The sequence below is a fragment of the Sylvia atricapilla genome, chromosome Z, assembly GCF_009819655.1.
Source record: "Sylvia atricapilla isolate bSylAtr1 chromosome Z, bSylAtr1.pri, whole genome shotgun sequence".
In the NCBI taxonomy this organism is placed as follows: Eukaryota; Metazoa; Chordata; class Aves; order Passeriformes; family Sylviidae; genus Sylvia; species Sylvia atricapilla.
The window spans coordinates 72,008,644-72,074,372 of record NC_089174.1 but is presented as its reverse complement, the minus strand read 5'-3'; the positions used below and the strand labels follow the sequence as shown (position 1 = coordinate 72,074,372).

General features: G+C 41.4%; 1 protein-coding gene across 3 annotated transcripts; it reads left to right on the top strand.

The window, feature by feature from the left end:
- Positions 1-31,153: 31,153 nt before the first annotated feature.
- On the top strand, positions 31,154-56,618 carry C6 (complement C6). Of its 3 annotated transcripts, XM_066339983.1 has the most exons (19): positions 31,154-31,226; positions 31,434-31,525; positions 32,857-33,014; positions 33,833-33,989; positions 36,204-36,348; positions 36,972-37,113; positions 38,015-38,153; positions 40,212-40,412; positions 43,994-44,234; positions 44,930-45,052; positions 46,011-46,177; positions 47,073-47,298; positions 48,436-48,607; positions 49,625-49,736; positions 50,199-50,331; positions 51,316-51,507; positions 52,036-52,126; positions 53,563-53,804; positions 55,715-56,618. In XM_066339983.1, the coding sequence occupies exons 3-19, from the start codon at positions 32,857-32,859 to the stop codon at positions 55,888-55,890; spliced, it is 2,817 nt and encodes a 938-aa protein (XP_066196080.1). In that variant the 5' UTR covers positions 31,154-31,226; positions 31,434-31,525; the 3' UTR covers positions 55,891-56,618. The 3 variants fall into 3 exon arrangements, with proteins under 3 accessions (XP_066196080.1, XP_066196081.1, XP_066196079.1); XM_066339984.1 differs by lacking the exon at positions 31,434-31,525; XM_066339982.1 differs by lacking the exon at positions 31,154-31,226 and having other exon boundaries at positions 31,254-31,525.
- Positions 56,619-65,729: the final 9,111 nt, after the last annotated feature.

Genomic DNA, 65,729 nt, shown 5'->3' with positions numbered 1-65,729 from the left:
GGCCTCCTCTGGACTAGCTCCAACAGGTCCCTGTGCTCCCTGTGCTGGGACCCCAGCTCTGGATGCAGAGCTCCGGGTGGGTCTCACCAGAGCAGAGCAGAGCAGAGGGGCAGAATCCCCTCCCTCCCCTGCTGCCCACGGGGCTCTGGATGCAGCCCAGGACACGTTTGGCTCTCTGGGCTGTCAGTGCCATGGCCGGGGCATGTCCAGCCTCTCACCCACCAGCACCCCCAAGTCCTTCTGGGCAGGGCTGCTCTGGCTCTGTTCATGCCCAGCCTGTGCTGACACCAGGGGCTGCCCATGCACTTAGTTTTGTTAAACCATATGAAATTCCCATGGACCCACTTCTCAAACTTGTCCATGTTCATCTGAATGGCATCCCATCCTTGAGGTGTGTCAACAGCACCACTCAGCTTGGTGTGACCTGCAAATTTGCTAAGGATGCACTTGATTCCTTCATCTATGTCATTAATAAAGATATTAAATAACACTGGTCACAAGACGAACCTCTAAGGGACAGCTGCTGGTGCATATTTTCCTTGGAAAAACTGGTTTAAGCAGGGACACAGTTAGGCCAGCTTCGAGCACCATTTCTTCCCAGGATTAATCTTATATAAGCGCCTGATCCTGTATCTATTGAACTGAATTCGAAAACGTCTGTGTTTAGCATGGATTGAGCATAAGGTAAGTGAGCTGTGCATATACTCTAAGATGTGCAGTATTTTGTCCCATGGTGGAAACCTGGTTCCTGCAAGACTGAAACTGCACTTAAAAATAGGTGGAGTATAAGCTTCTCTTTAAGGCAGCTATGAACAGAACACTTTTCCGCTGATTACAGAAAATCAGTTCCAGTTTCATCAGTGAAAAGTTCCTGTACTAAAGCATGTAGTACTTCAATTCTAGCTAATAGCGGTACTCTGCAGTCCTTAAATCGTCTGTGGGATATAATACGGCATAACACAAGATTGAAAATCTACAGAATGGCACTGTTCCAGCAACAAAATCACGGATCATCCTAGTTTTACAGAAACATATATGAAAAGTAAATGGAAAACTTAGTAATTTATAAAATGAGAGCATTGCAACTGTATGACACCTAGCTGGATAAAATACAGCCAGTCCTATCTCCTGGACACATCAATACACAGGTACACAACTTTGGAAAGTAAAACACCACATCTGTACAAAACAATAGATGCTATAACATCTTACAAGGAAATGCGCTTTGAAATATTTCTGGGTTTTATGGGATAGAATTAAGGACAAATTTCTTTTGATATTACTAGAACTTAGGGTTGAGTGAGAAGAGAGAATTGCATCATACAGTCCATTACTATTTTCTGTCAGATAATAATGACTATTTCCTCCCATCAGAATTTAGAAATTCAGAAATGGTCATATGGAACATATGGGTAACAAGCATTAATGGGAGATCTGTTGGCTTCAGTTTAGGGAGTGGATAAAAAGAACACTTCCTGCTATTTTGTACTGAGAGGGTGCCTTGGAAAAAGTGTATGCATATGTGAGTGTAGAATAGAGAATAATTTAAGTTTATGTGTAGTATAATGACGCATTTAAATGTATGTGTATAACACAGACATCCTTGTACACTTGTATAATGACTTTAAAGTTTTGGACAGGGCTACTAAAAATTTGTCCAAATAAAACCCATGCAGCTGTTATGAAGTCATGATGGCTCTTTCAGCAGCATCCTCTTCTGTATAGGTTAGGACTATACAAGTCATCCCCTGTGAAATCTGTCATCTAAGCTAGTTAGGTGTTTTTACAGTATTAAAACTTCATCCAGACTGCACCAAAATTTACTTAGAGTTACAAGTCATGGTTTTGTTGAACAAGGGGTATGACTTTAATGCTTTCACTCACAAGTAAGCCACAGAGTGGCTTGATAGATTTTGTTTCTGGTTTCCACAGGCTCTCCAAGTAAAATTTATGTAACAAACATACAAAATGAAACATGAAAATAAATTTTTGAACCCACACCTATGTGGGTGTCCTACATAGAAATGTAAAAATGTTTGCTTATTTATTGGCTGTATGGTGTGAAATGCTCTTTTTTTCCATTTAGCTGGATTTGGTTGTTTCCAGACTCTTCCTGTGATTCTTAAGCTGCTTAAATATAGTCAAAAGAGTTAATCTATCCTTCTAATACAGTAAAGTGATCCGAACCCTTGGGTGGAGTGAAAATTAGATTGGGGTGGGGTGTTGTTGTTGTTGTGGTTTTTTTTTGGTTGTTGTTGTTGGTTCTTTTTTTTTTTTATTCTGGCTGAAATTCTCTTACATCTGAGAGCATCAACACCAGGTTTCTGCTCAAACACACACCAGACGCACCAGGCTTTTCGCTTGCTCAGAGGTGTACTCTTTGCTGTATTTTAAAAAGTGTATGTGTGTGTGTATATATGAGTAAGTATAGAGCTACCTGGAGTTTGTTAGCATTGTTATAAAATGTTTGCTTAGTGTCATTTTATTCTAATTCTCGTTTGGAAATAAATCAACAATAAAAGCAAAGCAAAAAAATCCTCTGACAAGACACAATAATAGACAAATGGTATCGTTGTCCATTAATGGGAAAGGATACTAGTAAAATGTTACATTTTGGTCAGAAAAAATATGTTTTCATTTAGCTGTCAATCTTTCTATTGGAGAAGCACAGCACTTTATGGTAGGAACAGGTAAACAAACTTGCCTTAATTACTAAAAGAAAAAAGTGCATGTGGGGATATACTATCCATGCTCTTATGAAGATTTCATCTGTGAGGGCCTAAAACTGTAAGTCCTGATAGAGATGCACTCCCTGTTGATGTTTGGGGATCTTGCCAAAAAAGAACAAGCCAGAAAGTACTATGCAGCACAACTGGACCATTCAAGAGCCCAGTTTTGCCACCCATATGCAGCTAAAATTGTCTTTGATTCAACCAGAAATGTGTTTGCAGGGTTTGGTCAGATGTGTTATTCTGATCCCATTAACTTGGAAGGTTTCTTCACATGTATTATGAGGAACCTTGCATGAGAAATTAGTTGACTGTAATCAGCCCATCAAGGAAAAAAATCTGTCTACACTATTCATCTGTATAAGCATCTACTTACTCAAACTGTCATGTCATTCACTGCCAAAACATTTTTTCATTTCTTCTGCTTATTTTCCCCCTCACTATGTTCATCATGTATACATTGAGTCCTGTTGTTTTCTGGCAGTTTCATGTGGTTACTTGATCCTTTCTTTTCACCCATACGTGAAAAATGGTGACTGTGCTGCACAAACGGAATGCCTCAGCTGTGTAAACCCACCTGGCTCCATTTTTCAGTTTACACATTCTGAGACATCTTTGTTCCATACTGATCTAACCTGCAAAAATCCAATCCAAACAAGAGGTGGTTCCCAGAGTGCAATTCCTGCCTTGTATGGTGAGGGGTAAATTGGAATCAGACCACAGGAGCACAGTTAGAATTAATGGGTTATTTGCATTCTTTTGCTGTTGGATACGTTACTGGTTTTGTAGGTCCTGCCATTTCAAAACATTCTTCTAAATGTACACATGTATGTGTATATAAATACATATGCATGCATGGCTGAGAGGGAATGTATGATCCTGTATGCTGGGCTTAATCTTTCTCTCATACTGATACAAATTTTAGACAGTTTCTACTCCTTCTAAAGTAGTTACTAAGCCTTTTACCCTGAGATGAGAGTGAGCAGGTAGTCACTATGTAGTAATTATAGGCTGTGTTGCAAATGAATTTTAAAATTGTGGAGCTTAATTCCACAAAATTGAAAAAAAAAAAAAAAAAAAAAAAAAAAAAGAAGGCAGAGTGCCCTGAAAACACAGTTCCAGTGCAGTTTATCCTCAATTTTGCATATGAAGCACTAGTTATTAGCAACTGATTAGGCCATTTGGTGATTTCAAGAGTTCAGGTAACATAATTTCAAAGTTCTAAATTCCTTTTCAGTGAAGTAAAAGCTAATAGTGTATAATGTATTTGCCATATCTCAGTGGTAGCTTCTGTGTTACATACAGTCAATGTTGTTCTGAATTGTGTATGTTTACCCAATGATGAGGTTAAAATATGCTGTATAGTATGTGTAATGTATTGATTTCAAGTATTTGGAGTTCAGTGGTCTATTTAGTTTTTGCTGTTCTGCTGTTTTGTAGGTATGTGTATAAATGGGATTATGGATTGTCTACAGTGTACAAGGAAATAATTAATCCTAAAGGAAAAGGGCAGTTATGTGACCTGCCTTAATGCATTAGGATAATATTGTTAAATCTCCTGACTATCGGTTCTATTTCAGATGTTACCAAGGGTTGTCCATAGAGCTGACTCCCTCACTTTCTGGCACGAAGGAATTAAACTTGAAGTTACTTGGAGCTCACTTACAGATTTGTAAATAAAGAATAGGATGTTTGCCTGATAAACTGCCTTGACTGTACAAGGTGGCAAAAAGACATGGTTTTCAGTTTGTTAAAGATCCAATCATCTCTGCGCACATACAACTCCTGCTGATGGCAGCAGGAATTGTGATCAAGTAATTGAGTGGCCTCAAATTCATCTTCTGGAATATAGTCATGATAGGAGGATGGGGATATCCTGGCTTTAAGGAAGTGCCTGGATGCTATGCAATACTGCTCATGTCCTGTGTTGGAACATAGCTTTAAATTAGCAGGAAGAGCTTTGAACTTTTCTCCAGTGTAGGTTGGACCTATCCAAAAGGAAAAAAAAACCTCCTTATGTAAAAATTGTGAATGCCATAGGCTGATCAGCATGGCCTGGCTGCCCATGTACAGCATTCTGCTTTCAGGAATCATGGCAGCTTTAAATCAAAAAAACCTATAATAATTCCCTGTCCCTGCAGGACCTACTTGGGAATCTCTATATTGCCTACAAGTATGATTCCTGTACTATTCCTACAGCCAGGTCTAGCTCTCCTTTCATGGTTTAAGATGCCTGATGCCAAGAGTATTAGGAAAGAGATACTATCTAAACACAGAGTGTCCACCTTGTGCCTGGCTGGTTGGAATGGTGTGTCTGCCCTCCAGCAGCACAAAGGTCAGCTTCAGTCAGATCCGCCCGAGCAATGGCTGAGGGAAGACAGAAGTCTGATTTCAGAGCCTCTTCAGTTGTCCAGTTAAAATGCATTATCTTCCCACTTCTCTCCTTTGCCTCTGCTCAGCACTGCATACACTGGACTTCTGCATACACATCCCCATTACCTGCCAGCTGTGAATATTATGTATTTGCCAGGCTCAGTACATCATAGCTGTCCACATGGTTGTATAAGCTGTTATGTGTGTGGGCTAAAAGCTGAGTAGTAGATGAGTTCCACCTCATCTGATGTCCCAGGATGGTTTATCTCCTTACTCCAAGGAGAGCTCACATGTCCTCTTTAAGAGGTGTCACCTTGGCCGATGAGTACCTCCTCAGAGGGAGGCGTGCTTAGGGGTTTTTGTTTCTGCAGTCAGATGGCATGTACTAATCTCTTCCTTCGGTCCTACAAATGTCAGTTTGATTGGAAAAATTTCCTCAAGTAGCTGCAATTAGTTCTGGTGTGAAGCAGGGATCCTTAAAGCAGAATTCTGGACCTATGTGTAATTACTATTACTGAAAATAAAAAATAAATAGTTAAAACCACAATTTTACAAAGAACAAGAAAAATTACGTGGGCTTGCCAGGACAGTTTTCGACTGCCTCAGTCATCAGTTGTTTAGTATCATCTAGGTTATGATTATTAGCTTGTTATTGCTACACTGCCTCCTGACACTGTTCACGGTCTCTGTACAGAAGCCTTATTATTCCCAGTGAGCATTAATGAGTTTGAATGAGTTGTCTCCATTTTGGTGGGAAGGATGATTGAGTAACACTGAGAACATGGAGCTCCCTGTGTGTTGTGCCCACAAAGGTTCACAGAGCTGCACCTTCTCGTTTTAGGATCTGTTTAATGGTACTTTAATAAATGTTGTGTTAAAAATGCCTACCGTTATGTATAGCAAATGTGAATTTTTATGACAAGAATGTGTATTTAGCGTAAAAAAGGTAATATAAAATCCAGTTTCTTTGTATCCAGTGAAACATCTAATAAAGCTCTGGTACCTGTATTCTTGTTTTACGGCTTCATTGCTTCATTTAACGCTTTTTATGTAGGAGGCTTTTTAAACACAGGGGTTATGGGGTGGAGCCATAAATTAGACACAGCTGTGCTGTTATGTTAGGACTGTACATGACTGCCCCATGAGGGCACTGCTCTGGGAGCGTCCCTTCCACTTGGTTATTACGGGGACCCTTCCATACCACAGAATGCGGTGTTGTGTCCATGCCGTCAGGGACACAGCAGGCTCCTGGCTAGCTCTTTATCCCCCGCGGGGCTCTCCAGCCGCAGGCAGCAAAGCACAGCTCCCAGCGGCGCAGCAGCTCAGGCCGCGGGCGCTGTCCGGCCGCCGCTCCGTGCCCCGGGCCCTCACACACTGCCGCCCGCCATGGAGCCCGGCACACCCCGCCTGCCTGCGGGGGCCGTGCTGCCCCGGTCTGCCTCCGGGGGACGCCGGTGAGCAGGCGAGTCCCTCCCGCTTCTCCCTGGGGTATGGGAACCCCCCTCAGAACGGGGCAATGCTGGTGCACAATCACGGCGAGAGTGCTCTGTACACGGGAGCAGGGCCAGTAACTCAGCTGGTCCTGCAAAAGTTGGATGTGGTGTGTTAAGAGCTTAAAGCCTTTCTGCATGGCAGAAGCTTGAAGTTTTAAGGTTTGGGTTACTTTATTTTCCTAGCAAGGCCAGAAATTTTGTTTTTTCAGGATAGACTTCCGTTGCTCACTTCTTCTTCTGTGTCTGTCGCAGGCAAGTGACACTCAGCCCAAGTGCAGTGCCCTCCTACTGTATGTGATCTCTCACTTGGCCCAGGTGAGGGCAAGGAGCCAGCTGCTGGCTACAGGGTTGCAGTAGAAGAAGCCAGGAAAGATAATCGAGTCTCTCAGTGACTCCCTGCAGAAACCCATGAATTAAATTTGCCTGCTGCTTAAAATGCCTCCCCACTTCTTCCTACTCCACAGGTAGTGCCTTACCAACAGGAGCATGGTAAGTGATCAGTACACAGAATGAATTTTCGCCTTTGCTAAAGTGGTTACTAAACAGTAAGTATACCCTTTAGTTTGGATCAGTATCAATCAATAAAGCTTCTGTCTCTTCTTTAAAATGTTGCAAGTGATACCAAATTTTCATGCGGTTATTAAAAGCTAACCAACCTGCACACAGAGGAGTAAAACTCTGAAGCACTTGGCAGTGAAGTGCTACTGAACTAGAGCATGTTGGGGCTGGCACAAATTGCAGCAGGAGCTGGTCAGCTGGAAGGGACATCAAATATGGGGTTGAGGTTTGCATGATGGCTCTTAGTGCTTTTACTCACACATACAATAGCAAGTGCTCAGGCTGGATGTACTCTGTATCCCTGCTGGGAAGGGGCAGGGGGATGTGGGGATGGGGTTGGCAAAGGAATATGCCAACAGAAGCTTCCTGCAATCTTTGAAGATCCAGTTGTTCCAGTCTCCAGCAGCATTTCATACCCTTGATGCCTGAAAGGTAGGCTGGAAATAAAACCCCATAGACGGGTGTCTGTAGGGCAGGTATTTGTTTATTGTGGTGCTGGAGGTGGGGGAGATTTCTCCACCTAACTCACCCACCCTTTTCTAGTGCTGGGGTTCATTTACACAGTTTATTACAGGTATTGTTTAATATCACTGTGTCACTACAACATCATCACATATGTACTGAAACTAATTTACATTGTATGATCTCATGGTTATTAGAGAGTTTTTCTGCACTGTGCTTGTACCTCCCCAGTTCAGGGGTCGTGGGGGTCTTTGATGAAGGCTTCCAAAGTCATCTTCACATCTGAAATATCCACCTTTGTCTTTGGAGCATGCACAGTTACCATGTTCCTTGGTCTGTCTGGTCTTAACCTGCCTAAATTCTTTGTTTTGTGGCTAATTAGCTTTGCACTTGCCAGTATATCACTAGTACTATACTTACCTATCTCTAAAGCTATCCGCCTGGTGAGGTTTTCTTTCTTCCTTTTTGTCTATTCAGCATTAGGCAACTAGTTAACCATATATTAACCACTGCATGGTCTGAAAAGTTCTTTCTATCAGGTTATATAGGTATAATATATATAATCTATCAGATTATATAGGTATCAGGTTATATAGATACATAAAAAGTCATGATTGAGGTTATATTGATATCAGGTTAATATAGATATATCAGGTTACATTGATATAACTTAAACTTATAAGCAAAGTCTTATAACTCAAACTATATAAGCACCCTGTAACTTTGATCTAAGTTATATAGGCATCACCTTTTATCAGGACAATGTGCACCAGAGTCCATGCAAACATCTCAGCTCCCCCATCTCTGGAATATATTGCTTGTGCAGTCACACAGACACTTCCTCCTGCAATACCCACCTGGTCTTCCTATCTTAGACAAACTACACTGAACATCAGAGACCTTGGAAAGGGAGAGGAGTTTTACTGGAGAGAGGGAGGAAGACCTGATTCTCTTTTGTCTCTATCCCAACCACACAGATTCAGCCCACCCTAAAAGTATGGCCTGAAAGACAAACCTGAACACTTTAATCTTCAAACAAAAATATTTGAGACAGATGAAGTCATGGAAATAAACTTAAAGACTGAACAATAATCTGCAAGGAAGTTGGAGTTTGCAGTGCTTCTTGCTAGCCGTTGATCTCTCACAGCATTCTGATTAAGTTAAAAAACTCCTGCTTGATTTACAGGATACACATGCTCCTTTCTCATTAATGCAATGCCATCTATGCAGATAGATTCTGTTTCCTTCTTCCTGTACAGTTTCCAGTGTTGCAAGCACCACTCTTATGAGCAGAACTATTGTTTGAACAAACCACTTCTGTTCCCTTAGAAGCCATCACATTTCTGAAGCTTGTAGTTTTCAAGGAAGAATTTGAGAGCGTGAGCTGGGGTGCGTTTTGTGTATGTCTGGTACCACACTGATGAAACAGCCAGGATAGATTCTACCTAGGGGTACAAAAATCCCCTGTTATTGATCAGCAGTCTCAGTCCTCTGCCTTTGCTTTTCTAGAAACTCAGAAACATGGAACCCATCCCCCAGTTTGTTTTCAAATCCAGGAGAAGGGAGAGTTATGTTACTGAGTGATACCTAAATGAATTCCTTGTTCCTGTGTTTCCAAGCCTTGCCTGCTCCACTGCAGATGTGACCTGCTGTGGACAAGACAATTGAAACCAGCCAGGGTTTGCCACTTTCACCTTTCTCTAGGGCTGTACTTTTCAACCTGGCAGTCATCTCAAACAAGTCATCAGAGATCTTGCAAAAGGTTTTATAGGGTTGGTTTCCTAATAAAAAATCACCACATTATTTTCCTGCAGTAATGGGAAGATTTGCCCACGTTCATTAAACACTTGACCCAAAATGTGAACAAACTTCTTTTTCATTGTGTCATGTATCTGCAACCCTATAAAATACATCTCTGGTTTTCCTCCAGTTACAGCACTGAGAAATAGAAAGCATGAAAGCTGTTAGAAAGAAAACATTCTAGGTGTACTTTTACCTTCTTTAGACCTTGTTGTTCATATAGAGTCACTGCATGCTCCCAAAGTGGCCAATACATTTTAGTAATCACACTGAGATTGCTTCAAGAGTGTCTGGTTTTATATTTTAACTGAAATGAAATTAGCAATTAACAGTGAATACAAGCAGGAAATGTCTGCAGTCTATTTTCCAGGCTATTGAGAAATGTAGATTTGTCATCTGTCTACCTTTCAATCCTCTATTGACTGTTACCATCAGCACTGAAACAAACTTTAAATAATGAAGCAGTAAAATTCATTTGCTTTGGCAGTCAAAAAAGCAAAGGATCATGTGGAAAGATACAGGAACAAAGAAGAGCACATAATTATGTGTTCATCCATGCACCATCAGTACTAGTGCAGTTTGGTTAGCCAGTATTAAGGAGCCTGAGGCAGGCTTAAAAAGATCCAGTCAGGGCAACAAAGATGAGCAAAGTTACAGCAAACTTCCAGCTCAGGAAATACGAAGTCAGGACTCCTCGGACTGGAGATGATAGAAGGAGGTATCATAGCTGGCTATCAAACCACAAGTGGCATGGCTGCAAGTGGTGACCCACAAGCAATAGAACGAGACAGCACCTGAATCTTTCCCAGAGGCATGTTCAGAGCAGACATAAGGAGAAAATTTCACCTGCTGGGTAGTTACATCACAACGCTTCTTACCATGGGATGCTGGGATGGATGTTGGATATTTTCATCAGCCCAAAGGAAGATTAGGCAGGTTCACAAAAAATAAATTTGTTGAAGGTTGCTAATATAGAGACAGTAGATTCATCTCATGGAATTTCTGTGCTGTGAATAGTTTGGTGCTGGAGGAGGGCTTAGGAGCAATTGTTTCCTAACAGAAAGAAACAAATACTACTTTTGCTAGTAAATAAGGTAATCTTTCATGCAAATCAAAATCTGATAGCACTTGTCTAGTAATGAATAGAAAAAAATTAATTCATATTACATGCATGTGAAGATAAGCCCTGCTTGGATAGCACCCCCTTGAGCACCCTTCTGATTTCTAATCACAGGGTCACAGAATACTTCAGCTTCATTTATTTCCATATATAATCCTTCCTAATACCCTTGCCTAGACAGGATTTTCAGCTACTGAAAACACTTTGTGGGAGGAAAAGATTTTGTTGTATCTTTGTTCATCTATTTGATGTACTGATTTTCATAAGACTGACTGGATATTTACCCAGACCACACTTGGGTAACAACGGTTTTGTGTGGTGCATGTAATGTAGAGCAAGTGGAGAGCCAGGAGTACTTCTTTAGCTGGAGTCAAAGCTAGTCACAGGGCCTGGTACCAAATCAATCCACATGCCTTGTCTCCACAGTCCAATCTAACAAGCTATTATGTCTTCCTGCTCCATGTTCAAGGAAACAAGGACTATGATAGCCTTTTCCAGATCAAAAGCAAACTGCCAAATTGAATGCTTCGGGGTGATTAACTACATAGTTATACAAACAGGTAATCATATCCACGATTCATGGACTTGTGCAAAATAGCAGCGCTGCAATTAATCAAACATTTTAGAGATGAGTTTGTCACCTACTTGAATTACTGCATCACTAAAGCTCTAATATGGTCAGATCAGGTGCTTTTTTGTAATATAAGGATTATTACTCTGTACATCTGTTTGTGCAGACAACACAGTCTGCAAGAAAATCAGGTAATCTATATTCTCCTTATTGCAACAGTTAAATTAGCAAGCTAAACTTGGCTGAAACTTTTTGTACATCTGCATAATTGGTCTGTGTGTAGCAAGGAAAGCAGGAGGAAGGTTTTCAAAAAGCTTCTTGCAAATCTGGCAGTACCACTGTAGGAACTGACCACATAGTCTGAACATTGTGATTTTAGCCTGCAAGTGCAAAGGTGAGCGAGAGGTACAGGATAGGGCCATTAGCTGCCCTCTCTTTGGAGAGCAGCAAGGCCAAGGTTGTGCAAGTCAAGGCCACTGAAAGCTAATGAGGGCTGTTTTACCACATGTTGCTAGCAATTGCTGAAGTACACTTGATGTTTCAGCAAGGACTAAGGCTAGTTACATTTACTGGAGAAGGGAAGCATGAAAAACTCAGCCAGCAATTGCAGAGTACTTAAAATACAAGAAATTTAGGCTTTTGGCTTTTATTAAGAGCTGATGGCAATAATTTATTAAGAGCTGGTGCCCTGGGCTACCTATCCACTCTGTCCAGAGGAACATCAGGTAGGGTCTCAAGTTTCTAAGGGTTCAGCTAAATAGTTCTGACTTCATAAATTCTGGCTGCAGTTTATCCTGACTAGGAGGAATTTGGGATTTTAAACCAGAAATAGGAGCAGATAAAAGCAAATGCAAATGCACCCTTCCTGGGTTGTTTGCTGGTAAGGGGGAAAACATGGCTACTGCTGCTCACAAATGGCTGTCATTTTCACTTTACTTTATTTTTAATTAAAGCTTGAGTCCTCAATTACAACTAAAAGGGGCTTGACAAAGAGAAATGTAAATCACCAATTTATGATGAAGCTGCTTTTCAGTTTTCAGGGCTGTTCCTTCTGTACGTTGAAAGCATCAGTTGTGCTAAGGCTGCAGTTAACAAATATGTATGTGTAAAGTGCTTTAATTTGCCTGTAATCATAATGTTTATCAAAGGAGAGCTCTGAGGAACTTTTCCTCTGATGTTCTCTTTGTGCAATGAAGATAAGATTTTGGATTAAATAAATACAACTCTTAGAGTGAAAAATAAGCCTAATTTGAAAGACCATGTTACTGATACTGAGAACTTGCCTACATTTTACTAAATTAGTCAGTGAACCTCCTGCTACTTTTTTTTAATTGATCCTTTTTCTAGACATTCAGAAGAAATCTCTTGACCGTCACAAAAACTTAAATAAACAGCTTGAAGAATTATGCTCACTATTTTTGTGATAACTTTTAGTTTCATAGCACTGAGTAGAATAATAGAGAATGGGACTGGAATGTCTCACTTTTGATATCAAACAAAATGCTTGGACCTGGTACTGCTGCAAGGCACTCTTTTCTTCTCTTTTTTGGGTATGATGGACATAAACAGGACAAAAGCCTTAACCAGTGCTGTTAACCAGTGGTGTGCTGTGGCAATGTTTGGCAGCTTCTATTACAGCATTTTAGCATTGCTTAGATCAGATGAGTGTAAGAAAGTGTTTTAGTGGAATTCCATGGGGGCAAAATATCAGTATTACCTTTTGGTCTGTTTTATCTGGTGGGACCCAGTGCATGTTCAGAAATAGTTTATTAATAAATATAAATGGGATTTATTCACAGGTTTGTAGAAGTTCTCTCTTACCTAGAGGCAAGTGATAAACACTGTAGCATTAGTGATCTGAGTGCCATTTTGATGCATTTGGATTTTACCCTACTGAGTTGCAAGGATCTGTCAATTTTTTTGAAAAGCCATGAAAAGGAGCTGAACCAAACTATCTTTACAAAGATTTGTCAGTAAGTCTATGAATTTTTATTTTTTATATATTTCATTATCTCAGAAAAAAAGAAACAGTGATTCTGCCCCATCAGTGTCAGAAGTGTGAGCACTTTCATGCACTTAAAGGAGACAGAGGACCTCCTTCGAAGAGGTTTTTATGTCCTGTGTTTTTATAATTTACAAGATTAGGTATTAAATTGTTTTGGGTTTTTTTTTTCCATTTTGAAGCTTGTTTCCAGAAACACGTGATTTTTCAACACAAAGTTGCTAACATGTGTCACATTAGACAAATATCTTTGTGATGCAAGATCACTGGGCTTCAACCCCAGGCAACTCCCTGTGAACAGGCCTGTGTGGCAGCTGGTCTTTAGCTCTTCCCTTCTCTCCTCCTGAGGCTTTTTTAGGTTGCATGGAACACTTAAATACTGAGAAACATGGAAAATAGAAAGCTGGATTCTAGTCCATACTGTTCTAAAAATTGGACAAGTTTGGAAATTGGAAAGGAGCAAAATGGTTTGGGCACTGTCATATTGTTATTTTGTGATTACAAAGGGGATGGGTAGCTTCCGATTTGTAAAGGAGAAGAGAGGACAAATCTTAATGGTCTACTATTTTTTTCTTGTACGTCTTTCCTTGAATTGCTGTACAAAACCTCTGGGGCAGATGGTTCAGAACACGTTGACCTTCCAAACAGAAAACCCTCTGCAAGCAGATGCTGACTCTGATATGTATTTGCATACCCTGTTTGGGGGTCATGTGTGATCTTTTAATGGATAATTGTCTTGTGCTTGCCTCTTAGAGCAGTTCTGGTGTAGAGTTGTGCCCTGGTTGTGCCCTTGTTATTCCCTTTTGCCTTGGAGCTTGGTTCATAAACATTTATACCTCTGCAAAGTGCGTAGATAATATGGGTGCTTTAATTTGCAAACACTTTGTATTCACTTGGAAAAAGCATAAAGCCTTAGGGATGGGAGCTTCTCTGTGAATTTTTCAAGCAGCTGGGGGCAGAAGTGGTGGAGGCTTGGGGTCTCGCACATGCCCAACTGCCCAGGGATGAGAAGAAACAGCCTTGCTATCTGCTAGGGAAGCTTTGCATCGTTTTGCAAAGGATATTATGTTTTAAAGTACAGTGTGACTGTCAGTTTCTTTGCCTTCAAGCTGTTTTTAAAAGCAGGATTTTCTTTGACTGACTGTTGTATCTAAGTTGCGTTATTTGAGAGCCTGTTAATTGCTTGTGTTTGATGGAGATGGCTTTTCTATTTTTTCACTGTATCTCAAAGTTTTTTCTTCAAAGGTGCAGCTGACTCTCTTGTCTGGGTAACACCTTCCTGCTATTTCCCAGTCATGTCAGGATATAAGTGTGGCTCCACAGCAAGTCCAGGTGCCCATGTGTTGCTGCTGGTATGTTCAGATGGCAGAAAGATTACTGCCTTTGAAACACTGTCTCCATGCTAAAGGGATCCTGTTGCTTTGAAGGTAGTGAACTGTGCAGCTCTGAGCACATGTGTGCATCGCTGAAAGAATTTTCAGGAAATTCTGGAGAGACATCTGACTCTGTAATGAGCTCATTCTTCAGACTAAACTGGGGCTTGCGCAAATCTCATCTTTTAAGGACCCACATCCTAGTTATTATAAAATCCATGTGGTCTAGTTGCTGTTACTGAAATAGCACAAGTATAAGCTTATTTTCTGGGTCTCATCTATGTTTATGTCTCACTTATGTTTTATCAAACTGAATCCATCCCCCTAGGAATCATCAGTGGTTCAAAATACTCCCTGTCAGAGCAACCTGCATTTCCCATGAAGAGATTGTTTAACTGGTGTTGATAGTTTCACAGGAATTTTGCAGTGGCTAATTGTGAACTAGAGCTGTCCTCAGGCATCTCTACTGGCTCTTCTATTTTCAAACCATAAGTTCTAGTATGGAATTTTTTTCTTTGTGGGGAAGGGACAAGAAAAGATTTACTTTCAGGACAGCATTCCCTCCTTCTCCATTCTCTTCCTACCCAAAACTATGCTTGTGAAACTGAAATTCACTGAATTCAGATGGCATTTAGAGGATCTGGGTTGCATCAGTCTGTGACAGTTCCTTTCCCAGTGTTGCCCAAGGATCAAATCAGGTGAAAAAGGGCTTTTGACAAGCAAAGAATGTGTGATGCGAACAGCTGTGAGGCTGTGGGCATGATTTACCTTAGTGCTACCAACCAGACTTTGAAATCTGTTTGTGGTACTTCAAACAAATCAAGACTTAAATCAAGGTGAGCTGCTGCTTTACCGCAGTCAGCAACCCTTAACATTCTACACTGAGGAGCCAAACACAAGACTTGTCTTGTCCTGAAGTCCATAACTTACTCTGCAAGCACTCACTGCATTATTTCCAGTGCCAGCCACTGTTAACAATGGCATGGCTTGTTTTGTGTCTTCTGCTTGATTCAGCAGTATTGTGACCTAAAACTGATATTGCCATGAACTACAAACACTAATTCTTACACTGATCCATACAATCTGACAATATGTTAGCCCTGGACTTAGCACTGAATACTAAGGCACTAAATAGCAGTGTTTTCTTCTCCTTACAGGGAGTGGTGGTGGGTGTGCAAATCACACTTCTGAGTGCAGATAACAAGGTTCTGCTGTGTCTTCTTGTAGATCTGGCTTTCATGGTTATCCCTGACAATTTGAAAAAGATTGGTAATTGTTCATATTTATAAATTCTTAAGTGAACAGTGCAGTGAGATTTCAAGTGACATTTAAGAAACTAAATAAATATTATAGTAGCACCTCTTCAGCATTCTTGTCTTTTGTTAGGCAGAAAACAGTAAGCCTGGCTATAATAAACACACACGCATGCTCAAGGCTATATTTGTATCAAGTAAGTTGTGATTCCTCTTGGGAGAATATTCAGCACAAGCTCCCTCCTGTGCTGAATGTGTCTTACATATCCACCATATATAGTTTTGGTGGTATCTTACTTTCTTTAATCTAATAGTCCTAAAACTTCCAGATCACATAATCTTTCATTTTAGTCAAATTGTGAGCATTCTAGAAAAAGGGCAGTCTACATAAACAGCTACTGTGAGACATCAACTGGTTCATGTTTAAACAGATAGCTCATATTTTGGGTAATTTTTTTTTTTTTGGTAGGCCATGGATCCTTTTTTTCCTCAACAGTTCTAATTCTTCCACCAGGATTTTATGATCATCAGAACAGTAAAACCAAATTCCTGTTAGTAAAGCTGAATTTCAGCTCATTCATTCATAAGTGAAAATGAAGCTGAGTTAATGTGGTGATACAAAAACTTTTCCTTTACGTATCTTGTTCAAAATAAATAAAATTCCTTCATGAGCTTGGTGGTACAGAATATGGTCCTCTTTTCTATCATAAGCTTCTCCAAACTTGCAGCTCCAACTTGCTCTACTAATCCCTCCTCTTCATAGTTGTGTTTTGTTACACTCATTGAGTCCGTCTGACACAAACAGAGAAGCTTCCCATTAGATTTGCTCTTATTTTAATAATAATACAAAAATCCAGCCAGTATGATCCCAAAACACCAAAACAGTTTTGAAATGAAGAGTCCTTTACTGTTCCTCACTGTTCTTCCTAGTGTCTGTTTATGACCTCTCTTGTAAGCATCTGTAGTGGGTTGATGCTGGCTGGGTGCCAGATGCCCACTCAGTTGCTCTATCACTCCCTTTCCCACTGGGACAGAGGGGAGAATAAGATGGAGAACGACCAGCAGGGTGAGATAAGGCAGTTTTATTACAGGAAAAAGAAAGAAATGAGTGGAGATCTGCATTCAGAAGAGCTAAAGAGGACAAAGATCAGTCTCTTCTTCCCATCAGCAGCGATGTTCAGACCCTTTCTGGGAAGCAGGGATTCAGCAGGTAATGGTTCCTACAAAAGGCAAACATTGAAAACTCACAAATAACCCCCTGCTTCCTCCTCTCTCCCTCAGCTTATATATCTGAGTTGACATCACATGGTATGGAATATCCCTTTGGCTAAGTTGGGTCAGCTGGCCTGGTTGTGTCCCCTCCTAGGATCTTGCCCACTTCCATCCCCTTTGGTGGGGGAAGGAATGTCAGAGGGACAGCACTGCTCAGCAGTAACCAAAACACTGCTCTGTTATTAACTCTCATCCAGCTACCAGTGCAAAGCACAGCACTATGAGGGCTGTGAACTTTACCTCAGTCAGACCCAATACAGCACAACCTTTCTAATCCTTCTCTGAAGGAACAGCCTGTTTATACCCAGAGATGGAACTGACCTTGACTGCAGCATTGCAATTACACTGTGTCTATGCAAAATTCAGGTCACTGGCCATTTTCTTACCTCTGCAAAGCAGAATTAACACTACAGTGTCAGCTTGATGTTAATGACTCAAATTGCCTGTAATGAAATGAAAGATATTTTGCATAACCTTATTGGCCAGGGTGAATAGCAGAAAAAAGAAGGCAAATCTGTGATATATGTTGCCTCATTTGTTTCTACAGGTTCCCTTGGGCTAAATTACTGCAGTGATGCAGTCAGCTTTCTGCACCATCATTAGCAGTGCTGAAAACCCTCTCATTATGACTATCTTTACAGGGCAAAGGTGGTGTTGAGCAAATGTTCATGTAATGTTCTGTGTGGCTGACAATTGCAATATGCTGGTGCTGCAGTAAGTGTTCAGCTTGTTCCAGGTTCTTTCACCAAGACTGACTTCAAACATTGAAATAGGAACCTGTATAGCCAAACTGACCATCTTGGAATAGCCTTTTCTATACATCATTGATGACTTAAGTTTTAGCTTTTATATTTTTCAGATCCTGTACTGTATGATATGAAGAGTGTTTTCTTCACAGTTTGGTCAGACAAAACAACTTTTCTCAGATGGGAAACAAAGTCATTTTTGCAGCCTCAGGCCCAAAAAGTATAAACAAGAGTAAATTGAGGGGAGCAAACTATGGGAATGTGACTTCATTACCTGAAGCTGTAACTGGACAATTAACCCCTGATATGTCAATACCAAAGTTGTATCTGTCTGAGAAAACAGTGACTGTTGTCCCCAACTTGGGTGTAGCTTCTGTGAGGTTCTTGCACTGCCCAAGATATGAAAGGCCTTTCAATAAATACCTACTTTATTCTGTAACTCTGTCTGGCCTCTGTTCTAGGTAGCCTCTCCAAGGCATCACCATGAGGTCTACATGCAGTTTGTTGTGCCAAGTTTGTGGGGCCATGATGGCAGCATGGGGCAGCCTGTGAAGGAGAAACCATAGGCAGGGCAGCCTAGAGTGGTGCCAAGCCTATGTGCAAATAGGACTGAGAGAGTGCATGCAGGACTGTCTGGCTGAAGAGAAAGGGACCCATGGGGGGACAGTGGCAGCAGGTCATTGCTGCATTACCATCTGGGCAAGGAAAGATGAGTGTTACAGCTGTGCTGATTACATATTGTGACTATTTAAAGAATCTGGGAGCAGGGCTGTCCATGCCTAAACACTGGGAATAGGTGGATTTAGTGAAGGAGGTGTGGGTGGGAAAGCAAGCCTCAAAATGTTTGCACTTAGCAATGATGATGCACCAGAGGCCCGAGAGTGCTGTGTTAGTCATGGGACCTCCTTCCTGGGGGGTTAAATTCCAGAGGGCACTGTAGGCTTGAATCTTTACCAGCTTCATCCATCAGCAGATTTCTCCCTGTGGTTCACAAGCACAGAACAAAAGCCTTCATGGTATATTCCCTTTTCCTGCACAGCAATGTCTTCTCTTTTCTCTTGCATGAGTTCATACAGTTGCAGGCAGTGAGAAGGGAAGTCCAGGCCCTTCCAGAATCTGTGATGAGAAGCAGGCCTGGCTGTCAGTGATGTCTTTATCCAAGAAAATTAATAACTTGAAGATCATGTAGGAGATGCATGATTTTTTTTTTTTTTTTTTTTTTTTTTTTTTTTTTTTTTTTTTTAAGTAGGCAAAGAAACCCCTGAGTCTATATGTGAAGAAAAGGGCAAGAAAAGTGAGTGACTTGGCATAATCCATAGAAAAGGAGGTATGGGACTAAGTGTTGTAATTTCTAGTTCCTAACCTGATGTTTGCTTGTCTGGACTACACTTTGATTAATTTAATTACTTCAATGACAATAGGAGCAAGGCCTTAGATTAGGGTTTCCAGGGACAGTTGAGGGAGTCAGAGACTCACTGCTGGTTTCCAGAGTGATTTGGTTGGTTCTGAAACCAATTAGAAAGGTCAAGATTTCAGTTACTTGTAAATAGTGGTAATGGGGATTTGAAGTTCCTTTATTTGCCTCCTGCTTCCAAAGTAGGAGGTAAGAAGAATTATATGGATCCTGGTCAAACTGTCAGTTGATTGTTATGTTTGTTGGCACTTGCATATAACCACTGAGTTCTGTTATAAATATGTACATATGCCTCCTGCAGTTTTTAAGACAACTAAAAATAAATGTAAACTATGAATCATATGATGGGTAGACTTCCAACAAAATCACAGTATGACCTACTGGATCCATGTCTTGAACACCTCAGAACGTGTCAATACAGGTAAGGCTGAAAATCAGAAACTCAAAAAAGACTCACTGAGGATCTACTGACACTTTGGGCAGGGCAAAGGACATCCTGTGTCTGCATGAATATTCACAGTGAGGGGTGAGGCAGAAGTTGGTTTTCTCTCTTCATCGGTCTGACTGTATGTGTTTCCACCTATGTCTGCTACAGAGGAAATAGCAGCATGAGTAGACCATGCAGGCATAATATAGACCCCCCTTTATTTTCTTGGGTATGGAAGGCTTTACAGTGCAACTCAGAGGTAGCCAAGCTGGGAGCTGGGTCAGCCTGGGGGTGTCACCACTCTGAAGGAGCTTGATGGAGAGAGTGAGGAGGAGACTGCTTGAACCATAAAACATAGTGTATAATTTTTTCCCCCAACTCCATACAGGTGTTCAAGGGTTTTTGTATGCTGTTATACCGAGGCATGCACACCAAATTTACACTGCCAGCTGCACGCTGCACGCAGGTCATGTGCAGATAAATGTCCATGCAGCAGTTCAGAATGTAACTCTCCTTCAAACATGCAATGTCAGTGTAAAGCATGAGAATTAGAGACTTACAGCTGAAACCCTTGCCATTAGCATGCAAAGCAGTTCCAGTATCATCAGAGTTTCCTGTGCTTTGTCTTATTGTAAACAGATCATGAATAAAACATTCTGAGTCATGGAGAGGAGTCCAGCTCCCATAATTGCAGGTGAGTGATGTAAAGGTGGCATGGCAACACCAGCAGCTCCATCCTGCTGGATGACACAAGAGTGACAGAGAAACAGTAATGCTGTCTCCACGAGCAGACCACGTCAAAAGCCTGTCTGCCTGCACTGAGGCACATGTGCACCTGTGAACATTCCAGCTCTGCTGGGGTGTTTGACTGGGAGCTATGGTCCATACTAAGATTTGGCTGGAGAGCTTATAGAATGCCTTTCTAGCGCAATTCCTCCACTTTTGTCTTTTATTAGGAGGTTCTGTCCAGCATTGAGCAGATTTGCCTCAATGCAAAAATTCATGCATGTAAACATTTATTTATGTTTGCAGAACTGCAATTAAAAAGGGGACAAAACTGACTTTGACAAAAAGAATCCTTTCAGGATTTGTGGAAACCTGTGGTCATTTACCACTTGAATTGTACCCTTGGCAAAGATGGTACTATCCACCAGGAACTGTGGTGAAACCCACCACCTCTAAAGATTTTCTATAGGGATAGCGACACTAATGGCAGAAGAAAGAGGTCACATTTAGGAAAAGGAAAGCAAAACATCACTTCAAAATTTACCCTTTGTATGGAGTTCACTCTGTGAATAAAAATCTTCTGCTTCCTCCTCTACTTCTGTTATGGGTGACCTGTAAAACAGGCACACAAATACAGCTTGCACATGCCTGTTGTTCCAGCTGCAGCTCTCATTAAAAAGATCTAACCATATACTTGTTCAAGTTACTTTCTAAACCCATCATGATTAGTATTGTGTCATGTTTTTTGGAAGCAGCCTGCTTTAGGTCACAGAGTGTAATTAAAGGCAATTAATGCAATTACTCACAATTGTGCTACTGATAATGCTCCAGATGCCACTACAGCACTGTGCATCCTGCTGCTGGTCCTCACAGGCTGTGCTTTTATGTTCTCTTAGTATTGTCATTGTGGTTAAACCAGGGGACTGAAATGGGACAATTTATTGTAGCTCCTAGCTCCCTTCTCTCTGAAAGCTTCAAGTGTGCCAGGCAGAGCTCAAACTCATTCGTTTATTCACTGACTGATGAAAAGTAAAAGAGTGAAGATTGCTATAGAAAATTATCGTAGTTGAAAGGCTATAAAGAAAATATATGAAAAAGTGTGTTTTATAGTAGTCTGTTCTACAACTAAACATATACTAAATTTGCTGATTCCTTCCAATGAGTTTATAATTATGGAGTAAATTTTCAAAGGAGCTATAACTTTAGGCAGTAAAATCTGAAAGGCTGGAATTAGCTGTGAACTTCAAATTTTTCCTTTGCAATCCAGCCCTGCTTTTCCCTTTTGTCTCAGCCACTGCCAAGTAATTTACAGTTCAAGAAAGGCTAATGGAGCTATAAACAAGGCACAGATGCCTCTCACATTTCCTTTATTGGGCTGAGGTATGAAAATAGCCACTGCTTCCAGAGAAGGGCACATAATGTAATTATAGAAATACCTCAAGTCTCCTGCTTATCTGCAGAACAGGTACACCATAAACCATCTTCCATCTTCACTGAGGCTTGCTTAGGGGGGCTGAAACCTACCTGAATTCACTCCCTGCCCTCTGGGATTATTTTTGTAAAGTGAGTGTTGGTTTACTGGGATGATTGTTAAACTCATTGTCCCTAAAGAAGGATTGACTATTGTAAGCTTGATTTTGAAAGCTGTCTCAGATAGATAGTGAGATATCTTTGGATCCCCTTGTGAGCCTGTCAATCACTGCAAGCACATTAGAGTTCAACATTTCCCACTTGCACCAGCATGAAATAAAAATATCTACTCTGAGCTGAATGGTGTTGAAACAAGGTTTACAGTGATGCAGCTGTGACTGAGTTCATTAGCACCAGGCCAGGGTTGCCTCCTGTTCTGCTGGGCCTTTCTCAAAATGCAGGTTCAGCAGTGCTGGAGCCTGGACAAACAGCACTGTCTTGCAGCAGCTGATGTCTAGAAACACAGCCTGTCTCCAGGACAGGGACAGGGGCATGAGTTGGTCCATGGAGAGCCGAAAGCTTTGGCAAAGATGGCTTAGTCCATTTCCCTTCTTCCCATGGGGTGGTTGCAGTAAAGGGGAGTCTGTATCTTGGAAAAATGCAGTAGGATCCATATAATGCTTTGTTTGAAGGAGGCTAACTGTGAGCAGATTCTGGTAGCTGATGGTCAGAATCACTGCAAGCAGGGTGTTTTAGTGCATGCAGGGGTATTTCATGACATGAGTGCAAGTGAGTAGAGGTCAGCAGCCTTCATGTGCACCTGGCAGTTCACCCACCTCGTTTGCTGAAGCTGTTTGCTGCCTCTGGGACCTTGCAGAGCAGGCAGTCCTGTTAGACACAGGCTCTTGTACAAAGCTGAGGTTGATCTTCAGCTCTTTAGTAGCTAGCAGTGCCCTGTATAGGCTGGGTTACATGTGTACTAGCCAGAGTAAAATCTTTTCAGACTGCCCTGATGTTTAACATTTGCATCTCAGCTGACAAGAGCCATGGTTTGATTTTTAGGTCTGCTCAGAAATACCACTGTTCAAATCACAGCAGAGTTGCAACAGAGATCTTGGGACCCCTCACAGCTCAGGAACTCCTTTCATGCACTCCTGCCTGACATCAGACTTTGGCTGTTCCACTGAGAGTGTGGCTCATAAGCACTTTGTAGAGAAAACCTTTAGAGGGGTGCCATGGCTATAAAGGCAGGTCAGAAATAAATATCCTAAGACAGGAATTAGTAATTCTTGTATTAAAAGGGAAGCATCATCTATCAACATAGGGCACTGTTTCATTTCTGCTTTCTACAGTCCATAGAATGCCCAGAAACCTTCAAGAATTTCACCCTCTGTATGGTTTCTCCTATCCAGCTTTGTAGTGTCTCAAGCATAAATCAGGTATGCAACTACAGTTCTCAGTTTAATTTCCCCTCAGCTGCTCCACTTCTTCCAGTCCCATTTCCCTCAAACCCACAGTACTTGGATGGAGTCCTCAGATGGGGATTGGCACCCCTGGCCAGCCCAGCAGCACCACAGCACAGAAGCTGTCCCTCCATATGTGACCATGAATGTCACCTTAAGTGTCATTGTAATAGGCAAGTGAGCAGGAGCTTTCCTACAGAATTCAATTACACCTTTTTATGCTATTTATATCACATTCACTACAGTGATGTTTCTGTTGGGAAGGACAAGGTAAGAAATAACATGCCACTGATAAAGGTAAGAGCCTTAATTTAACTGAAAATGGACTACCCTGGCAGGCTTGATGAATGCAGGTTAGTTTCCATGAAATAACCACTACAGCTTTCACACAAGTGCTCAGTGTGCTGTCATCCACTGCATGAAGTCTGTGGAGCTTTGCATCACCCATCTTTTGATAGCTATGGCACAAACATGTTTTTTTGGAGTATGTCCTTGCAGCTATGCCTCCAAACACAGAGGAGATCTCCTTTGAGCAGTGGCTATAGAATAACCTCTATTTGAACCTCTACTATTTCGTGGGAATTAGTATGAGGTATGCCAGGGCATATTTCAAATGACGCACATCCTGGTTGTTGGGGGAAATAAAGACTAGGAAGACCAGAAACTGGAGTGATTCCTGAGTCCCTGAATTGCTGAGTCTAATCCCATCTTCTAGTGTCAGAAACAGAAGATAAAATTTCAAATATTACCTTAACAATCAGTTTATTTTATGTTTTGATATCTATCACAAACATTTAGTAGTCAAAATTTTGTCAACTTGAACCTTTGTCTACATTTCATTGTTGTGAGGCCCCTGAACACCCTGGTGCAACCTGGCTGATGGAGCATACAGATAAAACCAGAACAGCCAAAGCACAGTCTGGTGCCTTCTTGATGTCACCCCACTCTGCACAGATGTTTACAGTAATGCTGATGTTTTGTGTCCAACTCAGAGAGAAAGAGAGGATAAGGAGGACATGTGGTTCTAGCAAGAGGAAGAGGAACTGAAGGTGTAAATGGTGAGCTGTTAGCAGCCATCTCTAGTTAGCCAGTTCTGCTGTGTGAACTGGGATTTGAGCTACTGCTCTGAATTTTCTTTGTCTGCCTCTGAGTCACTGCCAAACACTGACAGGCACCTCTGATCTTGATTTGCCACAGAAAAAAACAAGCTGTTTGTTCTCTTGGCTCTGTAATGTGCTTAGGATTTGACTTAGAAAGTTCATCTCTGGTAGAGAAAGACTCCTTCATAGCCTGCTATTTGTGGGTTTGGTGTTTTGTTGTTGTTGTTGTTTGTGATGATAAAGTTACCAATCATACAGAAACTTCAAAAAATTATCCATGAATTGCAGAGATGAATCAGCAGAGCTCTGAGTAGGTGTCCATTTACAGGACTTGCCTAGTGATCAAATAAACTAAAATCTCTTGCCCCATTACTTCTGATTCATCTAGTTTCTCAGTGGGTAGTTATAAAAAATTGCAATTTAAAATATTTATTGTAACGTTGTTAAATGCATTTTATAGTTTATATTTGTAGTTTTATTTCAACACAGAAAATCTAAAAAACTTTGTCTATTGGTGCTCCCTAGTGGTGAAGTTTTCCTTCAGTAGGACTGGATGAATTTCGCTAATTACTGTGCAATTCCGTATCTTAATTGATTCAAGTCACCTAAAAAGCCTCTTTGGACATGTAAGGTCATTCACACATTGCAGATTTGCAGGACTGAGCTTTCATATGGCACAGGGCCTCTATGATGTGAGAAATGTACATTGCAGCAAAGAAAATCCTTTTTACCTCCTAGGCTTTGCTCATTCCTGTCATTAGTGTTAATGTGCTACATGAACTGTTCTAAATAAGATGAGATACGCCATTCTTATTCTATTTCTCACTCTGAATCTGACAGAAAGCAAGACACCAATGCAGTGTGCCTGGCTGCCTTCCCGTAAGTGTGCCAGGCTGTGTAAAAAACACTTGTGAAAAGGACTTTGATAAATGCCAAACTGGCCTCACTCGTGGACTGAACTTCATGAATTTGAGAAATATCTGAGAAAAGAGGAAATCCCACACCACATGTGAGCTCTTACCTGCAAAACAATTGTACACAGCCATGATCCACAGCTCTGTGCCTCATGGAAACTGCCAGTAATCCTGGGCAAGGCTGACTGGTTCAAATTCTGCAGAGAAAGGAAATTTGTCCCAGCATAGGCTTGAAGAAAACAGCAGAGCCAGAGAATCACAACTTTCTGCACAGAAGCAGAATCTGAATGGTTTGGGAATGCTTACACTGGTGACAGAGCACAGGTTAGGGGTGCACTCAGTTCCCTTCACCTTTTCCCAGTGAGGTGGCTTTCAGATCCTGTTTTAATACCTTGATTGATGAACTTGTTTGATAGTAATTATAATTGTTTATCAAGGATCCTTATTACTTTGCACTGTTCTTTTTAGAGTTTTTCTGTCCTTTTGTTTTTCTGTCAGGCACGATCTTCCGATCTTCTGTTACCAGCAACATGTTACCTCTTTCAGGAATCTAAGATCTACCAGCAAACTGTCTGGAAGCAAATTGAAATAAGTCTGTGGAACCTGTAAAAGAAAATTTCAGTTTCTAGTAGTTGCCTTATGTACACACAATACTAGACCTTCTGTCCCTATGCAAGAAAGGCCAGCAAAGCAGATGGCCCCTGCAGTTGCAAGATGTATTTCCAGTGGCCTGGAACAGAGCCTTTCCCCAATGCACTTTCCATGACTTAGGTTAGCTTCTGAGAGGTGGTTCCCAGGGAGCATCCAAACCCTGCTGGCAGGCAATACAGGCAATACCCTGAATGCAGCTTCCTTGCTTCTGACAGATGTTGCAGATAACATTGGGGAAATCAGCTGTGGCACAAACCGCTGCTTCCTGCACTCTAGATATGCTTGCAGGTACTCATGGAACCACCATCTGCATCAAGCTGAGTTAGCTGTGTGAAATGACAGGTATTTTATCCTGTCTTTTGTCTAGAATATCTGTTAAGCTATGGGGCACAAGTGCGTCACAGCTCTGTTGTCCTTCCTGTTTGATAAGTACTGTTTCTCATAGAAGAACTAAGCAGAGATGCAGTATCCAGCTTGTCTTGCTGGGCTATGTTTTGGGGATTCCAAATCTGGTCTTGGTCACTGTCTCAGACCTCAGCATCCATCTCTTGCTCCAGTGCTCCAGTGCCTATGGGTACCAAGAGATATTTAATTTGCTGAATGACTTAAATACTGATGGGAAGTAATTTAGGCAGCAACTGCAAATGGAAGACTGTGGTCTCACTTTGCCATGTGACAGACACTTTAGGATAAAATGGTGGTGCCAGCTTGTTTGCAGTGGTGCTTATGGTCCAGCCATGAACTGTGGGCCAGGTTGATGAAGCAGAACAAGAGCATGTGGCCAAATCACTGCCACCCCTCCCCTGCATTCATCCCTTTGTGGCCTTGCAGTGGTGGCTGCTGCAGGATCATTGCTATGGTGCAGGAGGTGCTCTCTATTACTGCCAGTATTATGGAGGATGAGTGACTCTCTTCTGGGACAGACCAGCTCAGACTCTTATTCAAATGGTGCTTCCTTTTCCCTTGGAGGCTGGTTTGGAAAGCAGAGTACTGTGCAAAGGATGGCTGCCTTTCTACCCACCTTTCATGGTGAGGTGAGGTGGTGGAGTACTGAGTGACGAATGCCGGCATGCAGCATTTCCCGTTGGTTCCAGTCCCCTCTTCTGCATGACTACTGGCCCTGGAGGAAGGAGCATTTTTTTTCCAGGGGAATGTGTTTATGCTGTGACTGTCCTGGGATAGGCCTATAGTCATGCTTCTGTCTGTCTGAGCTGTTGCTGGGCACTCAGTGGGGATGAAATCCAATGTGTCTTCTAAAAGTGAGAAGATTTAAGTTAATTTCCAGGTCAATGTGCAGGATAAAGAAGTGATGAGATAGGGTCCTGCAAACAAAGGAAGGTGCTGGGTTGGGGTTTCCCTCCTTGGTTCCAATAATTACCATGGGGTACAAGCAAGAGGGCAGAAGCTCAGCAAAAATGTTGGTTCTGGGTCCTCCTGGTGATGCAAGCAGTGAATGTGCATTTCCAAGCTGGATACTCTGAAATGGGCCTAATCCAGTGCAAAACATCCTGAACATATTTTCAGAAGTGATAGTTAGTTTTGCTTCCTGCTGTCCTGAAATTACCTTGATCATGCCCACACCCACATTCCTCGACATGACGAAGTCCTTAGACCTACTGCTGATGCTCCAAAATCTTGCAGATTATTAATTAAACTCAAGGAAGCAGAAATTCTGCATAACAGAAAGAATGCTTGACTTTGCTCACTCAGCAAAGCAGCTGAAGAGGGAAGCTGATCCCAAACTCTGCCTCATAAAACCTGAATCTGCTTGTCCAATCCTTGGACATAAATTGTTTTTCTTAACAGGTGCTGCTGTTCCACAGAATCCTTAACGCTGATACAATTCCTCTTCTCAAAGCCTTGATGCTGCTCTTCAATCCCACACTTCCTTCAGTACTGCAGTGGCAACCAGGGAGGAGGCAGAGGCATGGGATCCCTGGTGAAGCAGAGCATAGGCAACAGGTGCCTGGCTGCATGTAGGGCTGCCTGCCACTGCTGTGTCATGCCAGTGGCACTGCCACCCTCAGACAGCCCTGTGAGGGACAGAGCATATAGGATGTTCTGTGGTTCACTTTTCTTATTGCTACAGGATATGTCAGAACAGGTCATTTTTGAAGCCATTCAGATAGCCTTTGTGCTCAAAGGTGTCTTTTTTGTTGTTGTTTCAGTGTCCCTTTCATGGGGGCATATATGGAGGGAAAAAACCTCTCTGAATTATTAAATTGAGTGCAAGGTGTATTTTCCTCCTGTCCCATCCTGACAGTAAATCTTCATCTGCATGTAGGGGTGAACAATTTCTCTTGTGCTTTGTTTTCAGAAAGATTTTGAGGGGAAAAAATGTCTAGTGAATAGTACCAGTTTACACTCTTAAAACTCCAGATTTTGTCAGAACATAGACAGCTGAAACTATATCTATAAGATCAGTGTGAGATGATGCATGTAGTGCAGTTAACTCTTGCTATTCTTTATCTGAAGAACTTAAGGTTGGTGGTAACAGTCCACAGATACATATTCTATCGGACAGGAAGAAAAGCTTTTCCCATCTCTGTACATAGGGAATATGGAAAACACCAGGGGCTGTCATTTATATTGAAGAGCTGTTTGATTTCTGTTTTGTTTACCTCTCAGAAAATGCTGTGGTGTTTTCCCCCTTCCTTCTGTCCTTTCTTCTTTGCAGTTCTAGACTTTCTCCCTTAAGCAGAGGTTTGCAGTGAGAACATGGGGAGAGGATTTACAGGTTGACTTGGGAGGAAAACATATTTTTTCTGAGTATGAGGAATTAGAGGTAGGGTGAAATAGATGAGACATGACCTTGAAACCCAGCTAGAAATGCTACAGTGTCAAACAGAATACTCACTGAATTTCTTTGAGGTAATATTTTCACATTATTTGAAAAATTATATTTTATACACACATTGCAGCAGAGATGAAGAGATGTTTTGTTTGTTTTCCTGGAAAAATATTTCTTGTAGAAATAATGAAACTGGGGCGATGAATACATACATAAACATTTCTGAAGTCTGGAGGCAATGAAATGGCACCTACACACTGACCTCTTTTTTTGCTCCCGTTTTCATTCCAGTGTTAGTGCTTTGGTCTTTAGGGAATACTGCACCAGAACTTGAGACCAGAGACTCAATGAGGCACAGAAGATAAGGGAATATCTTTCCATGTTGATGCTTTCCTGTGTGAAAATCAGTTCTAGAAGGTAACCTGGTTTGAACGACCCAGCATTTGCCATATTGCTGACTGAATTTCTGAGTGCTTCTATCTCTAGCTGACTGTCAGGACAGAAGGTGAACATGAACACTGGGGCATTGTCAACTGTTTAAGATGCCCTTGAGCATCATGTGGTGTAAGGGAAAGATGCACTTATTCAAGTGCTAACCTCCATCCAGGGCAGAGAGTGTGAGATTCTTTTGAGGGTATCCTGTAGACAAAACCTTTGAGAAACAGGTATAAAATGAAGAGCAGTCCTTCAGTGACAGGCAGTGAGCTGCCATGAAGAATCTCCTTTCTTTAGTCACTTTGGTGACAACATGAGTACCTACTTTGTTGTTCTGTCCAGACCCTTTATTTGTCTCATCACCTTGTCAGCTTGCAGATGAGTTGACAGCCTCCTGGGGCACATCAGCAGCTTTGCCAAAATGTGAGTTAGCCCAAGCAGCACTCTTTAAAGCTGTGGCCCATAAGTTTCAGGCTACTGATTTAAGTTCACATGACTTCCCATCTAAGCATTCAATACAGATGCAGTCATGCTGTTCTCAAGCCCTGGCTTTGGTATGAGGTCTACCATCTCCACCTAGTATTTCTGTTAATGCTAAGTGTAGTGCTTGTCTGTGAGCTTGTTCTCTAATTACAAATGGTTTTTTTGTAAGACTGCTTCTGTAAAAGATTGCTTTTACACTATGTGAGGTATCTTTCATTCCTAATCTTTTAAAATTTAAAAACTTTTTAATAACTCCTTTTTTTCTGATACAAAGAAGTAAAAAAAAAAAATTAGTTTTTCAGCTAGAAGGTTTTAGCCATCTGCATTATGTACTGTGAACAGTGACTTTCAGCTCACAGCTGTGGTTTGTTTCTGCAAGGTTGGGAGAAACCAGGCATCTCCTCTTTGGGGTCCCACTGGGGCTGGAAGGGCTGCCCTCAGTGAGCTGTGAGTGCTGAGGTTTAGAAGATGCTCTCTGGAGGGTAGAACACAGTATTTTTCACATAATTTAAAAAATCCCCCCCAGCAGCAATGATAGAGCCAGTGATGACTATTTTGATTTCCTATGACAAGTTTACACAATGTAATAAAGATCTGGCAGGACATCACTTTGCTAATTTTGTGCTCAAGTTGTGTAACAACACTTCTTGGCCAAGCTCAGAATTAAAAAAAAATCTGCAAAGGCAACTGGAAAATGAAGCTATGTGGGAAGCTCTGAGGTTTTTTGTCAAAGATAGAGATGACCTTGGATCCCAACAAATTGGGAAATATGTTTTGAGGAGTGACATCTTGACATGTTTCTCCCAGTCCAATGGAGCCAAGGGGATTCAATGCAGGATTGCCCCCTGCATGGAATCTTTGATGGGTATTTAGGAAGTCAGGGATTCTATTTCATATTATGATTAATTTTTTAGGACAAACTACTTCCTTGTTTGTGCTTGCCCTTGCTGTTTCTGTTCTGCATGTGTGTATTCTCTCATTAACCATTTTAATCCCTGCATTGGCACCTCAGTCATGAGGTGGTGCCCATGCTGCAGGATAGAGGCTTTCAGTCCTTGTCTGCTGGCAGCACTTCCCCAGGGTCAGTGCAGAGATCTCGCCATTGAGGGCAAAAGGCAAACAGTTGTAAATAACCTCGAATGTATTTGGACTTCTGCTTTCTCTTGGAGCCCCTTTGTTGTGGAAAATGGTTCAGCAGCCGACAGGTATTTTGCCTTAGCCTGGACTCTGTCTCCTGTTTCCTTGTGAAAGCAGTAATGAGTTAGGAGCATGAGCCTTCTTACCAAATTCTCACTCTTTTGCTGTCAGACTGAAGGCAGAGAGATTGTGCAGCTCCCTCGGGCAGCACAAGGAGATCTGCAGTGCATCGAGCCACTATGGCTTAATGCAAACGTACTTTGATTCCTCTTGGCTCATCCTGGGTAGCTGCATTTGTACAAAGAGGAGCTTCTCCACACTTCTGTAGAACACATCTCCCCGGGGGTGCAGGTGCAGAGGCCATTTCCTTCTGAGCTCTCCTCCCACCAGATCAATTTGCCTTCATTAAAAGATAACCAAATCAAACAAAGCCTCTGGCCTTTCACTTGAAAGACTGCGGCAAAGCACACCAGGGTCACATGAGTCTGCAGCATACACTGACTTTTCACATAACAATCTTGCAGTAAGTTAAAAAGGAGGAGGGTTTTTTTTTGTTTGGATTCAATACGTACAGATTACAAGGCTTATGGAGACGTGTTCTGTGGGGTTTTGTTCTATTTCTTTAAAATGTTGAATTACTCTGTCATGTGCTAATATTTATTTGGCTTCTGATGCACTGATGGGTTGGTGGCTTTCTCACTGATGAGATTAGTGGTTTTTCTATGTACAGCACAGTGATGGAATGAAGACAGTACAACTGTCATGTAGGGCTTCATTTCTTTTCCAAGTTGGCATTGTTGGTGCAACAAGCCAGGAAGTCAGGTAAGGAAAAAGAAAATATCTGTCACTTCTAGGTCCACTGGCAAGAATGCTACTTCATCTGTCTTACTGTATTTTGTATTTGATTATACTTAAATCTCTCTGAAAGTCTTGTTCATTGATGAGCCTTCCATGTAAAAAGTGCTGCACGTCCTTACTGCACAGCAGTGTGCAGACCTACTGCCTTTCTTTGCAAACGGAGGAAAAAATGGCTGGATTTGATGCAATTTTGGTTTTTTTCAGCAAAGTATAAAAATCATAATAGCATATGTGGCTAAAAACCTAAAAGAAAAAACAATCGTACTATTAATTTCAAACTTTTTGAAGCTAAGTATTTTGGAGTATTGTTTTGAAATAAATACTTTGGTTTTTAAATGTCCAGTTGGGTTTTGGGGGGGAGGGTTTGAGGTAAACCAAATTTATAATGCTCTACTGTGACAGCCTATTTGATTTTGTGTTGATTCAACCTCATGACAAGGTTTGCATTTTTTAATTAATACATATTTTCTCTGGAAAATGGGGGGGGGGGGGGGGGGGGAGGGGGAGGGCACGTGTGGAGGGTTGCATGGGTTTTTTGTTTGTTTGTTTCATTGTTTTGGGGGGCTTTTTGCTTTGTTTTTTTTAGTTTACCAACTACTCTTACTGCCTAAAGACTGCCTATAACCTTTTGTCTCAGCAAATAAAGTTTGATTGACCACTAGAGTGAGAAACACTCACTCTAGATGTTCTGTTTCCACTGCTGGTGGAAATTCAGATGAGCTTTGAACAGTGATGGTTTGCAGTTTCAATAGGCTAGTCAAAACTTTGAGAAGGGTGAATTCACTGCAATAAAATGCTTACGCAAAGGGGGTTTATAGGCATGTGAAAATTAATTGGTTACAAGCTAATAGATGGAGCTGCCTGGTCTTAAGGTCTTGTTTGTTGTTTTACATACTGTACAGAAAGAATTGTCATATTTTTATTCTTATTTCTACAAAATATTTTTGAGGATACTTGTAAGTAGTGAAGAACAATAACAGATCTTTATTGGTCACATTCAACATAATTTATAAGCAATTTCAGAGACAGAAATAATGCACAATTGCATTAGTACTCCTGATAAATAAGTGGCCAAAAACCCCATTGTGACTTCTGGTCCTCAAAAAATTGACTGAATTACTGCTATGTAATGATTGCCCCTTTCTAGGTGCTCTGCTTAGCATCTTTGTATTTTGAGGTATATTTATAGACTCTGCATTTTGGAAGAGACATCTCTTGCATAACTAACTGAGAGAAACTCTTGCATAACTAACTGATAGTTTCTTGAGCTTTTGTTGCTCGTCTCTGTGATGTAGATGGACACCTTTGCCATGGGTGTGACTGTGCCAATGCACCTGATCCTGCTGAGCCTGGTGATTGGGAGCAGCCAGGGGTGCTACTGTGAGTACTACCCCTGGGGGTCGTGGTCTGCCTGCTCACGGACCTGCAATTTTGGCACACAGACCAGGCACAGGTAAGGCCAAGCCATCTCACTACTTCTGTGTTTCCTTTCTGTGAAAAGAGAGTGGCACCCTTATCTGAAGCTCCACCTACCACAATATATTGAGAAAAATGTCACGGTCAAGCATTTATCAGATAAATAGATCATCTTTTAATTACAACACTTTAAAATTATAAGATTTTGTGTATAGAACATTACTGCCCATGAGGCAGGGAGGGAAGGGGAGGGCTGGAATTAAATGATCCTTGAGATCGCTTTCAACTCAGACCATTCTAATCCTATGAGCCAGTGCCTCCAAACAAAGCAATATCTGCCAATAGATGTGATGAGGAAGAACAGCCAGGTCCTAGAGTAGCCTTGCTGGCAGTGTGCTTTTGGCTTTCAGCCCCTGTGGACACACAAGGGTGGTGTTCAGTGCCCTGCTCTGGGAGCCCTGCACTGGGCACAACGCCACAGGAGGGGTGAACTCCAAATATCCTCCCTGCACCATTAGTTTTATGACAACTGATGATGTCAAATAGATTCAGCAGCATCAAATTTGATGCAGCTCTGTAGTATAATCTAAACTTGTGACAAATCCCCTCTTTTCCTCCTGACTTTATCTGTAGCTATCCTCTGGGATATCTGAAGTGACATGAATCAAAAAAAATTGCTCTTTAAACTTATGGCATATTTGGATTTTTTGTGTAATCAGTGTTCTGCAACTGTATATTATCTCTCAGGGTTTTATACTTCAAATGTGTTCAAATCATTTTGTCAGGCTTCACCCTCAAGTAGAAAACACCTACGATCTATCTATTCTTTTCTAGCATTATTTTTTACATTTTTAGGCAAATAAGAATGGATGAATATTATAGCCAAAACTTCTGTGACCAGCTGTGCACAAAGCAAGAATCTCGTGCATGTAACCAGCAAACATGTCCTATCAACTGTCAGCTTGGAGACTTTGGCCCTTGGTCAGAATGTGACCCATGTCTTAAAAAAAAAGTAGGTAGAAAATGTATTATATGGGTTAAATGCAAGAAATTTTGCTAAAGGGATCTCCTTGTTTCAACTTTACAGCAATTGATCTAGAAAATGACAGTTTAGGTTAACAAGGGAAATTGATTATGAATTATACAGTAGGAGCTGGAGAGCACAAGTTAAAATAAGCAGGTCAAACCAGAAAGGGATGATTTAGTTGAGTAAATCCATATATGAGACTGCTTGTGATGTTTATGATAAACTTTCTCCAAAGTTTCCACTGCCATAATTAAATGTGAATTTTTCACATAAAGAATCAACTAAACTGTACAAGTGTTCACGTCTGCTTAAGCAGGAGAAAGTCACAGAATCTTAGCTTATCTATAGCATTCTCTATGTTCTAAAGACAAAAGAAAAGTAGAATCAAATAATCTCTTGAAAAGAGTCAACATATCCTAAGTGCTGCTGGCTAGAAATTCTCAGGCTGTATCTTACACTAATAGCCAGGATCAGTTTGAGATTGCTGTTAAGAAATACAGAGCACCATTCCCTGAACCTTCATAGTGTGCACAATCTCCCCCTCACCCCCACAGGCAGATGTGCTATTATCTGTGGGACAAACATCCAAGATGGTGTTTTTTCCTCTTGGGCTTTTCTCTGCTGACAATGGTACACTTAGAGGTGAAACAGTAGAGAGGGAAGAAAGAAAAATCAGGTTAAAGTGAATTTGACCTAATCAAACCAAGCCCTGTCAAATGTAAGATTGTACAGTATAGAGGTAAGTGACAGCAGATTGCGTGGGTATGGCTGGCAGGTATGAGCTTCGAAGGTGGCCATGGGAGCAGCTCCAAGGTTCTGTGCAGACACAGCCTACATCCCTCTGCATATACCCTTTGGTTTCACAAATCCATGCCTGATGAGCAAGCCTCAAAAACCTGTCAGACATCGTAAGTATGTCTTTACATATATATCTTATTTTCTGGTGCCCAAATAGGGTGAGAAAGACACACAAAAACTGTTCTACATGTGAGAGGTGAACCAGCCTGTGAAGTTGCAACTAGAATGAGCAGTGTGAGAGCAGAGCAAGGCGAATAAATGAGAGACTGGGAGACAGAAACCTTCAAGAGATGAAAGGGAGTGTTTCTCTCAACTGGACTGATTTCAATACCCTCTATATATCTGAGTTTCTTACCTTACATCCATATAGAAATGCACCAATTTTTTACTAATTTCAAGTATTGATGCAACATATACACTTCTTCAAGCAAAAAATAGCTTTTGTGGACTGTGATCCATTTCCCCCTACAAACTATAAAGATCTTTGTGACCTTTATAAATAGGAACAACCAACAGAATGGAGGACATAGATAACAGTGTAAGAGTGAAGGCTAGTGTAAGCAAGTCTCCATAAATGGGGAAGGATAAAGAAGGGAAACTCTGACAAATAATGTAGTGAGTACTATGAAACTGAAATGGAGCATACGGAAAGTTTCTCATGAGCTTGAAAACTTTCTGATACTGCTCTTTGCACTCTCTCTTCAGAGTCACTTGGCTACTAATTTTTACTAGAATCTTCCTGGGATGTTTGTCTCCAGGAAAATTCTTAGAAGAAAAATGGTTAGGCACATGCAGACAGGTCGCACCAGAAGTCCTATTAAGTGAACAGAAAAACATATCTGAAATGCTTTATCTATCACCATTCAACTTTACCGTTCTCTGTGGAGGGTGCTGTCTCAGGGAAAGAAAACTCAATGAGCTCCCAGAAACTTTCAGGAAATGCATTTTTGTCCTCTCAAGTCACACAGTTCAGACTGAGGACCCACATGTGTTAGTCAAGCCAGCTAGGTTGTCACTGTCAACGTATTTAGAATTCAACAGAGATGGTAAAGAACAGGAAAAATCTCTGTAATTCTGTTCTCACACAATTTCCTACTGTATATACTGAAGATACAGGGATGGAATTTCTGGTTCCTTTGGTGATGTAGACCAGGTAGTCTGCAGTTTAATCATTTATGCTCCACCAGGGCTAATGAGGCTCTTGGAGACCAATTCCCTACCTGCCTCACCTGAGGATTGCATGGTAGAATGGAAGGACAAGAATGACTGATTATTTTCTTCAGGGCTCTGGTTCCAATAAAGCTTCAGCAGCACTGAGGAGTGTGGCTCTGCTTTGGATGGGACTTAGCTACAAACACAGCTCACAAAAGAATCCCTGGGTTTATTTTGTCTGCCTTGCAGTTCCGTACCCGGACTCTCCTTCGACCATCCCAGTTTGGGGGCCAGGCCTGTTCCGAGCCACTGGTGGATTCCCTGCCATGTTTGCCATCTAAGCTCTGCAACATAGTAAAGGTTGATTGCAAGAATAAATTTCAGTGTGAAAATGGTAATGATAATCCTCATTGTGTAACTGCAGAATTACCAATTAGTCAAAAGATTAGATACTGAGACAAAAGACATCCATACATTCCATGCATAAATTCCAGGGAAGAGGGACCAGGAAAAAATGTTTATGTGAGGATTTTATATGTATTACTATCAGCTTATTTTTTCAGTCCCTTCTGTAAGTAATTAAAATGCAGTCCCTAGCCTGGGATGTCACTATGATTATGGTAGCTGGACAGTAGCACTGTTCAAATTATATTCCTTTGCACAATTTTTTCAGATACAAACATAAATATAGAGTTTGTCTGAACCTAAATTCTCACTGTTTTTATTAGGCTTGTGGCTATTTCTTGTTTGCTTAAATTTAAATATTCCTGATTAGACTAAATAATTTTATCTAATTATCCTTTTGCTAAACTTAAAATTAAGCCTTTGCAGCTTTGGAACAAGGCAAAACTCACAAAATTGAAACAATCATTTCTTAATTGGGATAATTCCAGTCTTAAACTAACTCAGTGTTAACATCTATGGCAAGCTCACACCTTTGCAAGGGAAAAAGACAAGACTGCCCTTTTCTACATTTAGACATGATGAACCTTTGCTGCTGCTGTTTCTCTATTGCAGATCGCTGTATTTCAAAAACATTGGAATGTAATGGAGAAAATGACTGTGGGGACAACTCTGATGAAAGAAACTGTAGAAGAAAAAAGACTGTGTGTAACCGAAAGTATGAGAGCATCCCAGGTGTGCAATTAATAGGCAGTGGGTAAGCCAACTCTGCTATTTTTTTTGTAAGCTTTAGTTATTACCTCACTAATTTATATGAACAAAATAATTCCCAGTTAGCATGTGAAAGTATTCATTAAAGCATATAATTTCTCAAATTAAAACTGGCAAGAAATTATAAAAATACAACAAAATAATTGGGCTAGGATTTGTCTGCTGCATCTCCCAGTCCTGCTCTGCACTGCTGGTAGACCAGATGAAAGAGGTGTCAAGGAACACCACCCCTGAGTGACTTATTCTGTCCCACAGCAACCAGAGCATATATGGGTAACTTTCAGCTCATGGAATTACTCGCCTGTACATCATGCCATATGCTTCAGAACTTTTGAGGATGTTCCTCTACAGATGTTGTTTGTCTGTGTGACATTTCACAGGATACCAACTACTTCCATGTTATTAATTAAAGCAATATAAAGCTTTAACATGGGATGCCTGTCCCAAGCAGACTTGCATTTTTTAAATTGAATTTTGATCTCAGTACAGTCCAGTAACATGAATTATGGTAATGTGACTGTTTGTCTCCAGGTTACATTTGTCTCTATTTCTACATATGGTAGAAATAGAAAACCAATAGTTCTTTTGCCTAGAACTATTTTTAGGTTCTCCACTTAAGACTGACTGTCTTATGCTGACTTTGGGGTTATCAGGAACGTTAAGCACTGCTGGAAAGTAGGAAACTGAATTGATGCCACTGCATTTTTCAGGTGAATTCAGTGTGAATGAGAAGCTGTTGTAATTCCTTTCAAAGCAGTAACATGACCTAGATGCTCACACTCTCAGTCGAATCTGCAATAGCTCAGTGCAGCTGTATAACTTGAAATGTTTCAAGTCCATACATCTTTCTGGAATTGTTTAATCTCTGGAAATATTTTTTTTGTTAGATTTCACATTCTGGCAGGAGAGAGTCGAGGGGAAGTTCTTGGAAACTCATTCAATGGAGGACAATGCAAGACAGTGAGGCGCAATGAGACAAGGAAATTGTATCGTGTCCCTGCGAATCTGGAGGCTGTCAGCTTTCAGGTACCCTCAAGCTCCTAGCTGTAAAACCCTTGCTATAATCACAATCCAAGTTATGTGCTCAAGTATTAGGTAGTCCTGCATGTTTTAGAACAAAATTTCTCAACCTGATAAGGCTTGAATATGCTTGAACAGTTGATATGTAGGAAGGGGATTAATTTTCTTGCTCCACTCATACCATTCAGATCTGTGTTAGCTCAGTGCACCAGATATGAGCGTCAATATGATGGATTTGAGCTTCTCCTGCTTCCTTGTGGCAGTGGCCTTATTTTGTTCTGATGTGGTACCAAGGGTCTTTCCCTACCCAGACATCATCTAAACAGAGATTTGTTCAATTCCAAAGCTTATTCCAGCATCACTTGTGTATACTTGAAGTACCAATGGCTGCAGATAGACTCCTTCCTGTCTAGATAGAGAGACAGACTCCAGCTTCCTTTCTGTCGCCTGCAACCTTGGGACCCAGTTCCCCCCTGAGCCATTTCAACTCCTCAGTCCTGCCTGTCCACTCCCCAGCCCCTCCACAGTGCAGCAAGGAAAGGCAGGCACTGAGCTTGGAAAGTATGAGGACAAAATATACACAGCCTGGAGAGGAGGCTTACAGGACAGGCTGGGGAATGACCAAAATGAACTTGGAGTGTATTTTATAAATAATCTAGGAACCACTAATGCCTTTTTCATTGACACTGGCATTCAGAAAATGCTTTGAATACTGGGGTTGGGGCATAACATCTGGCTGTGTACATTTAAGCAGGCCCTGTTTGAAGCCAGTTGATGCTGCATTGGGAAGAAAAGAAAGCAGGATGTGAAGAAAGCACAACTAATGGGCAAAACCTGATGATTTTTGCCACAGGTGTTGTGAGATTTTAGAATTACTTTAACAGAGGCAACTGAAAAAACAGACACCTTGCTACATTCCACAGAAACTGCAATTGAATTGGCCACGACATGTAGGATTTGTCAACAATGGTGAAAATTTACTGTGTGCAGAAATACTTCAGAGGAAAACCAATGTTTGGTTTGCCCAGGTCTCTTTATAGCCAGTAAGGTTCATTAAGTTACTGATGTCCTTTTGCAGAACTGTTAGGGGTTTGTGAAACTCACCTTTAAGAGTGCATCTTTATCTTTTAACATTTAGAGCAGCTTCTCATACAGAAGGGTCACTGGATGGGGCCTTCTTGTAACTCCAGTGTATTTTCCTGCAAAAGCATATGACTTGTAAAATGGAAGTGGAGGGGAAGAATGGACCACTTCATATCCCAAACTGCTTGGCAGCCCTATTAAGCAAACTGGTCTAGAAGAGGGAAAAAAAAAATCTCATTTTTTCAAAAATACACAGGGATTTTCCCCAATTTTGGGAAATACATAATTTCTGATCTGATGCTGAGGTTGTCTTGGTGCTTGCTCAACAACTACCACTGTAGGTTTACCAACTCCATCAGGTTTGTTCACAATTCCTCTTCATCGGCCTTGAATCCATAATGCAGTATAGGTGCTAAGAGTCCAAGTATCCTCTAAGACTCTACTGTGGAAACTTGTTCATTTTTCTAGCTGGAAATTGAGAACAAAGGCCAGGAAGCACCAAACTCTGTTTTATACAACACAGAAGCCATGGGGTTGGGAAGTAGTCATGATGTAGACACAACATGTATGTCTGGAATTCTTTTAAAAATATGTTGGAACTTGTTGAAAAATATTCCTAAGGTTTAGGGCACAGGGATAAGAAGTTTTAGAATAAAGTGTTACAGCTTTTTTGTTGTTGTATAAACAACTATCAGTAAGTCTGCTTTTTAACTTGGTTTTTTTTCATTAATTTAAATTTTTTTAAATTTTTTATATTAATTTTAATGAATTTAAAAAATAATTTTTAATTCATTTTGCCTCTTAGCCTTTCTCAGTCTCATCTTTTGTGTTAAGAACAGTTTTGTAGCTTACTTTCACATCTCAAATAATCAGGCATATTTTCCCATTTAAAAAATCAAGAAATCAAGAAGTCTTTGTTTAATAGTTTTCTGTTTCATACTATATTTTATGCAAATGCATTTTGCTTTACTTAATTGTCAGGTAACAGATGAAGAGGATGATGTAACATCAGATTTCTACAAAGATTTAACTCCCCTGAGTGATGGTGCTTTTTACAGTAGTTCCTCCACTTACGACGGTAGAAGTTCCTTTGGTATCCCAATTTTATTCTCAACAAACACACGGGTCCAGGTTACATCGTCTTCCTCCTTCAAGAAAGCCATTAAAGCCTCATATGAAAAGGTAATTGAATGTTGCCTTCACTTTCTGTCTTTTGATTGATTTCTGTCTGCTCTGTTTAGAACTGAACTCCCAAAGGCTACTTTCCCTATAAGACATTGGCCCACTAGAATGAAGTATTTAAAAAATCCTCTTCTGATACTACAACGTATTCCTGGTTTTAACATACCTTTTGATGCATCATGGTTTTCTGGGTTGAGTACAGAAAACATAGGCTTATTCCACTTTTAAAAAGCATAGATTTGACATGATCATATTGGATAAGCCACGCCTTCCGATATCCTAATTATAGATTAAGATGGCATAATACTTAACACTAGCAAACAACTCAAAAATAAATAAAGTGTGCTCAATGATGTTATACATATGAATGTACTGGGTATTAATCTACCTTTTTTTTTTTTTTTTTTTTTTTTTTTTTTTTTTTTTTTTTTTTAATTTGGTAGCTAACTTGCATATTGGAGTCTCATGTCTGCCAAGATGAATTTGGTCATAAAAATAATCTCACAAATAACACACCCACAGAAAATTTTCTCAGAACAGTAACATTTTCCCCATCAGATTCTGTGACTTTAAACAAATGAATACTGGTAGGGTAAAAGATTATGAATCTTTATAGCTTAATGGCAGTAAATGATGGGATATTGTTTGCACTTCTGCATGGGCAAGGCCATAGGACTGAACAAAGCTAAGGCCTGTTGAAACCCAGGAGTTCTAATGCAATTACAGTGAAACTTTTGCAAAAATATTAGTCTTAACATTAAGATTTCCTGTGATGGAATTTTGCTGCAGGCCTTGCTCACTTAAAGGTTAAGCAACTTGTTTGCTTGAACAGTCTATTGCTTCTAGTTTGAATGCAACTATCCTGAAGTTCCAACTGCTGGAAACCTGTTCACTTTCATGCCCATGTAGATAACTGCACACAGATCAAGTTGCCTTCTTGTACAATTGGCAAGTTTATTTAGGGGCAACTGTCGCTTCCTATTGGCTTAAACCCAGACCAGAGATAATTATGAAAATGTTAGTTTAGGTTAAACTTCTAATAGAAAAGTTCTTTTGCATATACACTGGCTTTCAGCACTGTTGTGGTGAGGTGCAGGAACAGGTTGCCCAGAGAAGCTGCAGATGCCCCATCCCTGGCAGTGTTCAAGGCCAGGTTTGACAGAGCTTTGAGCAACCTGGTCCAGCAGAAGTTGTTTCTGCCCCCACCAGTGGGGTTGAACCGAGATGGTCTTTAATGTCCCTTCCAACTCAAACAGTTCCATGATTCTGTGAAACCCAGAAACCCACCACTAACTTAGTCTGGTGTTGGCTAAAGATGACACAGTTTGAAGTCCTTTCTTAATGAATCCACAGCAGGATTGGGTCCTCATTGTGTTATCTACTGTATCAGACAGGAAGCCTCTATTTTTATCTCTATCTCCATAAATTGTATAAGTGAGTATTTGTAGGTAGATATGTACTTGTGTATGTTTGAGAGACCTACAAGTAAATTTGCAACACTTCTCGATATAGTGAAAAAAAAAGGAGGGAGAAACTTTCCTGTGCTTTGGGACATCTCATTCAGACCTATATGTTAAAAAAAAGTAAAAATAATATATAAAATATATATGAGATGTATATATATATTGCATATATGCATATAAATGAACACATTGCATATAAATATATGCACAGAAGTTTTAGATTACTATCCCAGGGTCTCTAGAGGGCCGTAGGCCCTTGAAGTGCTATGCATTTCTCCATATTGGCATGGAAGAAATATGAAGCCTTGATGTTCTTTAAATTTATTTACCAGAAAATTTTTATTTACAAGAAAATTTTTAGCTAAGCAGACTGGTCCTCTAGTATGTCTTCATGAGTTCTGATCCTTTAATCATAGAATCATAAAATAATAGAATGGTTTGTGTTGCAGTTAACATTTAAAGGCTGCCTAGTCCAATTTGCAATCAGCTGGGACATCTTCAACTAGATCCTATTGAACAGAGCCCTGTCTGACCAAGCCTTGAATATTTCCAGGGAGGCAGCATCAGTCATCTCTCTGGGCAACCTGCTCTAGTGTTTCATCTTCATCATAAAAATTTTCTTCCTTATATGTAGTCTGAATCTTCCCCATTGAAATCATTACACTTTCCCCTACTGCTGTAGGCCCTACTTAAAGGTCTATCTCCAACTTTCTTATATAAACCTCCTTGGAGTATCACAATGCCACAATGAGGTCTCCCTGGAGACTTCCAGACTGAATAACTTCCAGTGTCTGCTCATGGCAGAGTTGCATGAGCCCTCTGTTCATTGTTCTGGCCCTCCTCTGGGAGGCAGGACTTAACCTGTCCCTGCCCTTCCCATGCTGGGACCCCAGCTCTGGATGCAGAGCTCCAGGTGGGTCTCACCAGAGCAGAGCAGAGGGGCAGAATCCCCTCCCTCCCCTGCTGCCCACGGGGCTCTGGATGCAGCCCAGGACACGTTTGGCTCTCTGGGCTGTCAGTGCCATGGCCGGGGCATGTTCAGCCTCTCACCCACCAGCACCCCCAAGTCCTTCTGGGCAGGGCTGCTCTCTGTAAGTTCTTCTCCAGCCTGTGCTCAATGCCTGGGATTTCCCAGATTGCATGCAAGCATATATTGAACCCAACTAAAGCTTTAGAATTAATATTTGCCGAAGTGGCCCAGAATTTTCTGTGTCATGAGTGAAACATTAGCTGGCACCATTGAAAATTGAAAAAGTGGAGTGGAGCAAAGCAGTAAAATCCAGCAGAAGAACCCACATATAAAACATAAGGGGTTTTATAATGAACCTTTCCTATCTGCCGGTTGGTTATTTTCTCCAGTTTCCTTCCCTTCCTTTTTCTCCTGATCTCTTTGCTTTGGCCTTGTGCCTATAGTTCCCCTTGTCACTTTACAAATCCCTTCTTTCAGTATTTTCTATTTGTTTTCTTTCTACTTAGTGCAACATTAATTTAAACAAACTCCAGCATTGCAAAAACACATGAATAAGCTCTTTCAAAAGCGTGTATGTTTTTTTCTACATGTAAGAGATGTCCTTTCCACCTCAGGATATCCTATGAATCTATGTTTCCAGTGTTTGAACATTCTCTTTTTTTTACCTTTCACACTAACTCTGACACTTAAACTCAAGGACGTGTTAACCCTAGGTTTAGTTTTAGTTTTAACAGGCTGCTAAATGGTGAAATTTCATAACAGAGTTAATGTTCAAAATGCTCACTCACCAGATTAGCTGCAAACAACCCATAGACTGTTAAAAGGTGAAGCCTTTCTCAGAATCTTTTGGTCATCTTACCAATTGCTGGTGTATTTTTTTATGGCAGGAACTCTTCTGGATTGGCAGGTGTTTGGTGAGACCTATTTTTTACTGGAATACAAATACTGGCATATTTGCTCTGTATTCCCACAATGCAAGATAGCCCTCAAGAACATCACATGCTTTGTTCATGGTTAAAACATCATGACAACAGGATTATTTTGTCCTTGTCTTGCAGCATATCTCAGGTTATACTCTTTGCTCCTCTAGTTTCTGTGCTTACCTTCCTCTCAAGGTGCTAAGAAGGTGCCCCTTTTCTTATTTCCAGAATTCCAACTTTATCAGAGTCCATAAAGTAATTTCTGTTGCAAACTTCACAATGAAACAGTCAGATCTGCATCTATCAGACGTCTTTCTAAAAGCACTTAACAACCTGCCCCTGGAGTACAACTATGCTTTATACAGCAGAATATTTGATGACTTTGGCACTCATTACTATACCTCTGGGAAGATGGGTGGTTCCTATGATATGCTTTACCAGTACAGCTCTGAGGAACTGCAGAACTCTGGTATGTAATCTTTAACAAGAAAATATTTGTTTAACAGCTTTTTTTATCCCTATTTTTAGGTCTTACACCATAGAGTAAGTTCTCCAACAGCAAAAAATTCTTTAGAATTTCATTCATTAATTAGTTACTTTTCTTACATATAGAACAAGAAGAAATTTTTGATCTACATTGTATTTGGAAAGTTCAGGAGATTCCTTATTTGATAAATGTCATTGTGTTCAGGGAAACAAGACCTTCAGACCAAGACCAGGTGCCACCAAGAAAAGGTGTTCCAGCATCCTACAGCATGGGACTGAGGTCTGAGAGGTTTAAGTGGTACTTTTTGGGATGCAGTCAATAAAGTTGATAGTTTGGAATAGAAATTACTCTAAAATTTCCCCATGACTGCTAGACTGTCAAAACAAAAGGACAATACCACAAAAATGGAAATCTGTAGTTAAAATGATATTTAATGTGATATTTAAAGTGATATTTAATGCCACTGCTGTAACTTGCATGGGCATGGGTGGGCAGCTGAAGCATACCTCTGTCCAACACTGTGCATGGGGAAGCACAAGCCTGCTGTAGTGAAGTCTCCAGCGGCAAGTAAAGAGGAGGGGAAACTGCTAGCTCATCTCAATGTGGGAGCCTGGGGCATGATGCCTGCCATATATCATGGTTATAGTGATGAAGATGCTGCTCTGTGGTATTTCTAGGCCTGTCAACTGAGGAATCAAAAGAGTGTGTCCGAATAGAAACAACCACGCGTGTGCTCTTCTGGACGAGTACGGACGTCAGTACCAGATGCACCACAAACAGGATGACTGTCGCGCATGAAGGTGACTATGATGAGAACAGGGTCCTGTTACTTAACCTTACAAATAGCACTTCCCTCAGCTGCCACAGGTGACCTCTCCGCTTTGATGAACTACAGATGCTCTTCTACCACTGTCAGTGGACCAGTGTTTCATTGTCTGGATCTGATACAGGCATGGAAATCATATTCTCATTTGCAAAAGAAATTATGATTTAGGTGATGTTACTTCTCTGCTCTGGAGCCCCATCACTGGGGATCTGATGGCACTGGCTCTCCAGCTGGTCATAGATCTGTCACACATTACCCCAGGCCCTGAATCCAGGGCCAGGAATGCTGAACTGAAAAATGAACAAAGCTAGAAATCTGCTAGAAAAATGTCCATGACTGAGTCCCTGATATTCTTTAAGGGTTGCTCAGAGTTCATTGAGAGAGTTGGGCAGCAGTAAAACACTTCCTGACTTCCCACCTTCCTCATGCTAAGCAGATATTTAGGCACCAGGGTTCCAGAAATGTTTCTCAGAAACTGCAGAATGCTTGGTGCATTTTCCATGAGAATGGCAGGAATCATGTTCTGCATCACTAAGGATTGCAATTTCATCACTTCCACCATGTTTTTGTTGTCAGTAGTTGATTAATATCTATTACTTGATGTTTACAACTAGGGCTAAACCTGCCATGCTGTGCATTCTAGAGGAGGCTGCTGCATCCTCCACATTTTCCAGAACTGTCTTACACTCTGAATATCCCCATGGCTCAAGTCTCAGATACTTTCATTTGAAATATTATTACAGGCTGCTGTCATAGCAGGCAGGAATTGTTCTTCTGAGCTTTGACTTCATTTTTCCAAGGATAATTTAAAAAAATTAATCTTAGTATATTCTTTAATATACTCTTATACTTCTTTTCTTATAGTTCTGCTGTCACATCCACTGTCTTTGGAAGCTTTTGTCTGAAAATACTATGATGAAATCGTTTTTCAGGTTCCATTCTGGAGTCAGCTGAACGATCAGTTTCCCTGGTAAAAGGTGGCAGGTCAGAGTATGCAGCAGCTCTGGCCTGGGAGAAAAAGGGGGCTTTTCCAGGACACAGAGTCTTCACTAACTGGCTGGAATCAACAAAGGACAATCCTGTGGTAATTGACTTTGAGGTAAGAGAAGACCAAGAAAAACACTGAGATAACAAAGATTAACTGGTTAGCAGCTCTTCATAGAACTGTGGAGATATTTTTTTTCTTGTAAACAGAGATAATGCTGTGTGCAATATGAATGTACATAAAAATGGGCATAACATAAACATACAGAACTTCTATCAGGACAACTTCTTGTGCATGTTGTTTATAAGGCACACCAGTTTTGCACTGTCCATGGACAGTGGGATTAAGAGTGAGGAATGTGAATTAGTTGCTCTGGCACCAGCAGGAGCTCAGGCATAGGCAGGGATTAGTTACTGTGCAGGAAAACAGTGCATGGGATCATTCCCTTGTCAAGCCTATGTTGCAAAGTATGTCCCATAGCTAAAGTGAAATAAAACAGCAATGTACTCTACCTCTATTCTGCTCCTTTAAACACAGAGTGCTGGTGCTGCTCTGAGTGCACCGAGCTTTCTCCTTCTCCAGCTGGTACAGCAGCTGCTCAGTAGCACTTAAGGCAAACAGCAAAACCTGCCTGGATGCAGCAATCCACTGAGGTCTCTCCTCCTGCAGCTGCTGAACTGCTGAAGGCAACACAGCTCATAACATGTCAGACATGACAGGGACTGGATGTAAGCAAACCCTACATCACACTGTGAGAGAATGTCTTGAATTTTAGGACATAGTATCCCACTTGGTTGATTCTCCCCTGGTTCACCAAGTCCTAAATTGGGGAGATAAAAGCATTAAGAACAGGATAAATGTATAGCACTGCCATGCTCCTTTCAACCACCCATAATTGCTGTGTGATACAGCTTCATATGTAGGCTCTAACTCCTTTAAAATGCTCTGGCTACCCCTGTGAGGGCCCTGCTGCGTTTGGGCTCCTTCTGACTGGACAGCTCTCTGCCAGGTGTCGCCCATCTTGGACCTGGTGAGGAATGTGCCGTGCGCTGTGACCAAGCGGCGCCATCTGAGGAGAGCCCTGCTGGAACACGCGGGCAGGTTTGACCCCTGCCAGTGCTCCCCGTGCCCCAACAATGGCCGGCCCGTGCTCTCTGGGACAGAGTGCCTCTGCGTGTGCCCCGCCGGCACCTACGGCGCCAACTGCGAGATGCGGGCTCCGGGCTACACAGCAGGTATCAGGGGTGATGGCAAATGTGGTCCTTCTGCTCTTTATCAGGGGTTGATCTGCCATAACCCGGCCTTACTGAATCCACAGCGCTTCTTACCACATGGTGATGTCTAAAAAGTGTAAGAATAAATGTAGGGATTGCAAATAAAAAAATCAAACTGAATAGCCGTGACTCAAAAGACGGTGCAAGACATGGCAAAATATTCCTTAGCTAAATAATTAAGGTGATATGAAATGAGCTATTCAGCAATAAGGGTGAAGCTGAGATCAAGGATAATTGGTGCAAAAAGTTAAGAAACCCATTGCTTAGTTTTCCCTGTAGTCTATTATGCTTAAGACTAAATGGCTAATGAACATAAAAAATTGTTGATCACAGTTTAGAAGGAAAAATCAGTTGTCATAAAGAGAGCAAATATAATCACCATTCTGGAGAATTTAAAGAACAATTTAATGCAAAAACGTTTTCGAATTAAATTGGCACTAGTGCCACACCTTAGGGGAACAGAAGAGATATTATATATGTTTATAATCCACAACCAAAAAGGAACATAAGGTAAGGTCACTTTGGTAGATACGGGTCTCATTCTCTGACCCTGATAAAGAAATAAACAACTGAAGACAGAGGTGGATACAGAAAGTCTGTTGCATGCAGAAAAGAAAGGATGTGTAAGGAAAAAATAAAGCATGTACTAGATGCCAGGGGTTAAGAAAAGACAGTAAATGTTATCATTTAACTGGCATTGAATGTAGATATGAGGTTTAAACATGGTATTAGATCTCAGATTTATTTGAAAATTCATTAAATATTGACCTAAGAAACTTGTACCATGAAAATACACATATCTGTGTGTGCAATAAAAGTATAAAATATGCTGCTTCTGAGTTTTAGTGTTACTTGCAACCAAAACTAGAAAGGTAGATGTATTTTAGGGTTTTATGAAGTGGCTGGAATTTGGCTGGACACCTTTTGGAAAACTTTATGTTCTAGATGCAATCTACTCCCTTAACATTAACAGTTCTAAATATTCTGAAAATGGCTATTATGAACTTACCATCATCCCTCTCATATGGGCCTTAAAAGAAATAGTTTGTATGGTGCTGGTCTGCCAATAAATGATGGTGTCTCTTCCATTCCTTGCAGTTGCTGTTGATGGCCGATGGAGTTGCTGGTCTGAATGGAGCCCATGCGGTGCTTCCTTCAAAAAAAGAAGGACACGGGCATGCAATAACCCCTCCCCAAGGAATGGTGGGAAGCCATGTGAAGGGCCGCGGGAAGAAGAAGAGGACTGTTATGTCTCTGTGTTCACAGACAGGTAAGATCAGAAGATCTCCATAGTCAAGGGATTAATGAGCCCTCCAGAGTGGCTCTGTGACTACCAAGGAGAAATAGCAGACAACTTTCCCCTCTGAGTTTCTTCAATGCAGCAGAGAAAAGGCAAACTCTGAAAATCTCTGCAATTTGCTTCACATTTGGATTTGGATTTCACATTTTATTCCTAGAATATTGCTGATGAATTGCATATTAAAGTATGCCTATAGATCTTGGATGTTGCTTTGCACGGCATCTTTTCCAAAGCCAAGGAGAAATCTTTTCCTTCCTGAGTTCACAGGCATTTTTTGTTTGTTTGTTTTTGGGGTTTTGGGTTTTTTTTTTTTCTATCTCCTCTTAGAGGCTTAGATCTGAACTCAGTCGCAGAGAGTTCAGATTAAGCTAACATGTTTCTCATAATTCCACTTCAAGTATGCCTGAACGTACCTTTTCAGCATGGTTTCAACTTCAAATCCTAACCCCAAACTGGCTCAGTTTTTTCCTCTTCAAGCCCAAGACTTCAGTATTTCCACTGGGACCAAGAGCAGAAACGGGATTTTCACTATCCCTCTGTAATGACTGCAGAGGGGATTCTGGTGTGAATAGGAGAGGATAAGAAACAGCAGGCTCTATGGTTCTTTGTTACTGAGTTAGACACAATGGGCTGTACAGCTCCATGCTCACAGAGACCAGCCACCCTTAACCACTGCCTGGTGGCAACAGAATTACATGGATTATTTAGAGACTTCCTCTTATGTTGTTTTTTGCTGCCTCTATTCCTTGCCGTATCAAAATATTTAAATAATTATGTTGATAGATGCACTTAGCACTCTTTTTACTCATGTTCTCATGCTCTCCCCTCTATTAACCTGCAGTTTTGTCCACCATCTCTTATTTAACAGAATAAAATTATAGGGGGAGGATGACAGGACACACTTGCAGCTCTCCTGACACTCTGCCATTGTTACTTGGTGTCATGAATGCTTAAGATACAGCCTGACAGCAATTTTTCACTTTTCAGAGGTGCTCCTTGTATAAATGATGATGAAGCCAAAAGAGAAGAAAGCGTCTTGATTGGTGAACCTGAGTCTGGATGTTCTAGGCCAGACCCACCAGAATATGGCTTTATCAGGGTGAGCATGAAAAATGATACAGAAACAAAGTGTAGTAGTTGCAGAGATTGGAAATTTTACAGCTTCCCTGCTGTATGTGTCTGACACCCAATCTAGTTATGGTGCTAGTGAGAGTGCTGTGTTCAAGGAATTCTGCAGGACTCTAGCCCACACACTACACCAGCAACTGAAGAAAAATCAAGGTAAAAATTATTTCAAGCGGTCCTTGAATCCTTGTTTTGTAACCATGACATCAGTTACTGCAACTGGACAAAGTTATCATTATATTTGTGAGTGGATGACTCATATTTCACAGTAGGCAATGTATGCGTTCATTAGATCCTATCAGGATTTTGCTTATTGTTTCCTTTGATAATGCCCAGTCTCGTTACCATAGATCCTTACAGAGCTTTTTGGTGTGGGTTTTTAATTTTTTTTTCCATTTTTTTTTCTTTTTGCTCTTTTTTTTCTTTTTTACTTTAGAATGAAAAGAAGCAATATGCTGTGGGGGAGGAAGTTGAAATTGCTTGTGTGAGTGGTCATAGCCTCATTGGCTATCAATACCTTCGGTGTCTGCCAGATCAAACCTGGACACAGCAACATGTTGAGTGCCAACGTAAGAAAGAGAAAATTTACAAGATGCAAAGCAACAAAATAGAAGGGGAAGAAAAACATACAAAAAAGATTTTAATAAGGGTTTTTAAAAAAAGAATCTCTAACATATCTGAAAAGATAGCATTTTAAGAAGGTATTTCATGTAGACATGACAAAAACATTGTGAGTCACTACATCACTCCTGTTTCAATTCAAAAGTGTTACTATTATGTGCTTTGTAAGGAAATTGTAATATTCAGTGCATTAGAAAATCCTCAGATGGATGCTGCGAGATCCTTCTGTTTTCTAGTTTTAAATACCTTTAACAAAAGGACTCGTCTTTTCTTTCAGAGTTACATAGATATCTTGAGTTTAATACAGTTATAAAGAAGAAATAATTCTTACAGAAATTTGTCCACAATCTCTTATATTAAATGGATGATGTGTTTCTAACCACAACCTCCAAGGCTGCCTTGAAAATCTCTATTATAAATCAATGCCTTGAAGGATTTATAGGTCAGTTAAGAATTAAGGATCAGCATCGGTCTGTGTTTGCTAAGAAGAGAGATTTCAGTAGTTTTCTAAAACTTGGTGTGATTTCATTGACTTAGTCTTCATTTTAACAAAAAGAAGTACCTGAATATACTTATAGCCTTTCTATTGCCATTGACTTTTTTCATTTACAAAAGAAAAATTAAAATATGCTGTTAAATGCCATTCTTTCTATTTTAAACAGCTAAATTAAATTACTTATATTGGGATACATTAGAAGCACATTGTCATTATTTGGTTATTACTTGAAAAATATTTTAAAGACTATGACAATGCACTGAAAATTTCTAGACTTAATTATGTTAAATTCTTACTTGTTTTGAATGTCAGACAAATGATCACTCTTACTGAGTGTCTTTATATGGTTCTTTAGATAAAGCATTATGGCTTTCTGTAAATATCCACACAGCATTAAACCAACAAGAATTATGCTTTTTTTTATTGTTTGTTACAGCCTCAGCATGCCTCAGGCCACCAATATCTGACAGTGTCACAATTTCCCCATTTAAGCAACAGTACAACATTGGTGAAACAATAAAGCTGAGCTGCCAAGCTGGATTTATAGTCACTGGTCTCACAAAGTATACCTGTGGGAAAGACCTGTCCTGGATACCCCCTATTTTGAGGTCTATTACATGTGAAAAAGGTTAGTATGCCTGCAGATACTTACTGTTTCCATATTGCTGTTATTACCCGTACTGTTTATTTCAGCCAGCTAGAACTAGGAGGCTGATGACTGTTTAAGACATAGAGCAGTTGTTCATTAATTTTAGTTTCTTTTGTGTCTCCCATAGTGACAGAATTTCAGCTCTAAACTTCTGCATTAAGTTCAGTATTTTTGGACGCAATGTACTGTAAACTTTAATAATGAAATTGAGACATTGCAACTATTTGCTTAAAACCAAACCGAGCCCCAACTGCATTAACAAGGCTTTGTGAAAGCAAAGTAGGGAAATGCATTCTGTTGAAACCTCAGCTTCTCTTGTTAAACAGTATTTTCTAGTGATTTTTGGAAAGGCTGATGGAAATACTTGTAGCATGCCAACCAGGATGCTTTTGAAGAGATAAACTTAGGACAAATAGAAATAAATCCATTTTACCCTTTATGATAGGAGTATAAGATATCTTTGTTCACTCCTTACTAGTTACAATAGTTCTCACTGTGTTGTTTCAGATATGCAAACTAAAATTAGAGGTATGTGCAATCCAGGACAAAAGCAGGTTGGATCTCAGTGTGTTTGTATGTCTCCAGAAGAAGATTGTGTGTAAGTACTGTAACTAGAAAAATTTCTCAAATGATAGATCAAGAGGCCATTGTGACGCCAAACAGGAAGAGCAGGAAAGGACAACTGCAAGTCAAAACTACTCTCTGTTCAGATATTAGCTAGCTATTCCTCTGTATTCAAATTACAGCCCTGTTTGTAGCCTATGAAATAATGAAAAATCACAGAATGGATCAGGTTGGATAGGTCCCCAATGATCTCCTGGATCAAATTTCCTGCTCAGGGAGGGCCATCGCAGAGCACACGGCACAGGATTGTGTCCAAATGGTGCTTGGGTGCCTCCAGTGAGGGAGACTCCACGACCTCTTAGTGCAAATTGTTCCACTCACAGTAATCCACTTCTTCCTCATATTCAGGTGGAATTTCCTGTGCATCACTCACTGCTCTGTTGTCTCTTGCCCTATTGCTTGGCACCACGGAGGAGAGCCTGGTCCCTCCTCTGACCCCTCCCTGCAGACACTGACAGACAGGGATGGGGTCCCCTCTCAGTTGTCTCCTCTTAAAGCTAAACAGGGTCAGCTTCCACAGCCTTTTCTCCTAATAGACATGCTCCAGTCCCTTGATCATCTTTGTAGGCCTCCACTGGACCCGCTCCAGGAGTTCCATGTCTCTGTTGTGCTGAGGAACTCAGAACTGGGCACAGCTCTCCACATGTGCCTCACCAGGGCTGAGTAGATATGCAGGGTCACTTCCCATAATCTGCTGGCAATGCTCTCCCTAATGCACCAAATTACATTACTGTAATGAGACACCACAGCACATCCTTTTAACCTACACTACTCTCTGCTACAGGAGACCCCAGCTCTTCCTTTTCTCCTCTTTATTCCTCCAAGGTCATCACCATGCACAAAGAGCATGCAGGAACTGTGATCTTCCAATCCAAATCATTCTATGATTTTAGGATCCTCTTTTTGGAAAATTACTAAGCTCCACAAAATAATGCTGCTTGGAAATGCATGCACCTTCTAGGAATGAATTCATTCAGTAACCAAGAGCAATACAGAAAAAGGAAAGTACAAGCTGCACGACTGTTTTAGCCTGCCCTTGGTCCCAAGATAACTGTGTGTCAGAGACAGAGTTGCATACACAGCTGCAGGGCAACTTAGAAAAGCCACCCAGGCCCTATAGAAATTTCATGTCCTTGTGGAGGTAACAGCCTCTCCTTTTCCCTGTACAGAAACCTCCCTTCAGCTGGACAACTGTTCTTCACCTCCCAACAGTTGGACAGGACCAAAGTGTCCCCATCTCACAGCATTTTTTTTTACCAGATCCAGGTCCTGCAGTAGGTAGAGCAGCCTTAGGTCTTTAGATGGATCTCCAGCCTGGCCATGGCTTTGCTGTATTTCATCCAATGCTGATGGATGTTTAAAAGCATGGACTTGCTTGCTAAATAATTTTTCTTTTCTTCCTTTGGGCAGCCACTACTCAGAAGACATCTGTGTGCTACATACTGCTTCTGAACAGAATGTGACCAAGCCCAGCTGTCAGTACTCAGCTGAAATGTGCCTCGGAGTGCAGTCATTTCATTTCTTGCATGCTGGCCCTTGCCATGATAATTTCAACCTAGATTGGGCTATTGAGAGGATAAAGCTCTCTACAAATAGCTTGAAGAAAGTGCCCTGTGGCTATGACACCTGCTATGACTGGGAGGATTGTGAAGGTATGACTTCTGAATGATGAGGTTTAGCAATCCCTTTGGATCTAAAAGTAAAATGTGCTGACTTTCACTGCTTCAACAAGAGGATTTACAAACATTGTGTCTCCTGTGGGCAGACAGAGTGTGAAAGTGTGGTCAATCCTGTGTCCCTGCTACCTAGGGTTACACTTAGATATGTGCTTTTTACTCAGAACTAGTGTAGTGTTTTTACTTCCCATTAAAAAGGCACAAGAGAAACTTGGAGATCAAGAAAACTTTTTCAGGAGAATCAACATTTGAATCTTTAATCACAAAAATACAGTTGATAATGTTTTCTCCCATTCTTTGAAAGGCCACTAGCTCCTAGTTTGTACTTCAGGAATTAATTTGGGCCACACCCTCTATAGCATAAAATTAAATTATGAAATTAAATCATGATACTACTTTAAAACCAAGACTGGGGCCATCAGGCTTAATGGGGTTTTAATAGTAATATTTGCAAATACCCATATGTGAAAACTGTGTTTATCAAGAGTTTTAGTGAACTAGCTAAGCTGCTGAAATCCCTAAGAGGATTATTTTCTAAACAATATTTGTGCAACTTGGCTATTTACTGTGTAGCCAGGTGATAAGAACAGTAGGTTTTTTCTGTAAATGTCTGAGCTGCTGACTGGCTCCACGCACATCAAGGGCTTGCCAGGTAAAGGCTGATAGACACAGACACTCCATCCCTTGCTGCCAGAGACAAATCTGATTCTTATCACACCTGGACTACTTAATGATAAATAGAGTAACAGTGGTGTGCAGCAGTCCTAAGCCCCTGTTTTGAAGATGCAAGATTTCTGCAGCAGAGAATTTGAAGTAAATATGGCTGTAAAATTACTGCATGACCTGTTGTTCCTTGTGGGTTCAAGCAGAGGGTATGACCAGGTGTGTCCATCAATGGACGTGCTCTGGTGGAACCTCTAGGCACCTTGTGCTCCTGGGAAAAACGTGATAACTTTTTAAAAATTACTTATTCCAGAGCCTCTAAGAAGCCTAGCTCTGCTTCCACTGTGCAAGTGTCTGCCAGCTGGATCTTGTGCCAGCACTTCAGTGTTCTTCTCTCAAAGGTCTACAGAGGAGCCCTGTTCAGAAAAATAAGAGGGGAGAAAAATATATTAAATAAGATAAGTTGTCAGTGTGGTGTGCTCAAGAGATGAGAACTGGACTCCTCACCATCTCCACAGAAGTCCACTTTTCATGAGTGTGCATAAACATTTAGGAAATGAATGTTTTGTTTTTTTCTGAGAGTGAGTAGTTGGTATCAACACAGGGACAAAACATCCTGCAGAGAAGATACTTCAGTACCATGAAAGAAGCTAAATGGAGGAAAGCACACATTTTTCATGTGTTAAAAAACTGAAAGCAGAAACTCTGCCAAGGGAGTTTCTGGGAAAGAATATAAATAATCAGAACTTGATTAGATCAGAAATAGGTAATGAAATAACCAGCAGGACTGAGCTTTACCACAGGCCAGCAGTAGGTAGCTTAGCATTCATAAAGAGAGTTTTAATGAAATAGGAGCTGACACAATATGGGCCGTAAGACTCCACTTCATAGCAAGATTGTGTTCAAGGATAATTGGGAAAAGAAAGTCAACTTAATATATCTTTGTTTAGAAGAAAAGTCAGGGAAAGCCAATGGATAAAAACAGTTAGATCAATTCTGCTTTTGTATGGGCTACTGTTGCAAAAACTGTTATTTAAAGCTGATTATGTCTCTATTCCTAATATCCAGCTATCTAGTGAATGCACTACAGGCTTTTTGTAACTAATATACCACAAACATCCAATAGTGTTTTTTTCCCTGTTGGACTTTGAAATGTCATCAAAGTATAAAATTTGGTTTTAGTCATCACATTTGCTACTATATTTCCACACATTTGTTCCCAGAGACCCAGTGCTCCTGCCTGATGCCTTACCAGTGCCCCAAAGAAGAGATCCGCCCTCACTGCATCCAAATGGAGACGACAGGGAGGAGGAAGACAGTCAGTCATTGCATGCTGGCAGCCATGAAGTGTGCTGGCATCAAACTGCAGGTGCTGGAGCAGGGGAGCTGCCTGCCATAACCCATTTGCTCTCTGCAGACACCATGATCATTGCATCAAATGCAGGCTGAGCCACCCACGGGAAACTTGGTCAGTTATGAAAGAATAAGTTGATCAAAACAAAAGGATGAGAAAAAAAAAATACCGCTCACTTAGCAGCTTTTTGGGAGAAGGTTGGCAGTGGCTTTCTTCTGTCTGAAAATTACCTGAGCTCAGGGGTATAGGGACAGCTTGTCATTGCTGGCACCTCAGGGGATGTGCATAGGAAGGGAGGGGAACAAATGAAAAGGGAGAAAAAGAAATACTGCGTTTGGTCTCCCCTAGAGCTGGATGAGATTTTTCCTTTCCTCAGCCATTTGTTGCTTTGTCCTTGTGCTTGTGACTGCTGTGCACTCTTGTCTCACTGGCTGAGTATCTGCTGTAGCATGCAGGCAGACAGAGCAGGCACTTCAGCGCCACTTCTGACATCAAATGGGGAAGTCATAGCAAGTCATGGTACAAATGGAAGGAGCAACACCAAACACTGAAAACCACAACTATGCAATGATTGAGTGAAGTCTTCAAAACAATGTGATTTCTAATTGAAGTAGCTGAAGGGAGGATGTTTGCTTTCTATGTTTGTTCACTGGGTTTGAGCTTTAGGCAGAAAGCCTGAAGCCTACAGCTTGAGGAATTTTAATGGTACCCATCAAGGTGAATTAAGAATGTGTATACTTTAAATATAAAATAAACATTTAATGAACAATGCACTGGGCAGAGTCCTACTGCAATATATGGTTCTACTTGGAGTGGTTCTACTTGGAATCTGTAGAAATACATCACAATCAGATTCCTTGCATACACCTGCATCAGCACCAAACCTGAGAACAATTGCATGGGTTACCTCAGCCCAGCCATGGTCCATGCCCCCAGCATTCCTTGGTCACAAATTATTACTTCTGAGCAGTTGCAACTAGAATTTTCTCTTCAGCACTCAAAATTTCACAAAGCTGAGTACAAATCTGACTTTTAATAAGGGGAAAACTGAAAGTCACTTCTTTCCTTACCAACAGACATCAGAACAATGACAATCAGGGGAGAAAAAACCTCAGAATTATAGAAAAGAATAATAGAATTGGCTGAGTTGGAAAGGACCCACAAGGATCATCAAAGTCCAACTCGTGGCTCTGCATTGGACAAATCCAAGAATAACACCATGTGCCTGAAAGCATTGTCCAAATGCTTCTTGGACTCAAGAAGCTGGTGCTGCGACCACTGCCCCGGGGAACCTGTTCTAGGGCCCAGTGATCCTCTGTGTGAAAAACCTTCTTCTAATATCCAACCTAAACCTCCCCTGACAAAACTCCAGGCCATTCCCTTGGGTGCTGTCACTGATCACTGCAGAGAAGAGATGAGTCCCCCTCCTCTTCCCCTTTCAAGGAAGTTGTAAGTGCAGTGAGGTCTCCCCTCAGTTTCCTCCAGTTTGAACATACCAAGTGCACTCAGCTACTCCTTGCACGCCTTCCCCTCCAGGCCCTTCACCATCCTCATGGCCCTCTTTTGAACACTCTCTAATAGTTTCATGTCTTTTGTATGTTTTGGCACCCAGAACTTCCCCCAGCACTGGAGGTGAGGCTGCTGCAGTGCCGAGCAGAGGGGACAATCCCCTCCCTTGCCCGGCTGGCCGTGCTGTCCCTGATGCCCCCAGGACAGAGTTGGCCCTCCTGGCTGCCAGGGCACTGCAGGCACTGCATGTACAGCTTGCCTGGACCAGGACCCCCAGGTCCCTTTCCATGGCAGTGCTTTACAACATCTCATTTCCCAGTCTGTCCAAACATCCAGAGATGTGTGCCAGAGGCTGGGCAAAGTCACCTGGAAGCTGGGAGTGGGCTGGATGTGAAGTGGTTATCTAGAAAGATAGAAATGTATTTGGGATGTTGTCAAGCTCCCTAGAGCAGCAGCTAGTCTCAACTTGATGGAGCTCAAGAAAAAAAGAAACTAATCCTGCTGCTAAATACAATAAATATATGCTTTTTTGCTTAAAATGTATAATAAAAAATATTATAAAAGCCTGAAATAGGCTTTCCTTTGTAGTTCTATAGCTCTTTATTCCAACTGAAGATGTATAGTAATATGCTAGTGGTGACCTAGGACTGAGTTGCAAATTCCATTATGTTTGGATTGGTTTTTAGTGTCCTTGTTTCTTCCTGCTGGTGGCATTCTGTGGGGGAAGAATCACTCTGAATGATTGTGTATGCTCTCTGCACCACCAACAATGAAGATTTCTTGCTCCTGATCCTCTAACCTTAATACTAGCTTTTCATTATAGGCCTCTGATTCCAGTTTGACTGTCTAGCAAAGTTTCTGATAAACGGAATTTTTTATCCCTGACACTTTTCAACATGATAAATTGCCAGATGAAGTTATTTCCTGGTAAACAGAAGGCGATCAGGTGCTCTCTGACTGCCCCCACTTCTCTGGTCTCAGAGTGGTTGTGTACTGTGCAAGTGCTTGCAGTAAGTCTTGCTTTGTTGACTGTTGCTGACAGGGATAATTCCCATAGTTTCTGTTTTGCAGTTGAGCGTTACAGCACAGAGTGGAGACATCATCTGTGCAGCGGTTTCCAGTTGAAACCAGATGGAAGCACCAATCTGTGTGGTGGTTGTGGTTTGCCTATTTTTGTTTCCCAGACAATGCACCAATTTCTGTAGTGGGTTGATGGCCCGTTAGACTCAGGGCCAGAATTATTTACTCTTTTTCTGCTGTGAGATAGGATTAGGAAAAAAGCAAAGCAGGCTCAAACTTTAAAGGGTATAAAAAAAGTTTTATTAACAAAACTGCAAGAGAGAAAAACAAAAATAAAAATCAGAATAAAACCTTCAAAATACCTCTCTTCCCCCACAACTCTTCCTTTCCTTTCTCATTGACAACACATAGAGACAAAAATCAGAACCCAGGTCAGTTTACCACCTCTAGAATAGTCTTTCATCAGTTTTTTTAGAGAGAGAAGTCTATTTTGGTCTGCCATGGAAACTTCTCCACAAGAAAAACAGTTCTCTTGTGGCTTCAATTCTCACAGGTAACAGCTGCCTGGGAACCTGCATTTGTCAAGTCCCTCCCACATCATACAGTCTTCCTACTGGCTGCATTAAGGGCCACATAAGCTCACGAGGTACCATTTTAAAGATTAATGGTTCAAAAGGAAAGGTTCTCTTCATCGGCCTCTGAGATAATTTTTATCTCCAGGAACAGAGGTCTTCTTCTCCTCTTCCTAGGAGGAGATCTTCACCTTCATTCTCATTTTTTTTCTCTCTCTTCAAGCTTCTCATAAGATCACAGCTACTCCAACATTTACCCAATTCAATACAAATGCCTTTGCTCTTATCTGCAATGTAAACACCCTTCCTCTCCCCATGCAGGTTTTCCATGACCTAAAGGAATATTCTAATATATTACAGTCCATCACCATGGCCTTACAAAAGAATTTCAGCCTAAGACCAGGCATTTTCTCATTCTCCTTCCATCTAGGACTCAACTCCTCCTTCACAATATGATGTCTTCATATTGTCTCTCGCATACATGTTTTCGCTCTGTCCTTTTCTCTCACTTAAGAGATGATTAGTGCTTTGCAAGTTTCATCTGTGCAAGGAAGGAGTTAATCTCTCTCCCAGGGCCTGCAGAGGGTCGCGATGGTCCTTCTCCTCACGATCTCTCACTGCGCTGGAACAGTCTCTCAGCCGGATAACTCGGCAGCGGCAGCTGGAGCAGTCTGCAGTACGGAGGCGATGCTGGGGCTGGGCCAGGATCTCGGGGGCTCTGACTGCAGTAAATTCTGGCTGCGGGGTCAGTCTGCACGGCTGCACAGCTGCCCCCGGTGCGGGGAAAAGCAGCTGGCACCTTAGCAGCAGTATGCCCACTGCTGGAGCTGCTCCCCAGTTCCTCTGCCCGGCAGCCACGGGGGCCCATCCCGGCCCCGCCAGGCCTCGCAGGCAGCGATGGGGGCTTAGGGAGGATGTTAAAAGCCACCGGGACCCGATCCCCGGGACGGGGCTTCTCTCCTCGCCCGCCCTGCCCGGGAGCCGCCCGGCCCGGGGGCAGCAGCGGCACAGCGGAGACAAGCCCGCCGCCGCCCAGTTGCCTCTTCCCGGGAAGGAAGGAAAGGGAGCTTTTCTCGGCGTTTCCCGATTTTTAACCCGTGTATTCACAGAGGTGTGTCCAGCTTTCTGATGGCCTAACAAGATGTCAATATTCAAAACCAGTCACTGATTGGTTTTGCCACAGCTTTTCTTAGAAAAATCACTTCCATGGGTAATTCCTCCCCTCGCCAAATGTCAAGCAATGGAAAACCAGCACAGTATGCCACTCACTAATCAGGGGATGATTCTGCCCTACACTGAATCCAGAGGAAATCTTCAGCATGCTGAAATAAGTGGGATTTTTACTATTAGCTTCAGTAGGGTCTGGATTGCACTTCGCAAGGACTTTGATTTTCTCCTGTACTCTGTCACAGAGGTCCCCAACCCTTAGATCAAGGATTGAAGTTCTTTAATATTTCCTGCAACATCTGTCTTTTTCTTAGATCTGATAACTTATATTAGGTAATGACAGCTTTCTTGTTCACTATAGAAATTCCATCCTTCCTTTGCCACTCTAAGCTCCAAGTAACACACCTGGCTTGATGGATCATTGCCTTGGGCCATAACTTATAATTGGAGAAGATAAAGCAAACCTGAGGTGAATCTGTCAGGGTAACCTAGGTCATAGAGACCTTACCAATTCTTATAGGGCATCTTTCTTGATAATGCAGCTTCTCTACTACATGGAAAAGTACCCCATCTATTTGGTCTTAAAATTTGAGAGGAAGCATCATCCAAAATAATTATAATGAGCCTTTCAACACAAATTTCCATACAATTTCCAACACATCTAATTTTTCACTAGCACAAGAGTGCATGTAATGTATTTAGAATACACTTACCAGGGACTGAGACAGCTGAGGCATGATCCAATGGCTGGACAATTAGCACTGCTGTTGTAGACATCTCACCCACGGCTTCTGTATAAATACTTACTGTACTGTAGAATGCAAAATTTGACAAAATATAGAAGAGAACTGAATAGTGTCTGTTATAATGCTTATCCTTATACAATCTCAGAAAGGGGTAATCCAGAGTTTTCTTCAAGAGTTTGAGGGTAAATCAGATATATAGGTTTAAATATCAACTGCCAAACTTTTGCCGGTGAACCACAGCTTAGTTATAGCAATTATTTTTTCTTGTTGCAAATATGAAAACATCTGCTATTGAATGTTTGAGTCCTGGTGTGTTTATATTCCAGATGCTGTGAGAGTGGTAATTGTCTCTTGATTTAAGATTTTGGTGCAAAACAAGACTATTAAATGCAAAATTGCTAGACATAGTAAAAACAGGAGAAAACAGGCACCAGTGGTTTTGCTAGTAACATTTTCCCAGTGAGTGATAAAAAAAGAGAGCACCTTAGCTAGTGTTTTTCCAGTAAACAGAGCCCACTGCTGTCCAATGCACTCTGGCTTTGCACTCCAGAAAGGGCAGGGATACATCTCCAGCAGCAGTATAAATTGTGGCATTCATGATACCTCCATCTCAACATAGTCATGTATTCAGAGGGAGAAGTCCATCACATTTCTCCTCCCATAACATCTCTCCTCCCATCAAATTTCTCCTCACTCAGATGTCCTTGAGGAGTAGGCTTTGACTATTTTTTTCAGAAAAGGGAAGCTTCAACTATACCTTAACAGAAACAATTCAGTTTCAGTGATGAAGGGATATGGGATAAAGATGCCACAAATAACATGTTTTTAAAACCAAAACTTAACTAAAACAATGAAACTTGTGCTTACAGATGTCAATTTTACTATGGGAGGTGGGGGGGTGGGGGTGTCTTTCAACAGCTCCCAAGGCTATGTGTTCACATGTGGGTTGATGTGAAGATTTCCAATGCAGATAGATCTGAACAAGCTGATCTTCATTCCTTGATTACCACAAATGGGATGCCCCTAAAAGGTCTATGACTACATCTAAGATAATCATCTTTGGCTGTCCTTTTAATCATCTGAGGAGAGAAACAGACCCATAGAAGACAGAATTTCTGTCTTTGATAGACATCTCAAAACAGTCTGGGTGAGTCATGGCCAAATGGTGCCTGGGTCTTGCTGGGCTGATTTTGAAGGAACGTAGGGAGTAAGTAGGACAAATACAAATATTTATGCTATAGATTTCCAAAATTAAACTTTTCTAAGGATTAAACTTTTCAGGATTAGACTTTCCTACTTCTGTTTTTTTAAAAAGAGTGTGTTTAATATATTTAATTTCTACTTAATTTCCAAAACCAAATGCTTTGTCTTCTAGATCAGCACAACTTTTGTTAAAACTTCCTTTCAGGAATAACTGGCTCCATCCACAAAAGATCAAAGCTGTTGTGGGGTTCAGCACTGTGATAACTCAAGGCTGGCTCCTAAAAGGGTGCTGAGCACCAAACGAGGTGCCTGTGCATCTTTCCCATTGCATGTTCTGTCAACCAGAAACCAACCAGAGTTATTTACACATGGGTGGAAGACATGAAGCTGTCTGTATGAGACACAGCCAGCCACCAGCAGAATAGGGATGGGGGATGAGCGGCTGCTGTGCATCCTGCCCAGCTCATTACCCAGACAGCCATTTGTTCCTGGACCTGCAATAACCAAACCGAGAGCAGACAGAACTTGATACTACTTAACCATTGTCCAATTTTTAATTAAGCTTTGTTGCTAAAATTCCCATTTTATCTTTGGAAGCTGTTACTTCTGTAACTTGTGGAGTAGCAGAACATCTAACCCAGCATCATCCTTATCTGGGGAAATAACTTACCCATAGCACATATGTATCTCAAGCATCAGGGCATGTGGGGTGCAGTCGTGATTACGGCCCAGACCAGCTTCTCATGGGAATTCCCCATCTATCCATGACTCAGGAAACTGTTTCAGCTCCTCAAGGCCATCAGGCCCTGCCCCTCCTGGTCATGGAGCTTGCTGGTTGGGATACCTGCCCGTGGGCCAATAAACCAGGCTGGCCTTGGTCTGTCCCCATCCTCAGGAAGGTGCCCAGGGCTGGGGCTTCCTGGCTCTCTGGATATGTATGCCAGCTGGTGGATGGGGTCCGCCGCTTGGGACCCAGAGAGCCACAGCCACCCCAAAGGATGTCTCGCTAGAAACAGCTCCTTGGGGGGTCAGGGCGTCCCTCAGCTGGCAGAGGGGCTTCTCAGCATTGGGCAGAGCAGTGATTTTTCAGCTCAGTGATTTCAGCTTTCAGTGATTTCAGCTCAGTGCTCTTAGCTCATGCCCTTGTGAGTTAGCCCCTCTTTTAGCCGGCCGTGGTGAGAGAGAGAGAGAGGTCTCGTATGGAATTTCCGCAGGAGGTACTTTATTGAGAGGGTACCAGCGAAAGGGATCCAGGGACGAGGAACCTCTGCCGACCAGAGGAAACTCAGGGGGTTTTATGGGACACCAGGGTGGGAGGAAAAGGGTACAGAACCAATCAATTGTAACAGATCTACATAAAATCCCGAGGGGGCTTGTGGGTCTCCAGCCAGGTCGCCGTGGCTAGGAGGTTTGTCTTTGTCTTAGGTGATCTGGCTGAAGTTGCGAAATTCTTCTTTGACTCCTCAGCTTGGCTCCCTCCAGGGCAGAGCAGCCGGGGCTCCGCCCACCCCCACAGATATGGGGTGGGGAGTGGACCTGTTGGAATGAACCCAGAGGAGGCCACAAAGATGATGAAGTCCTGAAACATCTTTCCTATGAGGAAAGACTGAGAGAGTTGAGGCCATTCAGCCTGGAGAAGACTCCTGAGAGACCTTATACCACCTTCCAGTACCGAAATGGGGCCCCACAAGAGAACGGTAGAGGGACTTTTTACAAGAACATGTAGTGACAGGACAAGGGGAAATGACTTCAAGCTGAAAAAGGTTAGATTTAGATTAGATGTTAGGAAGAAATTCTTTACTATGAATGTGGTGGAGCACTGGAACAGGTTGCCCAGAGAAACTGGATACCTCAAGCCGGATAGGACTTTAAGCAATGTGGTCCAGTAAAAGATATCATTGCCCATGGAACGAGGATTGGATTAGAAGATCTTTAAAGCCCTTCCAACCACAAACCTTTTATGATTTCATGATTGTTATGAGCTACCAGGTATTGCCTGCTGACCTGGGGGTCCCTAGGGTGACACAGCCTCTATGGCGTGCAAGAAGATGAAGAAGTGCACATTTATGTGAAAATCAAAAACAATTCTGCAAGTGCAAACTTATAATGATATTTTCTTTACTGGGCACATAACCAGGTTATCAGGGATATTCTCTGTCTCATGTTCTCTGCTGCTGACACCTTGCTAAATAATAGAATCAGTCTTCCTCTTTTATTAGATTCTTCTGTGAGTATACTGTAATTGTGCAGCTGATAGAGGAGCCTTAGCTTTTACTTGATATCTTACTTTTCAGACAAATCAACTACAAAAAATTATCACACGAGTGATTGTGGGTAACAGCATCAAGTGTGAATTTCAGGCCCATGTGTTAAGGTCAATGTGACCCATGTATTAAAACCTACTCAGGGAGAAAATAAAGCTGAATATCTGCAGTTTCCTCAGTTCACTGGCTGTTTATGTGTATCTCAGGAAGGCTTTCTGACACAGCACTGTAAAGCAGCCAATCTGTAGCTTCATTTTACCAGTCCCAAGAGAGAGCTGCAATAAACAGTAAAGCAGAAATGAGATCTGTTCCTGGAAATCAGCTCAGCTTGAGGCAATTGAAACTTATAACAGAATCAACCATGACTGGTTGAAAGCACTCAATTTTTTGTTTTTCTCAATTTCCACAATTGTTGTTTATGATGCACATCTAATCGGGAAGGTCCAGGTTATATTAAGGAGGTGGCATATGTTTCACTGTCAAAGCCTCTTTCCAGAAATGAGTCACTGAACACAGCACCAGCCACTCTGGGGGGTGCAGGACTGAGGAAGGCCCTGACCTCACAGAAGCCTGTCAATGCTTCCCCCAGCACAGCTAGATGATATTAGAGAAAGGCGGTGATCTTGGCTCACCAGGAAGAATATCTATTAGGAAAACACATCTTGTCCAAGGACTACAGGGACAAAGAACCATGACACACACCAGCCAGGCTGCTGGATTCAACAGGCATTCTTCAGATTTCAGAAAATAAAAGTAAGCTGACCTTCTATCAGGTTTGAGGAGTACAGAGCTCTGGAGACACTTGTGTCCTTGTCAGAGCTGTAGAATAGAAAATAATGAAGCCACGTGCCCAGTACTTGATTGAAAATGTCTCGATGACCCACAACCCCCCTTTCTCTATCTTGGTCCCTGTAATTGTGACACTGACATGAACTGGCTATTGAAAAGATAAAGTCTTAGTGAGGATTGGACAGAGACCTGCTACCACTGGGAAATGGATTCTGTATAACTATCAAATGCCTTGATTTAGGTCCACATTTTCAATGCTAAATTTGATGGCCAGTCCTTGGATTAACAAAAGTTCTGTGATTTCTGGTTACAAAGCTTTGTACTGCATGTAATGACCTGCTGATTTCATTTGCAAAGGTTTGAAAGGTAGAAATGAGCCTGAGAAATAAGTACCTCTCAGGAAATCATTTTGGGAGCTACTGTTATTACCAGCTACTGTTATTACCAGTGATCATCCAAGAGAAAAAAAAAAGTATTTAGCAAATAAATAGCGCTTCAGAGTTGGACTTCAGCAATGGCCTAATTTCCTGGAAATATTTCAGAACAGTTACTTCATAAAACAGTTGCATTTAAGATTTCATTGCTTGTGTAACTTCAGGATACTTTTAGAGAAA

Bases quoted from the DNA above. Each gene is read 5' to 3' on its own strand.
- C6 (XM_066339984.1), top strand. From the start codon at position 32,857: ATGGACACCTTTGCCATGGGTGTGACTGTGCCAATGCACCTGATCCTG. The intron at 38,154-40,211 runs GTACCCTCAAGC...CTTAATTGTCAG, and splicing joins TGGAGGCTGTCAGCTTTCAG to GTAACAGATGAAGAGGATGA. The intron at 46,178-47,072 runs GTAAGAGAAGAC...GCTCTCTGCCAG, and splicing joins CTGTGGTAATTGACTTTGAG to GTGTCGCCCATCTTGGACCT.